The 67,701-nt window shown below is 42.2% G+C and overlaps 1 protein-coding gene and 4 long non-coding RNA genes across 8 annotated transcripts; 3 read left to right on the top strand and 2 right to left on the bottom strand.

Annotated features, from left to right (window-relative positions):
• Positions 1-12,792: 12,792 nt before the first annotated feature.
• Positions 12,793-19,190, top strand: LOC137860330 (uncharacterized). The gene is made up of 2 exons (XR_011098837.1): positions 12,793-17,304; positions 18,653-19,190. It is a non-coding gene; the product is annotated as an uncharacterized lncRNA (long non-coding RNA).
• A 1,499-nt stretch (positions 19,191-20,689) lies between these two features.
• On the bottom strand, positions 20,690-23,512 carry LOC137860328 (regulator of G-protein signaling 2-like). Its single transcript, XM_068690474.1, has 5 exons — positions 23,354-23,512; positions 23,155-23,256; positions 22,985-23,046; positions 22,084-22,250; positions 20,690-21,664 (listed from the first exon to the last, which is right to left on the bottom strand). The coding sequence occupies exons 1-5, from the start codon at positions 23,464-23,466 to the stop codon at positions 21,470-21,472; spliced, it is 639 nt and encodes a 212-aa protein (XP_068546575.1). The 5' UTR covers positions 23,467-23,512; the 3' UTR covers positions 20,690-21,469.
• Positions 23,513-28,009: 4,497 nt separating this feature from the next.
• LOC137860329 (uncharacterized) lies at positions 28,010-32,539 on the top strand. 2 transcript variants are annotated; one of them, XR_011098835.1, is made up of 4 exons: positions 28,010-29,785; positions 29,868-29,978; positions 30,145-30,455; positions 30,789-32,539. It is a non-coding gene; the product is annotated as an uncharacterized lncRNA (long non-coding RNA). The 2 variants fall into 2 exon arrangements; XR_011098836.1 differs by lacking the exon at positions 30,145-30,455 and having other exon boundaries at positions 28,012-29,785.
• Positions 32,540-34,487: 1,948 nt separating this feature from the next.
• LOC137860537 (uncharacterized) lies at positions 34,488-48,426 on the bottom strand. Its single transcript, XR_011098981.1, has 2 exons — positions 48,056-48,426; positions 34,488-36,778 (listed from the first exon to the last, which is right to left on the bottom strand). It is a non-coding gene; the product is annotated as an uncharacterized lncRNA (long non-coding RNA).
• On the top strand, positions 44,745-57,919 carry LOC137860534 (uncharacterized). 3 transcript variants are annotated; one of them, XR_011098979.1, is made up of 6 exons: positions 44,745-44,833; positions 45,059-45,142; positions 48,001-48,073; positions 48,483-48,546; positions 54,536-54,602; positions 56,517-57,919. It is a non-coding gene; the product is annotated as an uncharacterized lncRNA (long non-coding RNA). The 3 variants fall into 3 exon arrangements; XR_011098978.1 differs by having other exon boundaries at positions 47,973-48,073; XR_011098977.1 differs by lacking the exons at positions 48,001-48,073; positions 48,483-48,546.
• The last annotated feature ends 9,782 nt before the right edge of the window (positions 57,920-67,701 follow it).

The raw sequence follows: 67,701 nt of genomic DNA, 5'->3' as shown, positions 1-67,701 counted from the left end.
CCTGACTGGTGGGACCATGGGCCTGGACTGGAATTTCAGGTAAATATGGGGGGGAATAATGGTTGCTTTGGGTGTTTTGAAAGGATACTGCAGCACATGAAGGAATCCTCTCAGTCCCTCCTTTCTCCTGATCCTCCTTGCAGGATCCTCCTTTCTTCAGCTGGGCAATATCTGGAAGATAAATGGTCTGCGCAGGCAGATCTTCCAGTAACATCATGGTCTAATTTGCATCTGTCTGCACTTTTTCTGCTGAGAGACTATAGGGGAACTGTAGGTTCATATGGAAATAGTTGGCCAAAATATACCAGTCCAGTGAAAAATTATGGTTTAGAGCATGTCTGTCAGAATAAATGCAGCCCGCAGAGCAAGCCCTGAATGGCATAATGGAAAATATTACCCCAGTTGTCCTTGCCTCTGTTGTTTCCTTCCCACCCCATATGAAAAGCATTCTCTTCCTAGACTTTACATTGTGTTTCCTTGAAACATTTCGGTCTCCCTCATGCAAATTATGCAAACGTCAGCATGAGCACTTAAAGATTGTGACAGTGGCACAAAAGGTACAGGACCAAAATAGGTTTCGCTAAAAACAATCAAAAACATGGCAACAAGAGACCTGATTTCCCTGTTATGTATTTAAGTTCTTTGGGGAAAAATTCTGTTTACCAATCAACAAATCTGACATTCAAAAAAAAAAGTATCTGGATGTTGTAAGAGAGGTTGGGATGCGTGAATATGGTGACAGTGATGAAGCAGAAAAGAGATATAAAAGTGATTTCATTTGCTGCCATGCAGCTTTGACAGCTGAAGGAATTTTTGTTCGTGTTTCAGAACAAACTGACCTTCTCGCAGGGGCCAGGCACGAAGCTTTTTGCCAAAGGTGAGTGGCTGGAAACTTCTGAGCATGTGCGAAAAGGGCAACAGTGGAAACTGTTTTTTGTTTGGAACGCACTTGTGTGCTGAAACGCAGTTATGTGCAAATGTCAGCCTCTTTCTAACCGGGTCTTTTTTCTGTGCATCTAACCAGCCTCAGCACTCTCCGTGTTCCGTGTCGTGCATGCAGGTGGTTACAGCTGCTGTAGTCTCTGGATGCATGTTAATGTTTTTAGTCAAATGGTGCTTCCCTGCCGGCCCTCTCATGGGTACCACTCCAAACCCTCCAGGCAGGAAGCACTGAGACCTTGGTCTAGCAAAGCACGAGTAATGCTGCTTAAGTCAATGCAACTTCTCTTAGAGTTTGCTGATGGCTTGAGGTCCTAAATCGTGATAGGAGCCATCCAGAAACAGCTGCTTTGAAATAAGTGCATCTATTACACATTGCTACTTGTATATTTCAGATTTATATCAGATTTTAAGCTCGTCCAGGACCTCCTGAGGTGTAAGAGGCGCACGCATTAATGGCCTAAAATTAAGCGTCATTTGTCTGACAGGAAAGTTAATAACGTTAGTCTTTGAGGGAACTATTACAGAAAACATAAATAGCAGAACACTGTGTTCCTTTTTCAGTGTCTTGCACTACTCCTGACGCGTGAGCAATCTACCACCACAAATAACATTATCAGTTCAAAATCTCCAGCCAACCATAAATCACTCCTGGGCTAGCGAGGCTCTTGCTGCACAGCAATGTGACCTCTGGCCAGGAAGAGGCTTTCTGCTGTGTCAGATACGGTTGCGTTCAGTCAGAAGCAACGCGAGGCAGTACAGCACAGGGTAGAAAAACTGATGGATGTGGGAAGGTGTAAATTCATACAGAATATGTATTGATGAAGTTGTCTTCCAGCTACCCAGAACAGCTGCAGAGGCCAGTAAGTGTTTGCAAGTGGGCGGAGAGCAGGTGCTCGGCAGCATATGGGTTATAGCTCAGAATTAGACACTGTTGATTGCAAACAGCTCACTGCTAGCTTGCGTTGGCGAAGGTAAACCTCTCCATACAAAGGTGTAATACTTGAAAAAAAAAATGATTATAGATAATGAAACATTTCTGGAAAGTAACCAGCACTTCCACTTAGAGATTTTTTTTTATCCTAAAAACTATTTCAGAATAACCAGTGTAGATATCTCAGTGTAATATGAGGATATAATTCGCCCCTTTTGAAATGAGCTGGATGTGGAAGAGCAAAACTCCACATTTTTTTATTTATAGACATCTTGGTGGCAGTGGGTGTTGTGTTGTAACTGAGTGCCTACACACTGTCAGCATACAGCAATGTGTTTGAGCTAGAGCCCAAACCGGGAGCTTTAGTGTTTTCCCATCCTCTCCTTTGCATTTTACAAGCTTTTGTAATCCCAACTGCAAAACACTATCAAGAGTCACAACAGATGGATAAAGCAATAGCAAGAATATCAAGATACTGCTTGTCTAAAAAAAAAAAAAAAAAAAAAGTATTATTTGTTTCGAAATTATTGGCAAGGAGTAAAATCTATTTTGAAGTCAATGAGAACCTACTGACCCTAATACAAGATGAACTATTCTAAGAGAGCCAGCATAAACATTTAGAACTACTTAGCTATTAGTAGCAGGCTCAAAAACAGAGACGAAATAGCACATTAAACACACACACTTAGTATGCTCTTTGCATACTAAGGAGAAAAAGAAGGGTGTATGGCACACCAGAGCCACAGGAGAGAGAAGGTAGCTTCTGTTTTATGCCGTGATGCTGCAGCTGACAGCATTGTGCATCTAATTGTGAATAGTGCAAGTGTACCCGAGCCATACAGGGAAGTAAATAAGGTCTGCACAGTCAGGTGTGCAGCTGAGAGCCAAGGGCATTCATGATGCTGTTCGTACTGTGCTGAGGGGAAGGAAGGGAAGGAAGGTTGTGCGAAGGCACCACCAGGCAGGCAGGATTTCCTCCTCGAAAATTTTACCCTGGTGAATGACACAGAGCATTGTGTGTTACACAAATAGATGCAGTGTTGGTGTGTGTTATATGTGTAAATCTGTCCCAAAAGAACATAATTATGGATGCAAAAGTGGACATAAAAAAAAAATAAAAAGCTTGAATTATTGTTGCTTGTAAGATTTTGCTTAACCTTCCCTGAGTATATGCATCCAGACATGGTCTTTAATTCTAGAATCCATGTGCTGCTTTGATTTCTGAAGACACATGACATGCTTATTGTTTTCCTAGCCCAGCCATGGCAGCAGCCCACATGAACTCCCACCTCCCTGCAGATCGTTCACAGGTAGGTGACACACGAAATCCACCTGGAACTGGTAATTTTTGGTGCCCTTCTGTGTTCTCTGGTTTCTGTTCTGCTTTGCCACTGCACAGTACGTCTATAAACATAACCCACAGTCACCTTTTGTACTTTCTCATTTTCTCCCCAAACAAGAATGGTCTGGTCTGGACTTTGCAGTAATCTCTGATGTACAAGGCAATCTATCTCCAGTGATGCAGGAAAGGAGCCGCAACCTCTGTCAGAGATCTGTGCCTTTTGATAGGAGGTGCCAGGCCCTGCCTGTGAAGGAAAGCAGGGCGGAACTTAGCACAGACCAAGGGGCTTGCAGGGTGGTGTCAGAGACAAAATACCTGAAGCCCAGCCTGGGTTTCCCTGCAGTAAGGGCTGGTAGTGGATGGAAACGTCCTCCTGCCTGCCTGCAGCACGGCTCTGTCCTCACCCTGCTGTCACCCCATGACATTTATCTGTGACCCCGTTCCTCATTTCTGCTGAGACCCCGTACTGCCCACAGCCTGCCTCGGTACAAGGGGAAGGCCCAGTTCTGCCTCTAGCCTGGTACAAAATCAGAGAGCAGCTGGCACTGAGGGTCTATTTGATAGCACTTTGAGCTATCTGAGAGGTCTGCGTATTGCGCTAGCAGCTTCTCAGAAAGAATAATCAAGTCCTCTAAGTGTTTTAGGAAAATATGGCAAGAATGTGAAGTCTTCTGTTAGAAAAATCGTTGGTGTCATTCCCCAGGGAATTTATTTATAAATAATGTTGCCTTACACTAACTTTCTGTGTACCTGGTCTTAACCCCATTCCCTTTCTGGCTATTGAAATGTTTAAATATAAAATATAAATATATTTTGTTATGCTTATTTACTTTGTCTCTTGCATTTGCAAAGATAAAAGGCTGAGCGCTAAACTACAGCGCTTGTACAAAAATATGCAGTGCTAGCGACTCAAATGAAATGTCTGAATTTAGGGTTTTGCTTGTATTTTATTCTTTCTTTCTGTAAATTTTTCTTCCTGAAGGCCATCCACATTGAGGAGAGCTTTGGTGTGATAAAAAGTGAGGTAAACCCAACATATCTAGGGCAGTTACACTCATCTGATCGGATCCTACAGCCAAGTAGATGGAGGTGCGAGGTGTGGCCTGCACATTTCAGACGAGGCCTTTCCCCAGGGACTGGCTCAGTGTCAGTAAATGCTCGCTGCCCGACTCCACGGCTTGTCCCTGGAGTCCCTGTCACGAGATAATGTGCTACTAAACGGGATCGAAACTGTGGGTGCCCAACTAGCAGGAATCAAGAAAAAACACCCTGAAACTGTTCAGGCCCTTTCACGCCACGTTTAGGATTTCACTGCAAAGGCCCTGCTGTACAATAGCTGCACCCATTTAAGCACAAAGTGTTTCACTGAAAAGTGAGAGACTCCCATGCAGGGGAAGAAAGTACGGAGGTTGCAACACTCCCGGGGAGCTGTGATGAATTCAGCAGCCTGTTTCGACTCTGCGCTAGTTGTGAAACCATTCTTTTGTCATCAGCGAGGTGAGTTTTGCCTGCCCTTGCCCACTGGTGTGGCTGGTGAGATGACAGGGAGCAGTGTCTGTGGTGCAGGCTGTGCTGTGCTGAGCGGGGCCCACATTGCTGTGCTGTGCTCGCACACCTCACGGCATCAAACCGAGGATTCAGCTCCTGTTTCTGGCTCCTGTGTCGCCTCCCCAGCCTGCCCACAGGTTTTCTGTGGTGTGTCGTCGTTTTGGCAGTTTTGTTTAACCTTACGGGTCTGAAACTCTTATGTTTGTATATCAGAAGGGGAGCACACCCCCCCCTCTCTGTAGTGCTGTGTCCATAAATGGTATTTAAATTTATAAACTGAGAAAAATGGTTGCTATTTTAAGCAGCTGCTTCTGGAAGTCTGGCTCTGACCCTCCACAGCGAGGTCTAAATAATAATTTTTTGAAGTTCCACAGTGTTAGGGTTCTGCCATCTGCAGCAGCAGAGGCTGCAAGCAGAGACAAGGACATTGCACCACTTTATGTCAGTCCTAAATGTTAAATGTAATCATAATTCAAAAACTAAAAAACTTTTACATTTTAAGAGAAAGAGGATTTACATTGGAGGAGGATGAGGAGGGGTTGCTAGCTTTGCAGTCTCTTGGACATTTGGAAGTTTTATTTCAGTATTTGTTTTGCAACCACAGGTGCTGTAAGAAGAAAATTGAATTTGTCATGTTAAGCCACAGCTCCAACAGCTGTGGGCTCTTGGACAAGGAAAGGAGATTTCAGGAGCTAGAAGTGCTGCCTGAGGACAACGTACTTTTAATCTGTGTGCAGCTCTAAATCAGAAAGACCTAGCCCTGCTTAAAGCAAAATCTCCAGTCTTAAACTTTCATTTTTCATTTTTTCTTGCTGAAACCTTGTCAAATAATCTCACTACAGCATATTACTAAATACCCGCTTAATTAATGTGCCACGATTGATTGCTGCCACTGCTATGGCAGCAGCTAGGAGTTGTTTCCTAACCACCCGACTTTTACTGCTCTGCTTAGGAAGCTGTGTCACGAGGCAGTGTAAGTGACACCGCGCTGACATCTGTGGCAGTGCATGATGACATTTCTGAATGAATCAAAAGGGAAGGGCAAATTTCGATATGTATATCCTGGTGTGCAGCAGTGACTGATATGGAAAATATTAAGAAGCGGCATAATGAGTGGTGTAAGTGGGAGTGCTGTGTGTACGTGGGACTTTGCTAAAAAAAAAAAAAAAAAAAAAAAGCTTCACGCTGTCTGACAGTTGTTTGAATAAATCTTAAACCTACAGAGCGAGGGCTGCACCTTCCCGGGCTGACTGATATGAAAAGAAAAATCAAACAAGCAGAGAACATCAGGTTTCTATTCTTAAACTCGGTACATTTTTTTTGTTTTCGTTCAGTGCAATGTGTGAGCAGCAAAGGGTGCACCTCTTTGTGGTAGAGACGGGAGGATGGGGAATGGATGTGAGTCCTTGCTCCTGCTGACTATGAGCGTGGGAACGTGCACAGACTCGGCACATAAACACTGTCCCAGCACAGGCTGGTGCACTGGGATGTGTGTGAGGCGTAATTAGCTGCCGGGTGGTTGTTAATAATGTTGTCGTGGCTCACAGCATGAGAGGTCATCCAAGACAACTCTGCGGGTCAGGCTCTGGGTGTGTTGCAGACAGCTCCTGTGAGAACCGCACGTGCAGGTTTATCACCGTGTGCTATCGAGTATTTGAGAGCTTTGAGTCACTTCTTAGCATTTTCTCAATCAATTAAGTGGCTGAAAGCGAGGAGCAGTTTTGCCACCATGTCCTGCCTCACCGTGTGCTCTCACCACAGCACATGCACAAAAGCCACCGCTTGGGACTTTGGGATTTAGGGAGCCAGCTCACTCTCTGCTGCAGAGATGCCAGAGCCAGCATCCCGCTGAGGGTGAGAATGTGTGGGTGAGAGGGTAGGATTGCAACACCCTAAATATAGATGGGAAGTGCCCAGCCCAAGTCTCTGTGGGACCACATTCCAGCCTCTGACAGCAAGGCACGATTCTCAGACCTCGCTTTGGCAGCACAGTGCTGCTTTTACCTTTCTCAGGTAACAAAACCCTAAAATAAAAGCTAGGAAAGCTTTCATGTGGATGTGTGCATGGCTGTCTGTGCTGTTAAACAAGCTCATCCTAAGGTCTTCCAGTATGAGTGCAGAGAACTTCTAATACCTTAGATTCTTACCATTTGTGAGGAGCTGCATTTTGCCCTTCCTTAGCTGCTCAATTCAGCAGCAGCTGTCAGCACTATCTGTGTGTTTACAGGAGTGTGAAAGACAGATAAAACACGCTGCTCTTGAGCCCTAATTACAACCTCAGCAAAAGCCTTACGAAGCTTTTAAGCTCTGCTTCAGCCCTTCTTGGTTTCCAGATCTGCTCAGTCAGCCGAACCCCTGGTCTCAGCACCTAAGGGTGCTCTGCTCCAGCCTTTGAGCCAGGAGCAGCAACAGCCTCTGCAGGCTTTTGGGATGCTCCCAACACACCAAGTCCCCATGGTTTTGCCTGCTGCCAGTCAGAGGGGGTGAGAGAAGGGCACAAATGTCTGCCTCTTGCCTTTCACACCCCTCTCTGGGTAGCATCAGGGTACCCAAAGCCCAGAGCTCCAGTATTGAGGAGTGTGGCTGGGAGCAGGGCGTTACTGTGGGGCCGAAGGGGGCAAACACAACGTGATCCCTCTCCTTGCATGCCCAGCTGCAAACCGCTGCTTGGAGATTTCTCACAAGTGAGCTATCAGCTCTGATAACCACGCAGAGCAACATTGCTTTTGCTCTAGTGAGTCAGACGTTAAAGCTGCTGATACTTTCGGCCCCTGGACGATCCGCAGAGGCACAGCAGAGTGTGCGAGGACGTGCTGCTGCTTGTTGGCTTTCATCTGCCGCCTGGCAAGTGTAGCTGGGTGCCAGGCGCTTCCCGGAGCGCAAGAAGCAGGGAGGGCTTTTGTAAATTTATTTGCAATTTCTTTCCTTCTCTGCACTATTTGTCAAGCCATGAGCGGAACCCTCAGCCACCTTTTTTTTTTTCCTTTTTTTCTCAGCTTGAAGCATTAACCCTACTCCAAGCTGACGGCAAAGTTGTTCCAAGGACCGATCTGAGGGAAATGAGTGTGACTTGGGTTTCGCAATCTGGGTCTTTCTGCCTGTGCTCCCGTTCCCATGGGCTTTGCTGTGGGAAGTTCTTTGAAAGGGAAAGCTGTAAGACACGGTGCAGTAATGGGATTTTCCTTAAAGGACTTACTACTGTGCTCAGCAGGATCCCGGTGAAGCCACATCCCTTTGAAAGCCGTATTGAAGGGGATATCTGGGGACTTTGTACGTTTCTTCATTTTCCATTTCCTCCCAGGAATGTACGGCAATAAAATAAGGCCTGGTGTTAGGAAATTGCTCTGGAGTTAACTCTGTTTAAAATTTAAAGAGATTCATGAACATCTCTGTTACTGGAAACTTGTTTCAAATGAGAATCCATTTTAGCTTAATGTAATTCCCCAAATGGGCTAAACTAGGAAAAAGCTGTGTACCCGAGCTGGAACATTTCTATCCTGGACCGGGTACTGTGGAATATTTTATTCCACATTAACTATTCCAGCAAATTCTCCTGCGAGGAAAATGCTTAATGGAGCTGCGGAAAGAATTAAAACCTTTTATTTTCCAGTAAACTGAAGCATCACTGTAACCTCATTGAATCACTTAATATTTTCCCAGACATAAGAATCAGGAGGGATATTTTTGAACAGAAAAGTCAAAATTTCTGTTAGACTGACATTTGCAGATGCCAGTCTTTGTACCAACCATCCTTCTTTTTGCAAAACCTTATGCTCTGTTTAGATCAGAATTGTCTTCAGAGTGTCAGCCTGGTTTTGGTTTGAGGAGCAAGAAAGATTTATCAATAACTTCCCTTTTTATAACAAAAATATGCCAAATTTATTGTATGAGAGTCCAGTTCAGGGTGTATTTCCTCATTTGTATCCCCTAAATCTAGGCTTCTTCACACAATGAGGTGTCTCATCTTGCATCCCCATGCACCCAAGCAGTATCCTGGTGGCTGGAAGACCTCAGCTCAGCTGCTCACCGAACTGCTAGTGCTGGATGCAGTCCCAATTTTTCAGGCAGCCCTTCTCAGCAAACACTGTTTTCATGAGGCAAGGACAGAAAGCTGCACAGCTGGAAAGCTGATGCTTATAACTTTTGCTTGTTCTTGTGGCTTTCCTGCCACCTGGTATTGAATTTCTTTGATTTTCATGTCATACCAACTTCAGGTCAGGAAAACAGTCCTCCTCGTTGCCTTTTGATGCACCAAATCCAGACCAGGCCTCAGCCCAAGAACTGAGCAAGGACGAGGTTGATGCTTCTGTGGCCGATTGTTTGGTTTCAATTTCAGCCTTATCTGAAAGGCTGGACTTGAGAGGAATGTCTGTCTATTCCAAACGTGTGTTTCATATATATCTTATGCTAACATTAGCAGGTATCTGTATTTTAAATACACTCATTTAACTTCAAAGCACTAGCTCCATTTGCACTGGATCTGGATCAATAATTTGGATCTATTATATCAGTATTATCATATCACATCAGATACGTAGTCAGAAAGAAAATTCACTGTAGCCACTTACAGAGTGCACAGGAATCCTGTACCTCACTGTGGTGTATTTTGGGTCTAAACCCAGAGCTGTACCACTTAACTTTCTGTATCAGCAGTAATGAGGGCCAGTTTTGAAGCTAAGACTTAAGACAGAGTTGCAGGTGTTTGGAGGGCTTGGTTCCAGCCCTGATAAGGAGCCGGACGGTGCCACTGCAGCGTCACCTGCCAGGGCTGGTGCTGGCCGAGTGTCCAGCATCTGCTGGATTTCAGACAAACCCAGCCTGTAAAGGTTAATCGGAAACGTCAGTGCTGGCTGCACAAGGAGTTTTTTTTGGAAAACATGTGCTGGATGATCCCCAGGGAGGAGAGTGGCTGCTCTCAAGAAGGTCAATGAAAATAAAGTTGTGCTGGCAGTGCAAAATGAGACGTGCCCATCAGTAACTGGCAAATGTTTGGTGGCTCTGAAAAGCTGCATTTCAGAGCTGTTTCCAACCAGAAATGGAGCTCCAAGATCATCTCACAGTTGCTTTCTATCCCTCTGATCAGCTTGTATTGACCAAGGACATATCTGTTTCTCCGTATTTGCAAAAATATGACATGGATTAAAAAAAAAAAAAAGACATTTGATACAGCTGACTTCATTTTCTCTTGCCAAGGAGAAAATATGGGTGAAAAGGATTCCCTGGGTTTTGCAAGGCAAATTCAGGGAATATCTTTGCAAGCTAGGGCAGTAAATAGAAACGGTAGTTGTGGAATCAGAGAAGACTGCAAGAATAGAAATAATTATCTGCATGCATCAGGGCTTGGGAAAGGGGAAAGACCTCCTGCTTCAACTTACCCCCGTCCCCTGGTGTTCCTAAAACTGCAGCAGGGCTCAGTCACGGGGCTTCCTTGCTGCAGCCTAGCAGAACAGTGAGTTATGTACCCTCTGCCTGTTTGGGAGAGAGCAATTTAGGAGGTGTGGGTTATTTAGAAGCATGTATACACTCTAAATACATTTTCTATGAAGCTTTAGCAAATTTTAGGTGAATGTTCAAGCTGTTCATGCAAGAACTGTTAAAATTCGTGCTTTAATCGGAATTTGTTTGGCCTTAGTCAAACTGTGATTCTGGATATCGCAGAAGAGACCGTGCAGTCAGTAATAACAATAGCTTCAGCTGCTGTGGCTGAGTTGTGCCTGTTTCCAGTAAATCATTTTCTCCATTACAGGTAATGCATGGCAGGGAGAGAATATTTATAAACTACACAGTAAGAAATAAGCATCAACAAGCAAAATTAGAAGTAACATTCATCTCAAATATACTGAATGCTTGGTGACGTCAGTCCAATCCTATCTAGTTTAGGAAAATATCACTGCTTGGTGGTATCAAAATGCTGTTGAAAATGGCAAATTCAGGTGGTTACCTTAATCACCAGTAAAACTGACTTCTGGCAATGGATCTGTAGCAAGGTGTTATTCAATCTGATATTTGCCTTATAAAAATCTCTACAGGAGTTTTAGAGTGTATTTCGTTGTTCCATAACAGCATGGGTTTTGCTTATACTGGAAACTGCACTCATCACCAGAAAGCCACTGAATACATGAAAATGTACTGCTGGAAGATATGAATTTGCATTGGTGCTTTCCTGGCTCTATTTGGAAATCAACTGAGCTGCTTTGGGAAAATGATGATGCTGTGCCGCTTTGTCCATTTACACTTTTACCCACTTGCATTAAGCCAGTGACTCATAGCAGGACACATTGCCAATGTGCTAAAATTATTTTTAGGCTGTATTTGAACCTTGAACCCCCCAACAAGGCTGAGCAGCGTCAGTAGGTGTTCAGGTGATCTGTAACATGAATTCATTCATTGGATCTTAAACCAGCCAACAAGCTTTTTCTGAGAACCAACCCAAGGTGTCCCCTCCCTATTCAGGCATCACCGCGCTCCCAGCTTTGCTGCTGATATCGACCACGGGGACGTTGCTCCCGCAGTCTTTGAACATCTCAATGTGCTGTTACATGACCGGTCTGGTCAGGTTTTCGAGGAAGGAGGGGCAGAAAATCAGCAGTGCCGTTTCCAGATTAATTGCATTCCTTACAGGAGGCTGGTGATGTGCCCAAGGAGGAGCGCAAAGGGAAGAGTATGACAGAGCGGTGATGAGGGGTGTGAACCTGAAGGTCGGTCACCCCACCTTCCTGCCTGTCTGGCTGTGTACTCACCAGAGGGAGAGCAAAGGCTCTCTGCTTCAAAACACAGCCCAGGCTTCAAACAGCCTTCCCTTGAAGGCTCCTTTGGCTGAGGGGAAAGGACAAGGACCCTGCCCCTCACCCATGGTCAGTATGTTAATGCTGTTCCCAGCTGATTCAGGCAGGACCCCTCTTTGAGCTATCTGAATAGTTTCCCAAAACAGCTGTTTCTTGAGGCAACCTGGTGCAGCAAGGTACCCTGCACCCTGCCGTGGTCCTGCAGCCATAGCTGGTGCAGCCCACTGAAAGCCAATATATTTTACTCAGCAGAGGGTTTGTTTTTTTCTGTTTTGTTTTGTTTTGTTTTCAAGAAGCAGGGCAGAAAGTTCTTGGTTTTTAAGCAGTGACCTGGGACAGAGAGAGAAAGGACGTGTTTCTGTACCCAGGTGTGCTGCCATTCCAGCTCTGTCTTTTCACAAATCTTGGTGTCACACCAGGTGACCCCGAAGTTCTGTTTTTCAAAGGGAGAGCAGATCAAAGAAGCCTGTATTTTCACAAGTTTTGTTGTTGGCAGAAGGAAGGAAATTTCAGCTGTATGGACAGCACAGCTCATGATACTGCAAAGGATTTATCAGCATTGGGGCCACAGATGCTGCAGACTGATTCAAACTGCATTTTAATGACCTGCTAGGGTCCTCTGGCAGTACCAGCAGATGGACAGACTGCTCAGCACAGCCTGCAAAGTGCACCCAAGGTGCTGGATAAAGGCTGGGAGGTTGACGTGGCTGGAGGCTGCAATGGTCCGGGCTGTGTCCTCCCACCAGAAGGTTCCTCTCTTCCCATAACCTTCCAGAGGCTGGGTGACTGGACAGTCAGGTGGACCAGCCAGCTGATCCCATGGAAAAGAAGAAAAACTTCCTGCCAGACCCGCTTGCTCATTCAGCTGTGCAGCAGCTGCACAGTTGCTAAATCAGATGCAAGGACAGTGAGGGACGTGCAGGGAGCAGGGATGGGGAGGGAGCTCTTCCCAATAAGGCAGCTGCTGCTGGTACGTCATGCTGCAGCGTAACGTGCAAACCATATCCTTAGTCCTTCTGAGCAAAATTCCCTGAATCTGTGCTGGTAGCAATACGCAAGTTCAACCATTGGAAAGCTCACGTGGGAATGCTGATGCTGTCCCAAAGCGTATCCTGTGCAGTGTCACTCACTGAATGTGGCGAGGGAATTGGGAAGGATGTGACAAAACAGCTGTCATCCAGCTGGGGATGTTGCTCAAGGTCCTTTGATACGCATGTTGACATCATGCTGAGATTCTAAAAAAAAATAAAAAAATAAAAAAGAAGAAGAAGAAAATTAAATGTGGCTGGTTTTGGTAAACTGCTACTAAAATAATTCTGTGTATCCTTTTGTGGTTATATGCAAGTGGCTTATTCCAGGAATAAGCAATTGGCCACATTAGCTCCCACAAGTGCAAACTACGTTTTGTTGCCAGTAAGGCAGCAAAGCAGCTTCATTGTTTCTTTCCTTGTGGCGTGCAAATGTTGATGCTTCTGCCAGCACCCTTGATCCGAGGGGGGATTCCTATCTGCTGGTGATCTGCTGTCAGCTGCCCCCATGCTTCCTGAGTGCCAATTCATCCAGGCTCTTCTGTTCTTTGTGGTGCTAAAGCCCCGTGCAAACCCTGCAGCTGGCATTGTTCTTTGTCTGTATAAAAGAACTTTGCTCCCCTTTTATTTCTTAGTGGTGGTGTTTGTAGTTTTACATTTTTTCTGGTAGCACCGACACCATCGTCCTCCCGCTACCAGGACGAGCACCTGCCTGCGCCCAGCCCGCCCTGCAGGGCAGCAGCAGGGCGATGCTCCGCCAACCCGCGCTTACTCAGAGGAGCTGCTGCTGTCTTTGGATGCTATTTCCTGACTCGCCTTCTTGTTAATGACTGCCAACGTCATTAGTCACTTACTATTTCCTAGTGGAAAATATGCTGGTCTGTATACTGTAACCCTTCCCCTCCGAGTCCGCATTGATCCTACTCGTTCACGTACTGACAGGAGTGAGCCCCCCCACCCGGGGATGAAACCCCAGTGTAGCAGTGGTTCACAGGGCTGAAGCAGTGTTTGTAGGGTTTGTTCCCCTCACAGGTGCCCAGCCAGCCCCACAGTGTCCTTCCTGGCTTCACCTGCCTCGTGTCCACCCCGACACAAAGGCCCTGCTGGTGTGGGCAAGCCACAGCCCACGCCAGGAACTCGCCTCTATCATCTCGCCAATCCCCATGCTCCTGTCATGGGGCTGGAATCATGTTTTGGTCCAGAAAGCCCCCAGGGACTGCTGAAATGGTGTTTCAGAGAGTCACCCCTCTCTGAGGTGTCTAGGTGCTACTTTTGGGAGCCTGTTGTTACAGTCCAGTCACAGGCACGCTCCCTGCTTTGCTGCGCCAGCCACGCAGCACTACCTGAGATCTGCTGGGTGCTCTGGGGTGGTCTAATTGCTCTGCCCAAAGCTGCAGATCTCTGATATTTCCTAAAATATCATTCTGTCTCTTAACCAAGACCTTATCTCCCTTGTGGGAAGAAGGGCCCTGTCGCGGAGGCACCCATGACTGAACGCGAAGCAGGGCCAGGCCGATGTGAGGCCGCAGGGGGCTGACAGAAACTGCTGACAGAGAACCACTGCGTGTGCTACCGTGCCCAGTGGAGCTGGTTGAGAAATGAGTTTCCTTGCATTACAGCTGTGAAGAGGCAAGGCAGTTAAGGGTCACTTTCAGTAGGTTCCCCTGTAACTAGCAGCCTTGGGAAAAACATACGGGGAGATTTGCTAAAGCTCCTGTGTGTGGTATAGGTGCCTTCTCTGGGAGCTGAAGCACATCTGCATGCCAAGAGACAAATGACCCCTCAGCATGCAGGCTGCTTATTCCAGAGTACAGCACTTTTTTATTATTATTTATTTTTATTATTATTATTATTATGTCGGTGTAATTTGTTGGTTTTGTAAGGAAACATACAAAAAGAGAAATAGTTTACAAGTGTCTGTGGTCCAGAACACCACACTTCATAAAAACCGTGCACTCTCATCTCCTCAGAGCCAAACAGCTTCAAGACATTATTAAGCAAATGTGACATTTTAGACAGGGATACTTTTTCAGAGAAGAAATACTTGGATGCGGGGAGAGGGGTGCCAAAAAGAGAAAAGAGGTTGGCTAGAAAGGAGCGCTGGTGCTCTTCAAGCCATTTCAGACTCTCTGCACACGTAGCTTAAGTGCTGATCTCTGGAAAGATGATCTATTTGTCTTCTAGGTGTTAAATATCCCAATTCCGCTGCCCTGTTCCATGGCCCTGTGTGAAGACCCACACCTGGTGACCCCTGCTAGCTCCAGGAAGATCCCTGGGGCAGAGGGAGACTCAGTTCAGCTGGGAGCTGTCCTAGGCTACGTATCATTCTTCACTGCTTTCCAAACCTGCCTGCTGGCAATCGTGCTGCTCCAGAGCTCACTTAGCTCAATCCCTTATCTCGGTTCACTGCACCAGCAGACCCCGCAGGCAGCTCTGAGGCACAGAGCACATTTAACACAGCAAGACCTGCAGAGGCCTTCTTAACCTTTGGGAAATTGCTCTGAAAAAGCTCTGCCACATGGATTCTTCCAGTTATTGGAAAGGTTTCGCTTCCATGGTTGTCACAAATAGCTGCCAAGGATTCCAGCTTCTCAGCTTTAATAAAGCATACACACTGCTGTGGGGCTCTAGCTGCTATAGCTTCTACCAGGATCAGGAGTCTGGGCCCAACAAATAGTTAGCAAATGTTAATTGTAGGAAAATTGAAAGGGTGACAGTATACATTGCTGCTTTGGTTCTAGCAAAAGGCACATCCACTATTCTTTTCTCACTGACTTATGGACAGAGCCATATGAATGCAGATCTGGGTCCTGGCCCAGTGAGTTCTCCAGAGTGATAGATTTGGCCCTTATCTGTAAGTGGCTCTCCAGGGACAGAATCTATCTGTGAGAATTTGAAATTAAAACGAATTTGGTCTCTTTGTGTAAAGATAAACCAATTTATTCACACAGCTGGCTCTGAAGAGTGCCTTGTTTTTTCCTGTATAAAAATGAAGCCAAGAGGCTTTATCGGGAAAATTCTGTGCATATTCAATAGCTCCTGATGTGCTTATACAGGCACCATTAGCCTGTTGAAACAAGTGTTATCCCTCTAGCAGTACGAAGATGCAGCCAGTTGGATCGTGTAACTACGTAACTCCACCCTTCCAACCAAACAGCTCTTCTACCACCTAATCCTAAGGTCACAACTGTTTTTTTCCTCAGCTCTCAACCATGACCCATTTATGCTGCAGATTTTACTTGGCACTTCCACCTGGAAGAGCCAAGCTGCACTGCTGCAGCATGAGCTGTGCTCTCCCTGTGGGAATGGAAGGATCCTGCTCCCAACCCCTGGTATTCCTGCTGGGAATACAAGGTGCAAAAGCAATCCTTCAAACTAGATTGCTGATGGCACTGAGTGCAGCTGGAGGAGCCCTGGCCTTCCTGGCTGTCATTTCTCTCCTTGCTCAGACTCCTGGTCCCAGCCTCGGAGTGGGTATCAGGCAGTGTAAACAGCAGGAATCAGACGCAGCCAAATCGGGAGACAGCTCAGCTCTGCAAACAGACGCATGAAGCCTGGGTGGACGCCAGGGCGGGCAGCCATACACGACAGATAATCTCCGTGACGCAACGCGAAGCCCGCTGGAAGCAGGAGGACCTCGGAGCTCCATGAGTCTGCAGTTGCCACAGCCCTGTCCTGCTGCAGGACTGCTCTGACACCTCCCGAGCTCAGCCCCGGCAGCAGCCCTCGTCTCTGGCAGGTCCAGGCAGAAGGGTTAATGCTGTCAGGCTTTACAAAACAGCTGAGCCAGGAGGGTGCTAGCCCAGTGCCTCACTGCCCCTCTTTAATACTCGTGTCCTTTCACGTCGCTGTTATTTCAATTTCCCTTTGACATCTGTGAAGGCGAAGGAGCACACCAGCTAAGTAAACAGCCCGCTCTGCTCCTAAGTGCCTTTTCCATATTGGCCAGCCGACTTTCCAAGCCCTATAAATTTTAGATTAGTACCATGTCCTCTGAAAACCCAAAGTCAGGCTCCGAGCCAGGAGGCCACAGAGCTGCTCTCTGTCTAAATCTGTAATGCAGAAACACAACTTATTCCATTAGATCTGAAGTGGGAAAATTGGCTGGGAAACACAAGTACTAATTTCTGTCAATTAGATTATCTTGAATGGGATATTTAATATTTTAATGGAACATCATGTAATTGCTGCTCATGGGTACTTTGTAGCTGTTGGAAATTCTGATCTCAGTGCTTACTCTAATGAAAGGTTGCCAACAGACACAAAGGACTCGCGTTTGAAACTCCTGCGTAGGAGAACTGTTGGGACTATTTTGCCTGCGTCTCTTTGCCGGCCAGCTGTCATTTCACAGCTACAGCACTGAGGATAAAGTCAATTAGTGCAGCTACAGAAGTGTATGAGGCTAACCTCTGTGGGGTGTTCCTGAGGATGTTCACCACAAATCCTGCTGCAGAGACTCTGTAAAAATTCAGAGTGCTTAAAGACAGTGAGCTGATGGGACCAGATAGCTAGCACAGTAACCCTCAGAAAAGACCTCCTACACAGTTGTGTCAGGGCACTGATGGCCTTAATTGCCCTGATCAGGCACACCTGGGTCCCCCACACCTGCTGCCATGGGGTGAGGGCTTAATTTAAGATCAGCCTTGATTACCCTACCCCTCCCTGTGTTGTAGGTGCAGCCTTGTGTCTGTCCCTCTCTCCTAGATGGATCTTGGATCTGTATTGCAGGTATGTTTCTCTCCAGCCCTATTTCTGTGCTGTCTGTGGTATGGATCATGGGTTGATGTTGTAGTCGTTCCAGCAGTCATCCCCATCTCCTGCTGCTCCCTGGCAGTTTGTTCCTGGCATGCGTGAGGGACAGCAGCTATTGCTGGACTGGTGGGATGAGGAGAAGCCATAGGTAATGCTTTGCCACCTGAAGGAATGTTTGGGATGTTGTCCCAGGCTCCAAACAGTTTTTCCCCACTTAAATCATATTAAGCCAAATTTGCAGAAATACATTTACATATGAAAATCCCCAGACTTGTAAAGGCTGATGATTTTGTGCTGCATAAAAGTCACCAAGTTGTGAAGTCCCATCCAAGGAACCCTTCCATGAACGTGCACGCCTGCCTATAAAGCCCTGCAAAGCCGTCATCAGCCTCCTTGTTCTCCAAATAGGATTTTGGAATTTCAAGTGGAAATGCATTTTTATTTATAGTCTTGGTACATTTTTTGACCACAATAAACAAATATAAGGAGCAACAGCAGCGCATTTCAATTTGTTTACAGGGTGGCATTGTTTTCCCATTGGCCTGGAGTGGTGAGTCAGCTTTGCTGTTTAGCTCACCCTGTTCTCAGAGGTCCTCTCCAGCCTTTGGGCCAGAGTGCACTTGCCAAGGGTCAGCTGCCTTGGCTTCTTGTTGTAAGAGATTACTTGTTTCCTTCTTGATAGCATGGAGGGCTCTCAGTCAGATAGCCCTGTGCAGAGCAAATTCTTTAAAACAGGCTGTTGCCAGATGCAGGCATTTGAAAATCATTACCTAGTTTCCTCAAATTGTCACACTGTAGTTAATATTTCCAAAAAATATATATACAATTTAAGCAGAAGCGTTTGTGTTCTGGTTTGGGGATCTACAAGGGTTGCGCAGACTCAGATTGCAATTTCAGTTTTTTCTGCATAATTGTGGGGGTGAGAAATGTATCTTTTGATCTGAAAGCAGGGGAACCACTTGCCTCCAGCAACCAGAGCTGTAAGAAAAGCACAAGATATGGGGAGACTAGAGGCTAAAAAAAGAAAGTGATCCATAGATAGTTAAGAGTTGCTTTTTTTTTTTTGGTGTTTTTCAGTTAGGCAGGATCTCCTATCCCAACACTGGCTGTGTTAGTGGTGCATGAGCCAGTGCTGACTTTGGGATCAGCCAGGACTCGTGGTGCTGCTGGAGGCTGTGACAGCAGAGCTGGGGTGCCCCCCTACCACCACCCTCCGGGAGGTGTCCAGTTCTCTGCATCCTCAGCTTTTTGCAGCAAGTCCTTTCTCTAAAAAAGCAAGCTTTGTTTGCAGACTGGCGTGCTCACAGCCTGTTCTCATTTGCAGCTATGGTTCCTGGAATGATGTTACCCAGAGGCATCCCTTCTCTTTATTTTATTCTGCCTGGGAGGCTGTCAACATGGCCAGGGGCTGGAGCAACTTGACAACATGATGAGAGCTTTGTTTAAAAATATATATATTAAAAAAAAAAAAAATAGAACCATGCCCTGGCCTTACCTTTGCTTGCAGGATCCCAGCTCTGCTGAACCTCCCTCTGCCATTCCCAGAGCCACCTTTCCACACCAGCATCGGTGGGGAAATCAGCAGCTCTTTTGTTGCTGTTGGATACTCATAGCAGGGCACCAATTTTAACCATAGCTGCAAGGGTGCCCCCAGTATGGAAGCAGCACCTCTTAAAGCAGTTGGTGCGTTCGTGCTTCTCCACGAAGTGTTCATAGCAATCTTCCAGAGGCGGTAGGGCTCCCGACATGCCTGTACCGAACTTTTTATGATGAAGCTTACCCTGGGAGCTGGGAAAACAGGGCTCTTTCTGCAAAGTGATAAAGCAGTAATAGGTGTGTCCACAGATGTGTTGAGCATTTTACTGAAATTAATAAGTTTTTGTAGTTGTTGATGCATCAAACTGTTGTGCTGCAAAGCGTACCCTTGAAATCAGGGCTCTCAGGCTGCATGAAAACCTTCCCGGGGCCTCGGCACAACTTGGCTTTTGATATCCTGATGGCATGCTCAGTGCAAGCTAAGGAGCTGCCTGCACAGACTTCAAGTTCCACGTAAACAACTCAGATATTAAGAATATACAAGAATAGCCCTCAGGCAGTGATGCCTTGCCTAGCAGCCCCACCTAATTTTCCCCTCTGGACTTCAGGCTGTGCTATAAGTAGTTCTGGCACCTGCTGAAATTAGAAATGTTTCTTTCCCTGAAACCAGACACCAGCAATGGTTAATTACCATGATTGGCATGGATTGATGAGGCTTTACTGAAGCCAATGAAATTTCATGGAATTATTCCTGCCCTGGCTCTGAGTCATTAGTAGGTATAATTCTGGCTATTTTTATGCTCTTCAAATTTTTTTGGATTACAAAAGCACTTGTCAGCACCAACCTTTTTCTCTGGTTAGGTGTTGGGGGAAAGCTTTCTGTTACTGTAAATTATCGCTCAGATTGTATTTTTTTGTGTGCTTACTTGATGTAGATATAACTAATCAGAAAGTTTGGTTGTAGGAGCCAGCTCTCACAGGTAAAACTCAGCCCTGGAAATGGGGCTGTGTTGCCTCTGTGTTTGCTGCTTTCCACATATAGAGGCAGTATAATCTGTGGGTGCACAATTAAAATAGGAAATCCTGTATGGAGTTTTCTTGGTGCATGAAGAGGATCCCTGTAGAAGTGACTGCTGTGGGTATATATGGACCAAACAGGTAAAGCTGGGACCTAAGAATTGTGGTCAAAGCAGCTGGAGCCAGGATGTTGAGCAGCCCTTGAGCTCAGAAAGCTTGCAAATTATGGCTTCCAACTGTGGGACTGATGGAGGTAATGCTTTGGGATGTTGTCAATTAGAAAAAGTATCTATGGATGAAGGATGACCAGGAACGCTCCCTGCTAAGGAGTGCTCACACAGCAGCAGTCAAGTGGTTTCATTACAGTCTTACCTCCACTGAGGCTGCAGAGGTTTGCAGCCTGAAAATCAAGTCCTGCTTGAAGCAGGGGTCTTGAGCAGCTGTGCTGCTGCAGCAGTTACAGGTAGCTGTGTTCCAGGGAGCATCCTGAGGGAGCTCCAGCAGCAATGCTGCTGCTGCTTTCTGGGTGATTTGTTGTCATCCCTAGCCTTGCATGCAAACTGCACTGTCCTAGAGATGATTTCCATGGGGAGGTAGCTAAAACAGGATGTGCTGAAGTTTATCTCTCCTGTTACACTTCCAGACTCTGAGGATTTTTACTTTGCTAAAAGCAACCTGCCTGCTAGATTAAGAAGTAACAGTTTAAAAACTACCCTGGAGATCACACCCATGAGAATGGCTACTGCAGAACACCCCCTCCAGTGCCAGACCTTGTATCTCTGTGTGCAAAACAAACAACAAAAGCAGCTTTGTATCAAAATAGTTTATTAAAAACAATAAGACTTCACTGAAGCTTGCTGTCCTCAAGACAGAATTATGACATTGTTGCAGAACTCAACACAATCATAATCCACCTTTAGGTATAACACTACATAGCTCCTGTTCGCTGTGGCCAAGTTTTGCCCTCCATCTGGCTTTGTGCAGCCCTGCTGGCACAACCCAGCCCTGGATGCTCCCCCTGTTCCCAGGGGGACATCCCTTCCTCACTCCGCACAGCGCAGTGACAGGGGTAGCAGTGCCTACAAGTCACACACAAACCCACATTTCTCTGCAACTGGTGTCAGTTTACACAACCGGTGTTAAAATACCAAGTGACTGATGACAGCAATACTGGTTGATGTTTAGGAAAAATAAATACCCAGCTCGAGTTCCCAGCACTGCCCAGCTGTACAGAGCCACTTCTGTTTACAAGGAAGCCCTGTTCTGACCTGCTCTATCAACACCACAGCCGTGACAAGGACTTTACACTGCACAGCTCAGTCTGAGGCGTGGAGGCACCTTTCCACTGCAGCACTCAGATAAGTGCGTAGCCAGCAGCTGCCTGGCACACTTCTGCTGCCAGCTTCGGGTGCCCTCTAACAATGTCATTCTTTACCATCAGCTTTCACTGAAGTCAGTAGTTGTCCTTTTGCACCATGGAAAAGGAGACTGAGTACTCAGTACCTCAGTCTTTCAGGTCAGCTGTGGCTTGCTTCCTCAGTGACTAAAAGGCTTCTCCTTGCAAAGAGCAAGCTCATAGCTCCACAGCTCATGTCCCTTGGGCAGCTCTGGTGATAGGTGTCTTCTTGCACAGTTCCTGGTAGAACTCGGATTCCAAAAAGCGGGGGTACGAGTTGTTCTCCATTAAGCTGTAAACCCTCTTCTGCGCTGCGCTGAAGCAAGTATGCGTAGCTTCTTGGATGTTCTGCGCGATTGTGTTCTTGGTTTGGAAGTCTATGTTTATCTGAAACACAAAGAAACAACATTTACTTTTGAGAACTTAATTCAAACAAGTGTAACACCAAAAAGAATTTCTGAAAAGCTTTCAAAAAATCCTGTTACTACAGGGTTATATTTAGTTTCCTTTTAAAGTTCTTTAATGCAAAACCCAAAGTAATTCAGATGATTACTATCTTTCAGTGCTAAATTCAAGCATTACAGGTGTTCAGTGAGACTGTTGGTTTTCCCCAGCTTAGATGGGAACTCCCTGAAATGCGCTTTGTGCCATAGTCCAACTTGGTGCTAAGGCAATTAGAGGTGAGTTGTATTTGTTGAGACATGTATGTTGCATTTCAGACAGCTGTGTCCCAAAAGGAGTTCAGAAAAATAAAGTAGGGCCAAAAAATCATAGAACAGGGTAGTTATGTTCAAATAGGTTTTTACCTCTTTGGGAGCCTCCTTCTCAATGAAGTCATTGTAGATCTTCTTTGCTTTTGATGTGAGCTTCTGGGGTGACTTGGTTTTCTTGAAGTCCTCGCAGGCCAGCCAGAACTCGATGTTCTCCTCGCAGAACTCAGACTTCAGAAAGGCTCGGAAAGCAGCAAGACCATCTAGGGAAAGGAGGGGAAAAAAAAATGCATCAAGTAAGTATTTCAGGAATCTTGAATCTACCCATTTATCACATCTGTTCCTACCAAAACACTTTGCTCTGTTTCTGATCTGGTTCTTTCTGGGATGGCAATGAAAAGTTCGCTTTTATGTATGCAAGCAAACTAACACCCTAACAACTTGGCAGGCTTCAAGTTAGTCATTTTTAGATAAACACACAAACGAAAGCCATTTCTAGTCATTGTGCTCCCTTTTGTGATGCCTGCACATATAAAAAAAATTTTCTCTAGATGGGATCTCACGTATTAACCTTCAGACTGGAGTAAGTATTTATGACACGGCTACAACCCCCTGCAATACTTCTTGCAATGGAAAGGATGACTCAAAGGTTCAAAGAGCAAACAGTAATATTTCTTAGTCTCTTCTGCTTTGCTGTTGTGCGCTCTTCCTTATAGAGCTACAACAAAACCTGGAGAGCACTGAACTTTGTTGCAGAACCCTGCCCAAGTTTTAATGCGTCTGTCTTAGATAAGCAGAGAGCACAGCCTATGGCAAAGCCAAGCTAACAGGTATGGTTTAACTACAGAGCTTGCAGCTCCCTCTGGGAGGAGAACACTCCACGGCAGGGGAATTCCAGTGTTTTAATACTGGTTCACAAAGCAAGGCACAATCTCTTAAAGACACGAAGTTCCCCATCGTTTTAGTCTTAAATGCTAGAGTTTGAAGACAAACTTACATTTGTTAGCAAGGAGTTCATCAAAGGCTTCTGCCCACAGCCGAGCTTCTTCAGGGGAAGGCCTGCGGAGAGCCACAGAGAACATCAGCATCTGCTCCTCGAGCTTTAGGTTTTTTTTTTTAATTTAGTGCAATACTGGAGTTATTTAATCAGAAGCAGCTGTAACTTACCTGTAGTAGGCATGGTGCTTCCCCCCCTTACTGGCTTTCACGTTGCTGGAAGCAGAGGAGTTCTGCAGGAAGTAGCTCAGCCTCTTCTTCCAGTCCTTAATGCTAGGAGAAGGGAGAAGCGCCTTTAGCACCGGGGGCACCCAGCAGCATAGCCCCAACCTCCCCGCGCCCCACTGCTCCCCGCCGGGGGCACACTCACATGGTGCGCTTCATGCGGCCCTTCTCCGCCTCCTCCAGCTCCCCGCGGCGCCGCCCGCCCCGCTCCGAGTGCCGCCCCCCGGGCCGCAGCGCCAGCAGCATCGCGCTCTGCATGCCCCGTGCCCTGCCCGCACCCGCACTGCCCCGCCGCACGCCGCGCCCCTTATACAGGCCCCAGGCCGCGCCTCCCGGCCGGGACACGCCCCTCGCGGGGGATGAGCGCGCCCCCAGCCCCCGCCACGCCCCTCGGGTGGGCGCGCCCCCTCCATAGGCCTCGCCCACCGCGGCGCGGCCCCGCCCGGCATTTGGATGCGGATGGTTCCTTTTTTTCTTTCCCTTTTTTTCTTTTTTTTCCCTTTTTTTCTTTCCCTTTTTCCCCCTTTTTCCCTTTTTTTCTTTCCCTTTTTTCCTTTTTTTCCCTTTTTTCCTTTTTCCTTTTTCCTTTTCCTTTTCCTTTTTCTTTTTCTTTTTTTCTTATTTCTCCTTTTTCCCTTTTTTCTTTTTCCTTATTTCTTATTTTTCCTTTTTCCCTTTTTTCTTTTTCCTTCTTTTTTCTTTTTTCTTTTTTCTTTTTTTTCTTTTCTTTCTTATTTTTCCTTTTTTTCTTTTTTCTTTTTTCTTATTTTTCCTTTTTTTCTTTTTTTTTTCTTTTTCCTTTTTTCCTTTTTCTTTTTCTTTTTTTATCTTTTTTCTTATTTTTCCTTTTTTCCTTTTTTCTTTTTTCTTTTTTTCTATTTTTCTTTTTTTTCTTTTTTCTTTTTTTTTCTTTTTTTTTTCTTATTTTTCCTTTTTTTTTTTTTTTCTTTTTTCTTTTTTCTTTTTTTCTTTTTTTTCTCTTTTATTGGGGGGGCGAGTTTTGTGGTTTTTGTTTTGTTTTGTTTTGTTTTACGGAAATTTTTCAAGGCAACACAGTGCATATCCCGCAGACTAAACAAGCAAACAGGCAAGCAAGAGACAAGGGGCCGCCCTCACCACACCACAGGGTGGCCACATGTTTGGGGTGCCGCTTTCCATTCCCCACAGCCTGCCGCCCCTAATTCGGCTCTGCCGCCCCATGCAGCGTCCAGCATCACCCTCCTGTCCTGCAGCCCCTCTCTGCAGCCCCTCCCCATCCTGCAGCCCCACAAGAGCAGCCGCAGGCTCCTCTTTTCCCAAAAACCTGCCTTCAGCACAGCCCTGCAGCATCGGGGCCGCAGCAGCATCCCCTGTCCCTCCAGGCAACCAGCCCCCAGCCTGGCATCCCCTGCTCGCAGACCGTGCACAAAGCCATGCAAAGGAGTTGTGCCTTGGGTGAGATACACCCAGGGCCAGTGAATTCTGCTTTGTGAACACCCCGGCACAGGGATGCTTTCCGGCACTGGTTGTAAGTCCTTTGCAAGACCAGCAGGGGCTCTGATAGGAAAACCAAGTTCAGTGCTCTGCGTGTTGCCAAACGGCTTTTGCAGCCCGTTAGCCTTGTACCTCACACAGCGACTTGTTACAGGAATTTATTACCAGGCTGTTACCCCAGCAGGGAGGGGATATGGAAATGTTGGTGGCGTAAGGGCACCGGCACCTTTGCTGACGGGAACTTGCCAAGAGGAGCCGAGGGCAGGCTGTGCCTGCGTGAGGGATGGAGCCGTGCTGGCTCGCTTCCACGCATTTTCGGCCTGTGCAGCTGCAGACGGTTTGGGCAGGAGCTGCCCAGGGGCTGCCGAGCGGCCTGCAACGTGTGAGGACTGGGAACCGTCTGCACGTGTTTCTCAAGTTTCTTTTACCCCGATTCTCCCTGAGTTCCTTTTCTTTGAGTATCTGCCCTGGATTTAGGGGTGTGCTACCGATTGTAACCTGGTGAGCTTTGGGGTTTTGTGCTTGTCCGCTGGAGGAACGCACCGAGCTCTGCTGGGAAGCAGGATCCACAGCTGATGGGGAATGGGGCTGAAAGAGAAACTGCAGGGAAGCTCCAAGGGAGAGAGAGAACAGTCTGTGCAGGGAATGGGTAATTGTTACAGGCTTGACAGGTGTGTGAGATATGCAAAATTGATTAGAGGGAGCATCCGGAGTAGTGGGAAAATTAGGCATTAATTGCAAGGGTACAGCACTGGTGACTATAGGAGAGATGTAAGGAGGGATGTGCTCCGAACAGGAGGATGAGACAACTTCAGAGTCTAGTAAGCTGCAGGAAGGTTTGGTTAAGCATTTACACTTTGGGGGCTTCCCCGTAGCACACCTGAGGACCTGCTGATGCTTGAAAGCTGAGGAAAAGCTTTCTTGATGCCTCTGGGGGAGGCTGGCAAGGTAGAGCGGGGGCATTCCCGTGCCTCTGCCCAGCTGGCAGAGTCAGTGCCTGGAAAACAGCAGCGTGAATCATGGCTGTGTGATAGCTTTTGTTCTAAACTTTTTAATTGCTTCTTTCAGAGGCCCATAAAAATGGAAGTGCCTGTTAAGGGAAGCAGTTATAACAACTGTGATCTCTTTGGACAGTGGAAAAAGTGTTTCAGATTAAGAAAAAAAGCAGAATATGGAATTGTGAGTTCAGATGGCCTTATAAAATGTGCTCACTATAACATTTGGTTTAAGAAATATTTAGATTAAAATTTGATTTTATTGGCTGCATTAGTATGTATTTTTAGTTTACATTTTTATTATGCTCTGGGAGGATGGATACGACTGTTCCTCCAATAAAAGGGAAACTTCACAGAACAGTTTCTTGCTTCACTGTGCTGTGCAGCGTGTTTTGTGGTTCTGAGGCCAACCTTTGCCAGAAGGTTAAACATTTGCATGACAGAAGATCTTTTCCATTTGCATTTTTTTAAGAAAGAAGAGACACCTGGCATCGAGCACCGTATCCAGCACCCTGCCGAGTGACCCAGCCAGGCCCCAGGGGGCTGCTGGACATGTGCTGCTACCCAGAGCTTGGGCTCATCAAACAGCCCGTTTTGGACATCCCAAACCTAAATATTGTCTGATTGCACCAACTTCTGGTTTTCTTCTGTGTTTTTTTTTTTTTTTTTTTTTTTTCCTCCGACTCTGTGTGCACTGACCTCAGCTCTGTCAAAACAGCAAGGTTCTGGGTTGCGGAGGCCAAATACAGACATGGTGCCAAATCTTTTCCTTTACGCTCTTCTGAGGACTTCATCTATTTCTGTAACCGTAATCTCACTGTAAAGCAGCAAGGCCACTGGAAAGTGGTGGGGGTGGGGAGCCTATAGCCCAAACTTTGCAGCTGAAGTCGGTGAGAATTCAGCTATTGCCAGCAACGAAATCTGATGTCAGGCGTTTAATGACACAAGCTCTCACCCCGGAGATCACACTTCTCTTTGCAGAGGCTTTCTTGAGAATGTTCTGTTCTTTTTCTGCTTCTGCGTTTCCCGCTAGCATCAGTGATAGCAAGATGTACAGAGGACTGTAATGTATGCAATAAACATCCAGGATGGAAGATGAGGTTTTTTCCGTCTTGGTTACGTTCTGTGTTGCAATAGCTGTGCTGATCTCTTCCCAGTCCCCAGTGAGTTGCTGTTCTCACTGCATAACATTTAAATCCGGGGCTGCGTTTTCTAAAATGCCAGTCCTTGCTTCTTCTTTTTATAGTGGAGATTTGGATGAAAGGAAAGAACATATGAAAAATGCTACAAAGACTTTATAGCCATGTTTTGTAAAGCCAGGAGGAGAGAATATGATGTTGCATGGCAGCTCAAACTATACGTTAAAGTTATCTGAGGAAAAGCTTGCTGAACCCTTATTGTGTGTGACTGACAAAATAATCCTATTCAAAAGAAAGAATAAGTCACTGAGATATGTCTTTTTGTTCTGCAATATGTATTGCAAATGGTACAGGTGCATTTTCACATGTTTTCAGTGTTCTTTCTAAATTTGCAGCTACACAGTCCTCACAGTCCCGGTGCTGTGTGTGTGAGATGGAAGCATCAGCACGGGAGCTGGGCGAGGAACGCCACCGCGCCTCTTGGGACAGCATTGGCTGGGCCTCTGCTCGCTCCTTGCCTCGAGGCTGTGCCTTCTCTGAAGCACCCAGGATGGACGCGTGTGTCTGTGTGAAGACCCCAGAGGTGCCTGGCTACAGGTGGAGGCCCATACTTCTACACTGTGGCACGGTAGGGCACCATTTTCTAGATGGATATTACAATTGTCACTCTTTTGATATTTTTGTGTAAGAGGAGTTGTTTACTCAAAGCGTTAGTCTGCTTCTAATTCCCTTGTTTGCGTTCTGACTTTCTAGTCCCATTTACAGCTTCAGTGGTATGTAGCATGAGGGCGTGTTGGTTCTCTAGTTGTTTTTGTTGCCGTTTTCTATAAATTGCTTGAAGCTTGTTGAGGTCAGCTTGTTGCACTCGCTGACTCGGGCACTGCTCTCCCTGGGCAGCTCTTCTTCACCCAGCACTATTTTCCAGTCGTAAAACTGCAAACCTGCAAATAATAAGGAGCCATTTCTGGATCTAAATTTAGCACTACTGTGGCTTAACAGTAAGACTGGAGCAATTAAATGTTCAGTCTTCGCTAAATAAAAAATAAAATATATCTTATTACACATGGATCTCATTTCACTTAACAACAAAATCCCGTGAGTAATGTATAAACTAGACAGAGCTCTGCGAGCGCTCATCATTCCCAGCTGTTAGCCACCTTGTTTTACATAAACAGCCATGGCAGCTGACAAAGCTTCCAAAATTAGAGCTGAAATTTATCCAAAAGTGGATAAACTGGGACCGTATGCCTACTTGCAGCACTGCTGTGATGTGGATGTATACATCTTTATTTATAGCGACACTGTAAAAAAGAACCTGAACTTAGGCATTGAACAGTTGATTCTGATTCCACCTCTAATCTGCTTCTTTCAGCATTGGGAAATGTTGGTTTTTGAAGGTGAAACCATCAATAACGGCGGTCAGGACAGGGGCTGGGGTGCTGTCCTGCTGGTGGGAGACCTGCTTCATCCTGCTGGAAGCAGAAGCTGAACGGAGGCCCGCTGAAATAGCCTAGCTTGTAAAGGACAGGACATTCTCATATTCCTTACATCTTTTGTCAACACAGAAAACAAACAGCTTAGCAAGAAGCAGCGTGTTTTTAACAATGAAATTTTCTTTGCAGACACTATCTGGGTTACACCATCTCAGCTGAAGAGATGTGATTAATCTTGTTTGAGGTTAACGAGGTGATGCAAAACACCGGCTCTGTGTTTTGTTCAAACTGCAGTCTATTTTGTTTCCTCCCCAAAGGCCATATTTGTTAAACTGAGTGTGCAGAGGGACATTAAACAATCAAATATGTTTGTTAAATCTGGATGTGGGCACTGTCTTTATCATATTATTTGTGTGTAACACAGTCAACATGCAGTCCTTTTGATGACTATTTAATCCAAGTTAATGAAAGTCTCTGTAAGTGCCTAAATGGCATTAGTCAGATACTGAGCTAGAAAGTCTCTGTGGCTTATAAAACCAACCCCTTTTACAACTCCTACAGGTGAACACAGTCAGGAGCACAGTGCTGGGCAAGCTGAAGGTTAGAGAGGAGAAAAATTTGTACCAGCTCAAATGTTCGCATTTTTGAAAATAAGCATTTCAGCTGAACTGGAGACAAAAAGTCAGTCTTTCCTATTTCATGGTGGGGGAAAGTTTAAACAAAACCATTTCTTGGAAGGACTTGATTCAATGCTGGGTGGAACTACCAGTGGATTTAATTAGCTTTTCTTAATGAAAAAAAAATATTTTTTTTTTTTCAGTGAAAAAAATACCATTTTCTTTATTTAAGGATAGTATTTTCTTTATAATATTCAGTGTTAGAGTATAGGCTTTTCTGTGAAAAGAAGCAAGGTAATGAATGTGTTCCAGATGCAGTAAAAGCCATACGATAATCAAGGAGACAGAAAGCACTGCCTGAGCACATCCACTTATCCAAGTCAGAGGGCACTGCATCTGAGTAAGGGCTGCCACCTCATACAGTTCCTATTCACCGTATTGACAAAAGTAGTTGCAATTTGTAAAAGTAAGCTCTCTGAAGCTAGAGAAGGCTGGAAGGAAGGTTTCCTGTGCAATATTAGTAATCCCACTGTATATATCCAGTGGCATCCTGATCTACTCCCAGTGTGAAGGGAGAGACAAATAAATGAATGGTCGGGTGATATTTGTCTGGGTTCATCAAGCCCTGGAAATTCCCTCCTGGCTGGTTAAGGAGTGCACTGAAGAGGTCAGGCTGTGGCCAGGGCTGGACTGGGGGTGCCGACTGTCTCAGAGCTAGCCTGGGAAAGAGGCACAGGCGAGCAGCTCGACAGATTAGTCACGCACTTAATGCTAAGCATTGCAAAATAATGTCTCAGTCCCCCAACTGAAGTGCATTAGTTGTAGGCAGGTACATTGTTCTCCTGGAACGTTTTTCTCATCAGTTATTTGTTCAGCATTCAGACAGCTCTTCGGAGGACAGCGGATCCGAGCAGCTTCAGGTGAGTCATTCCATGCGGAAAATAATGGTCCAAACTTTTAAACTATGTGAACAGAGCGACAAAGTCACTTCTTGCATTTCAGTGCATGCTGAACAAGTAAAACTCCCCAGAAATCAGTGGAGCTACGTTCTGCTGTTGTTCCAGCTGTAGACTTGCTCATGGCAGTTACTGCCACAGCAGACAAGGGTGACAGGTAATTTTACATTTAACAAACATTTTCGGTGTTGCTTGCCACACTAGCAAACGGCAGTGCAGGACTGCACATTTTGACAGGTTGCACTTAAAAGTCTGAAGGGGATGCACGTAGCTGCATGTACCTTACTGACTGTGTTTTGGCAAGCTCTGTTTCACATTGACAGCATTTGGTTCCGCTCCACGTCGCAGCCTTCAGCCAAGAGCTGTGATGAGATCTCTACTTGGAAGCACTCCGTATTTTTCTGGTTGCAAAGAGATGCTCTCCAGGCATTGACTGAAGCATCATTGACAAATGAGAGAAAGAAACATTCATTAAGGTTCAAATTAGATTTTCTCACTTGCACAGGAGTGGCCAAATGTTTCTTGAGACCACCTGTGAGTGCTTCCTTTGCTTTCCTCAGGTGCAACCCTGCCAGCCAGTTTTGTTTCTAGGTTGGTGGCGTCTTCTCAGAGATGAGCAGCTATCACATAACAGGTGCATACTCTGTGCTACTAACTGTGATTTTATCTGATCCTTTCATTAAACTTTTCTTAATACCAAATTCTTTTAAAACTTGAACCAACTGTGTGGCAGTTTCTAAACCCATACTTTGAAATATCCTTCCCTACTTTTTGTGATATGCGTTGCTCTGAGGTGTGACATGAGCTACAGTTCAAGTTCTGGGATGGTAAAATTATTTTGCAGCTAACATAAACTAGTGTTTAGCTGCTGTGGATTTTATTTATTTATTTATTTATTTATTTAAATTGAGTTGTTTACTTAACCTCTGCTTTAAATAAGGTTGTGGGTTTTTATTTTTTTTGGTAGCTTTCCAACCAAAGCTGTTATTTGAAGACCGAGACAGCATTCCTGGCAAGACTGGAACTTAGGGGATGAGATGGTTCAGATCAACTCTTTGGAATATACTTTAACATATCAGATAAATTACAAGAAGAAAAAGAAAGAAGAACAAAAAACATCTTGAGGAAATTACTCCCTGCCATGTCCTATGCTAATATCCACTAAAAACTATTGTCCATTATATTAATTATCATCTGCTTCCTTTGGGTACAAGATAAGAGGATATTTTCCTCCATTTATTATGGAATTATTATAGAATTATTCCTCCCTTGCATGCTGTACCGCATTTTCTTTATTTCAGACAAATGCCAGTGTTGTAATCGTATACAGTCAGCAGTTACACGAGATCGATTGCACATCTGTGGAGAAGCCTCTGAGAAATACAGGGCGCTGCAGGGGAAGAGGAGCTGTTAGTTCTAAGAAGAGATTCCATTTTAAAAAATCATACATGCCCAGAAGCCAAATTAGGAGAACAATTATACAAGCAGATTAAGTTACAAACGAACAAACGGCCACTAAAACCTCCCAGGGCTTTCAGCATGTAGGCCCGCCTGGGGTGGCTCTTCCAGCATTGTTCAGTGAAGGGTCCGATTGAAGATGCTCAGCTCCAACAGCCGTTGTTTTCTCATTCTTTCCATAACTCATTCAGAAGTAGCCCCAAGTTTATTCAAGGCACTGTGTTTACTGTGATGGGGAAGAAGATTAGGCAGCAAAAAATCACAGAAGATGCCTGAGTTTGAAAGCCCAAACTTCTGTAACGAGTCTAAAATTGGACCAACACTGGGACTCAGCAGCAGAGAGGCCCCTCAGCATTGCTGTTGACTGCTTCTTTCCTGGTTGTGTGAAAGCTGCTCTGACAGCACAGAACTCCCTGCCGTGGTAAACTGCGTGTTGCAGCTCACAAAGGGATTTCTTTCAGAATAAATGTCAGATCATCACCTCCAGATCAAATGTCAGATCATGTCTGTCTTTGGTGTATCTTTGCTGGACATCAGCAAAGCACTGGTGGAGTTAGTGGTTTGTGGATTTTTGCACTTTATGATTAACGTCAGCTGAAGGGAGAATGTGAACAATGTAAATAAGCATGTTGTCCTGGTATGTGCAAAGCAAATGATGTATATTTCCATTTACTCTTGAATCTGAAAGAGAAATTCAGAGATTGGGGGGAGAATAGCAGATGGAACCAGGATGAACACACGCAGTCTCCTTGGTGTATAACGTGCTGGGTAAACCAGTGAATCAGATTTGCAATGCACTTTCCTGAGCAGACAAGGGAGAGTCACTCTCGCCCGCTGCCTTGGCTGTGTGGTCCTCAGTGGCTAAAATATTTTAAGTGTCAGCTCTCAGGGGTAAGTTAAAATGTGTTTGTAATCAGGGCTGTAACCTCGCAGCTCATTTTAAATGTGTTCCAAAGTATGAAAACATGAGTGTAGACATGCAGAAAATACTGTGTAAACTGAATACTAACTTGTTTTTTAATATGTAACAGCATTTTCATTATTGACATTAATTACTGATGATAACATGGTTTGGCACCAATTTCTCAGTTCCATGCTTGTGTTGCTGCCGCTAAGAAGTAAGAACATGGTTTCAGTCACTGCTATGACTTTATCTAGCTGCTATTACTATGGCCTGAAATATTAACACTTGATTTATTTTTTTTAAATAGTTCAAATTAGAAAAAATAAATAAATAAATAAATGCAAATAGAATCGTTATCCAGTTTTCCTGCTTTCCCTTTATATACAGAATGTATCATAATTGTATGTTTCTTATATAATTCACAGAGAAAGGACAGATATTTGGGACTGGGTGCAGAATCAACACAAGAAAAGCCTTTTGATACAAGAGGAGAATAAATATATGTTGGTAACCTGTTTCTTCTTCGCTCTGTTTTCTGCTTTCCTGGGGCACAACTGCTCTGTGTGCATCATACAGGGTTACTACTTTGAACATATTCTTACTAAATCTTTTGTCTGTCCCTTGTTATTTTATTTGTATTTATTCAAACTAAAAAATGTGGAACTGAAATAAAAGTTAGTTTTGTTATGACCCAAAACAACTAAGACATTTATTTTCTTTTTCAGTGTGCATTTACATTTATAACAGCATTACCAGCCAGCTCAGTCCTCTGATAGACTTTATTTCCAGTTACACTGGTAACTGGGAAATCACCAGCTTTTTATTTAACTAAATCCTCTTTTTTTTTTTTTTTTTTTTTTTTTTTTTTTCCCTTGTGGACACAGGACTATTTTAGGGAAAAAAAAAAAAAAAAAAAAGAGTCAAGAAATCTAGAATCAGGCCTCTATTTCCCTTTGCATTCACAATACCCCGCAGTACTGGGTGGAATCTGATGACAGCCTCAGAAGGCCAGAGATCAGCTTGCAGCTACCCAGCCTCTCGGTAATGATCTATGGCCCATCAGCAGAAGAAATTGTTGCAGTTTGCTCAAGTTCTATTGTTGTTCCTGGATTTAATTTCCCTCTTTTTCTATTTTTTATGTTTTGGACTACCTAAGTTTTAATCATCAGCTCTCCCATTTTGTGGTCGGTATCATTTCTGTTCATATTTCAGCATCACTTATTTATAGAAAGATGTTTTATCCTGTTTAAGTGATAGAACTGTAAGAACCCAGTCTGATAACACTGTTAACAGATCACAGATTTACAAGATCCTTGCAAATACGTGTTTCTTTTTTTACATATCATGTCTCTTGGGTTATATGTAATTTACCTCCATAGAGGATAGTGACTAACTTTTACTTAATAGCAAGAATCATAACTCTGGACTGCTGTTTGAGACATGTGTTGAAGTTTTACAGCTAGTCAGAATACCACAGAAGAAACTTTGTATGAGAGAGCAACAACACTTGCTGTGAAGAGGATGTGAGGAGGTTCTTAGATCACTTTAGTTAGTACTGCATGATTTTTAAGTCATAAGCAGCTGGGTACTTAACTGTGCAGCTGCATTGTCTTTTGTATGACTAGGCTATTACATTGCAGGGGAGAAGCATTTATCTTCTGTGTTTTGTCTCACGTTTCTTTGCCATTAGCAAGAATTCACGTGCCCAGAGACTTTTCTTCCTTAAGATGCATGTAACCTTTGAGTATTTTCAGCCGTCATCGTAATACATTGTCTGCTAAATCCAGTTGCCTCTTTGAAACACATACCCTTTTTGAATAAACTTTTTTGAAAGCAGACTCGTGGAATTATCCACATCTATGACAGACTGTGGTTTGGACTGGATTATTCTCTGAGTGTGATAACAACATTTTGTTCTTTTGGGAATTTAGGATAGCTGTACATAGAGAGAACTCCAACCATTCCTTTCTGAAACCATTTTCAGGTGAGAGTCTGTCTGGAGAGAGATCCATTTGTGTTGTTTACTTTGCCTTAGTCACCCTTTGCTCAATCCTTACATCGTTGGTTTTCCATCAGCACCTAGACAAACTGAGCTGCTTTTCTGCTAGTTTCTTAGTTACTGCAATACCACCTCTCATGGCCTCACAAGACATCCATTCTCTAGGCACACACTTAGTGAAATTCCTAAGCATTTTTTTTGCTCTGGGCTTCTTTATCCATGGTTTCTAACTAGATTTTAGTCAGTAATTAAAAGTGGATGCCATTGACAAGTGTTCCAAGTACTCAAGGTATAAGACAAAAACATTACTAAGCAGTTCGTGTTTAATGCTTAATTGTCATTCTTTTTTGGAATATCACGTTCAGAGCCACTCAGAAAATACAGAGAAGGTAAGTCTTGTTATTTTGTTTCCTGATGCACGGAGCCTTGTGGCACTTTGTGTTCTTGTTGGGGAGCAGGCTGGGATGCTGCTGTTGATGGACAATAGAGAAAGATCCTCTAGCCTAATACAACAACTGCACATGATGAAGGGCAGTCTGGGAAGGGAGCAGGAAACTGGTTCCTTATGCTTTCTTACCTATCTTCTTCTAGAGACACACTGCTGGGCAGATAAAGCATTACTCTGACCCACTGGGGCATTTCATGTGTCCTTATGAGATTTAGTCATGCAGACCACTGCACAATTCAAATTTTAAGTATTTACCCCTGAAAAGCCTACAATGAAGGACCATGTATGTGCACAATATTTTGCTAGGCTCATGGCATATACTTTATTTGGTTAAATAGCACCATGAACATTTACACGGCTGTATAAATAATCACTTCCAGTTAGAGCTGTCATCTGAGCCAAAGTAGAGATTGGAAGTGCCAAGGACTTAGAACATCTCCTTCTAATTTTACCCCAGCTCAAAGTGTGTTTAGAAGATGAGGTATAGATAAAAATCAGATAAGCAAAATTATTTAGTGTTCTGTCACTTGTAAAATGTTTATCTGTTAAAAATACGAGGTGAGAAAAACATGTTAATCTCTTGCAAGAAACAAAACCATATCTAAAGGCTGGATGAGGAGGCTGTGTTTAGTGAGTGACAAGAGATGATTGCAAACTGGATGTTGACAAAGATCCCATTATTTGTAGTTTGTGCATGCTTCACAAACAGATGCTACCTGCAGAGGTAGAGAATCTCCACACGTTGTCCTAGCAGTAGCTAATTAGCTGGAAGATGGGAGTAAAAACATCAGTGACTAAAATGAGTGTTGGAGTTGTTTGGAGATGTTCCAGCTGACTGCTCTGCTCTTAGAAAATGCTGATTCTTCCAAATGAAAACATTTTGCTGGAATATGTAGCAGTGTGGAGACTATAATCTGTGCTCCTTCCAGGCTGTTGTCCCACTTTGCCAAGCTCTTTGGTGCCCTGCCAGGTGGCTGGTAGCAAGCTGAGCTCTTTGCCTTTTCCTCTGCTGGATGTGTGGGGCCTCCTGGCTGGTGTGGGCATCCCAGCTCTCTGGGCTCTCCCACACTGTGCTGTGTAGCCAGCGACTGTATCTGTTCTGCCAGCTCCATCAGCTGACTGTGTTGGTTTTTCAAGTCTACCATTCCAGGTGGTATCTTTAAATGTGTTTAAAATATTTCATAGGTTAGAAAGTCTTCCAGGCAGGTCCATCGCTGTACAAAAAACCTAGAAGCAAGCAGCACCTTTAGAGAAAACACAACAGGTGCACTTTTACTTCTGCAAGAAAAAGCTTCCATAGGTTCCTGATTACTGATTTTCAGATCAGGAGGGATCTTCAATGCTTTTCTTGTATTCTTTCCAGTTAACACTGGGCTTTTCTTTCCCTTAGCCTGAAAAAAAAAATCTAATGGTATGTACTAAGTTTCACCCTTAATTTGTTTATAAAATTGTGGTACAATTGCCTTTGTGGCACAAAGGATGCTGAGATAGGTTCATATGCACAAAAAAATTTTAGTGGGTTTTCATAGCCAATAACAAACATCAGATGGAATGATCAATGTAATTTGAGGGGAAGAATCAAAACGACAGTGGAGAGTGAGAGACAGAGAAGGGAAAAGTCAAAATCTTCTCAGTAGCCACCAGAGAAGAAATAAGCTTCTTCCCTTGGCCACCCTCTCCAGCGCAGCAGGTGATTCCTCCACCCATAATACTTCTCTGATAATAACTTCCTTCAGTATCTCAGTTGTTATCAAACATTCCTTTTAAAATTCGCAGTAAGCCCACTGTTTTGTCATATGTTTGGATGATTTTGTATTAGTCTGGTAGATCATTAATCAAGCATACTGCTTTAGCTATTTTACTGCTTTTGCAAGCATGAATATATAGCTGGAATGACAGAGCAGAAACAAACAACTGGCCGATCCTCTTCATCAGAAAACAGTTCTTATCTCAGTTATAAAATGTGCATGACTTTTTTCTTTTCTTCTCTCTGAGGTGTACAGTTTCTCCATTAGAGAGATTTACTTTGTGCCTGGTAATTTATATCCTTGTTTCATGGATGTGAAGACTTTTCATCATACAAGGAATTAAAAATGTTGAGCTCAGCAAGTCGTATTCCAGGAAGAAATGTCAACCATGGACTTATCCCTGCTGGAAGCAGAGACAAGGTATTACCTCAAGGAGAAACAGAGGAGTCACTTATGCTTGTTTATCAAAGCACAAGGACAAACTTACCACGGCGGTGGGAAATTTGTATTCATCTTTGTCTTTTCTATATTAAAACTACTGTACTAATAAGGAAGGAAGGAAGAAGAAAAATAGGGCTATTACTAGACAATTAATTCTTGCAAAAGAGAAAAAATATGTTTACAGAACAATGTTTATGTTATGGGAAGGAACAACCATCAGTGACTTTAAACATTAGCCATTTCAGTCTCTGCAACCTCCAGATGTTCCTGCTGGCAGAGGCCCGCTGTTCCTCAGCCTTACCATTTGTGCATCCTTAAAAGGGATGTGAAGGGATGTGGTTTCACTTCACAGCTAAACAGAGCAAATGGTGCTTTGCTTCTGCAGGGAGTGGTCTTGCTCCTGTTCCTCTACATGCTGGAGCTAGACCGCATGCAGCTTCTGGGTGCAATTCAGCTGGCTTTTCCAGAGCAGATCTAGTGCTCGCTTGCCTCACTTGCTCAGTTGCTGCACGCAATAGGAGAGAAACAATAGGAAGAAGGTGCAAGGGAAAGCTCTTGTCAGTGTTTCTTTCTAAATTGTACAGGCTTGGCTTCATGGCATTATACCCTAAGGACCATACAGATTACTCCTTTTTCCTGGAGGGAATCCTGTGCCTGGAGATGGTGGCATCTACAAAAGGATCCTCTGATGGACAGATGTTTAGGAGGAAAAAAATAATCTTTGGCGTGGCCCTGAAAATCAAACTAACCCCAGAAAAAAAAAAAAAAAAAAAAAAAAAAAAAAAAAAAAAAAAGTAGATTCCTTTCTATAGCTGTTTAATATTTAATATTTGCACAGTTCAAATGACTTACCTATGCTTTGGACAACTGAAGGAAACACAAATAACTTTTGGTTTCATTCAAGTCAAAATCCAGGCCTTTACAGAAGGCGAAGACAGTACAGACAGTAATAATTTTTACCCACACAATACATATTTTATGCTTCAGATGACTTCCCATTTTGAGTGACAACTGGTGAAATAAGAATGGAGCAAGTTTTTAGAACTGTGTGTCATAAGAATGAGGAAAAACAGGGTTGGGCTGAAGGACTGGATATGGTCCTACAGCACAGTATTTAATCTGCATCTGGAATCATGCATTTTCCCATTGTTTTCCTTGGGACTCTGTTTTTGTTTTATTATTTTAATGTTTTTTAAAAAAAAAATACTTGTCACAGTTCAGAGTGCTTATGAGATGGTCAGGTTTTAATCTTTAAACAAAACTATGCCGGTCCTTTCCAACTTATTTGTCCTATTTATTGACCTTTTTAAAGATAACAAGCCAGCTCCCAGGAATAAAGCAACACAAGAGAAATGTTGTGGCAGGAATCTCAGTGCAGTGCAGCCTATAAAGACATTCAAAGAAAGGCTGTCAGCACTAAGCCAGAGTTAAGGAGAGGGCTCAGTAAAGGATGGCTGATAGTACTTTTTAAATAGATCATTGTGGACTAGCAAAACTGCAATGGCAGCAGGTGTTCATGACAATTTATGCTGAATTTTAGCTGATAGATGGTGCTGGGATTAGTGCTAGGTTCTGTAAATATCATTGCTGAACATTGCATGGTCCAAAAGCTAGAATAACAGGGTCCAGTAAGTTACAATTGGTTTTGGTATTATATGGGGTATCTTGATGGGCTGAATACTGCAGTCAGGATTGAGCATAGGTTTCAAAAAACAGGTCCTTTAACAACACATCTTAGGTTTGCGGTTGCAGTGATGCCTGCTGTGGTCAAGTTTCAGTGACAGCGGCTTAGTTTTTGTTCTGGTATGTATTATTATAAACAGGGCACAGCAAGTTTGTCTGGGGGTTGTTTGTTAAAAATATAAACAATCCATTTCTTCAATGAAATCTCTAGTTCTCATGTTCTCATGTTCCTTAGGTCCCTGGATAGGGACAGGAGAGGCACAAGCTCCAAGAAACAAGAACATCTTACATTTTTAGAAGGTACTTCGGAGAATGCGTTAGCATTATTTTGCTTATATGCATTCCAAAATTAAAGGAAAGATAAGCATTTGCAGTACAGGAAGATCTTAAAATAATCCAATCTCATCTAGAAAAAGCAGAAAATGAACCCTGCAAAGTAATATTTAAAAGTTTTGAAGTCTCCTTGTATTAAATTATCCTCTCTCTTGCAGTGCAATACCCAAAGAAACAACCAGAGCTAAAAAAGATGAGAAAGAATAGCTGCCAGACAGAGCAGCTTTTCTAGGAAAGATTCTTCTTGCAAGCTTGCTGGAAAAGAAGCAAGGAATAAAAACAAGAGTGCTTAAATGCGTTCTTTTACTCCAAATATATTCTAGAAATGAACTGCAAGATATTCCTTCTCTAACCTTGCAATGAATGTACTCATGTCTCTACAAGCTCTCTCCAGTAATGTGAGAATTTCTGTAACAGGATAAGATCAATAATTCCATATCTGGATATTTTTATTTTATTTTATTTTGTTTTACTGGAATGAGGTTGTTAAAAGAACAACTTGGAACTAGATTTGCTTCTCAGTATTTTGCAGAAATGCTAGCTTGGCAGTGTGTGTATAAAATTCAAAAGAATATCCTCAATGCTCTAAGATTTTTGTTTACTAATTTTGAAAATGAAGGATGTGCCTCAGAAGGTAAATGATCTCAACTATTATTTGCAGACATTCCCACAAGGAACAGTTTCAGTGCCTATGAGAATGTAAACAGATCTGTATCATTTGGTTTCTACTGCTTATATATTTTCGCTTGGCTTTGGTAGCATAAACATTAGAGGTTTGGTTGGTCTACTATAAATGCCATGAGGTTGCAGAAAATTCAAAAATGCATTATTATTGTCGTGTGCTATTTTCTTTTACCTGTGTAGAATAGCTAATGACCAAACCTATTCTATTGTGTAGCATTGCTACATGGAATTAGAGATATTTGTGCTAAGGTTTCTTCTTAACAGGCCTAGAAGGACCTTTGGGGCTTCCAGCTCTCAAAAAATTATGTCTGTTGTTCTGTCACCGAAATGTGTCTTCCACTTCTGTCATAATAGAGTATTAGCTTTAGGAGGCATTCTGCATCCTGACTCTTCTTTCTTTCTCATGACTAGATGGAAGAGGCTTTATAAAAGTCCCTTTTCAGAGGGATATTGTTTGAATAACAGCTCTGTAATACTGGAAGAATTTTGAAAACTAAAGTGCAATGTTTAGCCAAGTTTATTTTCTGGACAGCTATTTAAGATGGTGAGTTAATACACTTTAAATCATCATGTTCAACATATAAATTAGATGATTCCACTTAACATCTGTACCATTTATCTGTAAACAAACGAAGCAAATGAAGGAGGACTAGGCAGCCCTGGCTTGTTTTCTTCACGTAGCTCTAGGTTCAAAGTCAGAGAGGTCTTCCAACCCAAAAAACACAAAAGGCTTCTTGGATATGAAGTGCATGTTGATGGCTGTTTTGAGGAAAAAAAATGATTTCTGTGTGAGAGCTCAGAAATTCAGAAGCATCAAGTGGGTAAGCGGAGAATGAAATTTTCTAAGGCTTCATTCAAAAAATAACAATAAGCCAAGAAGGAAAGGAAAGGAAAGGAAAGGAAAGGAAAGGAAAGGAAAGGAAAGGAAAGGAAAGGAAAGGAAAGGAAAGGAAAGGAAAGGAAAGGAAAGGAAAGGAAAGGAAAGGAAAGGAAAGGAAAGGAAAGGAAAGGAAAGGAAAGGAAAGGAAAGGAAAGGAAAGGAAAGGAAAGGAACACCCACCACCAAATAAATAAATAAAAACAACAACAAACAAGTAGATAAGGCCTAATGGTTTGCAGGCTGGAGGTGATCTTCCACACCCAGAAGGTCAAGGTTGGATGATATGGAAATTCTTCTTCTATCTTAATGAGAATAAATATTTGTAGTCTAGCATTGTCTAGGGTGAGAATTGTTTGTATATCAAATGACAAATAAAAGCATATTGAGCAATTGGATGGAGAAATTGGATGGGTGTTGCCATTTCTGGGAACAATCTCCCAAGCATGCCCACGCGGCTCCCTGTGTGCCTCCTGCCTGCCTTCCCCTCAGCAGCAGGACACCGAGCAGGATGGCCTGTGGCAAATGACCCCGTGTCCATCCTGGCTCTTCTAGCTCGCCTTCCTTGTGGAATGGTGACGGCTGGTGAGGGTAAGGCCCCAAAGCAGTTGCTAGCGGCCATGGCTCCTGCCTGAGGGGCCTCTGCTCAGCAGAGGAAGGCCCAGCCAGAGGGAGGTCACCGGCAAAGGAAAAATCAGCATTCCTAATAGGATTTCAGAGAGGTTGTGAGGCAATGGCTGCACTGTGGAGAGCAATGCAGTCATCAGGAGAGAAAACGCAGTGTGTTGGACAGAATGGTTGTGTATGACAAGAAGATGGTGCCTGGGCTGGGCAGTCATTTTGTACAGGGGATGTGCTGCAGGTGTGAGGTGGCCTTGTTCCTGGCATAGTGGACAACTGACAGGGAAAAGCCAAGCTTGACACCCTGCCAGCATGATTTTCTGCCTGTGTTCCTGTGACTGTACTTTTGATTTCCTCATCTCTACATTTGTGCTTTATTAGTGTCTGCCTTTTCCAAAAGAGCCGGTTAGCCTGTTGTTTCTCATTGCCTGCCTGTGTGCACCAAAAACAATCTCCAAATGTTCATGTTGTCTCCTAATCGCTCCCCTGGAGAACCTGTCAAGCACTGCTGGCCGTCCATGCCGAGATCCTGCTAGTCTCTGACATTAGTATCACTGCCCTTTCCTCTCTCTGAAGAGAATTTGTACTGCTATAAATATTCTGACTTCAGCCGTTTAAAAACTTCTAAAAAATGAACAACACAAAAGAATAAGAATGCGTGTTCTGGGCAGTAAGAAGTGCTATTTATTCCTGCCGGAGAAGTCAAAACCAGGGCGCACAGCAGCAGTCCCCCATGCTAGCAGAGGGGTGCCTGTAGGTGCTGCTGGGGTGGGTCTCTGGCTAAAAAATCTCCAGGGAGATTACTCTTGTTTGCCAATATTCCCTTACCAGGAATGTTACCTTAATGCTTGTGGATTGATCCCTAATGAACAGTTGTTATCGTAAAGGTATTGAGCCACTAAATGTTCACAGATATTTTTGATGACTGTAATAAACTTATTCTGGAGAAAGCATCTTATCACAACCGTGCTATAAGCTCTAATTGCAGCTGTATTATTAATGGAGACGGAAATATGCTTACTCTTTTACTATTAAGAGAATGAGTCAGAGAACTTGTTTAACCCATATAATACAATATTTTTTTCCTCTTTGTGGTTTCCTGGCTTCACTTTACTAATCACAGCGTAAACACTAGACATATTTCCAGGTAAACTTTTCTGAGAAGTCTTATATGCATAAAACAGTATTTTACATTATTGACCAAAATATTTAATCCTCAATTCATAGGAAGAAGGCTGAAGGTCTTTCATAGAAAGGAACAGTAAGGGTTTGCAGGAACTTCCTTTAGCATGAATGTTTATTTTTGACAAGCTTTCCTAGCAAACCCATGACAAAACCATACAGCTGCTGAAGTACTTTTGTAAAAACAGAGTTGCACAGGAGTCAGTGAGGTCTATCTGAAGTACAGGGACTTCTTTCTCTGGATGGCTGCAGCAGTTTCTGCCTTGTCCTGCTTTAAGGAGGGCAGCTCAGCTGCCACCACCTGAGCCCCTTCTGATCTGGCAAGACTTGCAGACTATAAAGACAAACTAAAAGGTGTCTGTATTGTGTGTGTATGTGAGGGGTAGGGGTGTTGGTCCTCAGCAGTTGTTTCATTATCATTCCTGCAGCAGGAAAGGAAATCTCAAAATAATAGGGTGGGTAGCTGGATGTACACTGTCCATTTAAGGAATAAATTGCCCCTAATAGGCAAAAGGTAAAAATGGGAGATAATTAAATTCCAGAGCACAACAGCAAAACAGAAGAATGGTAATAGAGAAATAGTAATAGAGAAATGTGGAATAAAAAAGAGCTACTGAGAAGGTCAGGAAACATATATTGGGTAATGCATGGCTTGCAGGATCCCATGATGTCATGTTTTTGAGTATGTGTATGTTTGGAAGGGAATAGGAAACTAGAGACAAGTTTTGGCGTGTTAAATTTGGCAAGCAGTTCCTTTAGGAACGAAGCAGTTAGTTTTAAAATACGTATATTTACAGCCAGGATTTGCTAAATACTGAAATGAACATTGTAAAATGAGGGTCATAGGAATTACTAGATTCTTGCAAAGCATGTTCCTTTTTCTCATATCAGCAATATTTTTCCTTCTTTTTGGTAGGGAAACGGAAACTTTATGACTAGGTGCAGTGTTTGTGAATTACACCAAATACTGTTGAAGATTGGATTAATAGTTGATATGTAAAATACAGAAGGAAAAGATATACAAAATTCTTCTTGCCCATCTTGTATGTCTTGGACAACCCACACTGTATGCAGGAGAGTTCCTCTGTGTATAATACATTGACTTGAAACCGCAATAAATCTGAAAAAGTTACAGTACAAACTGAATGTACTGAACCAAGAAATTTACGAAAAATGGTCTTATCTTATGTTCTGTTGTAGTTCAGCTGTTTCCGAGCTGGATGCCAAAATTCGGTTGACTAAGTGTTTTTTAAGGACTAATAGGATTTGGAAAGAAAATATTTGCATAGGCGTCAGATGCACTTTTTGTTCCATCCTCTTTCTCTAAACTAATATTAAGGATGTGCCACAGTTACTGAAAGTTAATGCACTTTTTTTTTTTTTTTTTTGACAAAACTTTACTACATTTTGGCAGGACATATTGTAACAGTCACACTTAAGAAAATCACAATAGATCTTTAAAATCTCTTCATTACCTGTCGTTACTAACACCTAGCTTTGTCTGCAATGGTTATTCAAATGCTAAATTCAGTCTTTCAACTATGGCTTCTCCTAGTGAAATGACTTCTTGTGATACCTTGCGAGGCTGGTTATCTGTTATTAGCTCAGGGAGGATTTTATTTTTCACTTTGCCTCCCAGTCCTAAACTTCCAGCTTTGTGTAAAAAGCATGCAAATAAATGGCTGGAATTTAAGGAAGGGCAGAGTGACCGGATAGCTAACTAAAACCTTGCACAGTTGTGATTCAGGCTTGTAAATCAAAGTTCATGGGCGCTAATCACATGCAGGCCATATAACTATGTGCATAAACACAGACAAGGATCTCACTTCTGACACCTGGCTTTTGGAGAAGTTTGGCTCAGGTCTCCTGAAATGCAGCATACAAGCCATTGCTACTTGACACCTTCTCCAAAGAGTAACCATGGGACCTACCCTGTAATGCACCTCTATTAAGAAAACAAGGGCAGGCTCAGATTTTCATATTTTAATCTCTCCCTCTGTATTTCTTCTGAACTTGGAAGGAATTCAGCCAGGGTTCATTAGGCAATGGTCAATCTTTACTGGAAATTCATGCTGAATTAATTGGCAGGCTTGAATGCTTTTCTACTTTTGCTGATAGCGATTACAAATCATTGCAATAGTGACCTAGAGATAGTAACTTTGGTTCTTTCAAAAAGTAGCAGATAGCTGTTCTCCCAGGGATACAGGATACCAGCAAAAAGTTCTTTTTGTTAATCTTGTTAATGATCCTCAATGGAATGGCTGTTTCAGGTTTCTCTAGTTTTTTAATTATGGTGTGATGCCGAGGAGTTTTGCAAATTCAAATTTAACAGAATGCCTTTTTTGCACACCAAGAATACGTACACGCAATAGCATGCAGTGCTTCAAACTAGACAAGAGTATGTATCAGAAAACACTATGGAGAAGAAATAACAGGAAAAACATGCAATGTTTTTTGAGGGAGATATTCACGTCTAAAATTAGCTATCTGAGTGATGTGAGTCAGGACGGCCTCACATGGAACAGCTAGTTGTTCCTGCCTTACTGTAGATACAGCTTAACAGCTCATTTAGCAGCTGCTGATGATTACAGTCATGAATCTCTATTGATTTGGGGCTGCCCTACGTGGAAACAGGTGATGTGGTAACTAGTATTTGAGCATCTAACTGCAATTATATAGAGATGATGAAGTTTCTGGAGGTTTTGAGTGGAGGAAGGGGGTGTATTCAGAGGAAGGGAAGTGTTCTGGAAATTTTAAAGTGATGAGTTTATTTTATAGAGGGTACTTACATAAAATACACAGCTGAGTGACTTAGGAAGTAACAGCTGTGCTGATTTTACCTATTTAATCCGCTAACAGGATTTTTTGCACCTGAGCAACTGAGGCTAAAGCACTCCTGTAGCAAGTTCCTGCAGTACAGATGGTTGGATTTACAACTTGCAGGTAAATTAAGTGGGATTCCAGTATAGTGAAACATTGTTTTAAGTATTCAAGTTTAATGAATTGAATAATTGCTCACATCTTATCAGAAGCTTCCTGCAATATTGGCCTGAACCCCTTCAGGGAGAGGAATGAACAGAAATTGGGTTTCTGGCGACCCAGCTAATGTCATTTTGCTTGCTGCCAATGGCAGCTGTATTTTAAAGTAAAGATTGTGACCTCTGCTCAGCCTGTTCGAGACACAATTTAGAGTAGCCAAGCTTGAATGAATGCTATGATGATGTTGTTCTGCGTATTACAGTGCCTAGAAGTGGTATTTCTCAGGAGTTGTTTGCAGGTAGTAGTGACCTTGCTCTGCACATGTGTTGGGCTGTTGAGAAGGGACAGCACTCTTGCTGTCAGACCCAGCAGTTTGTTAGGCTTGTCTGCAGGGCCAAGAGTCTTATTTCAGGATTTTTGCTATATAACTTACAACTTGTGAGCATCCTGGAGAATAGGTAAGAACCTGTGTCTGATTTGATAACGAGCAAGGCCAGCTTGCTTCTGCTTGGCAAGTATAAGGACAACCCATAGGTTTATTTTCAGACTAAGATAGATCAGGCCAGAATACGCTTGTGTTGTGTCTCTTATCAGTTCTATTTCTTCTTTGTATTTTCCATTATCTTTTGATAAGGACTTGATTATAATGCTTCCCATAACTGGTGAGAAATATGCCTGGGGAGCAGGGGTATAGATTTGGGCTGCTACCAGGAAGGAGGACAGAATGTACTCACTGCTCAGTAATTCATTAAAGCTAGTACACACAGCAGGGCATGTGGAGCTGATGCTTACAGTTTGACTAGGAACATTTCTCAGTGTTACACAGAGATACGTGCATACGTTTTTTTGTTCTCACTGTTTCAAACCCATCTTTGTGCTGTGTCTGGGAAAAGAATCTCTAGCAAAGGTTTGCGTACACCACCTTCTGCTGTCTGTGTGCCCTGTACTCTGGGATGCTCAACAGAGAGCAATGCTAGTAGATCTGAGCCCACACCTGCTCCAACAAGCTTCTCCTTTGCTCTTCTGGCACTTAGTGAGCTGCACTGGCTGCTTATCTGTGAGATATGTTATGTTACTGAAGCTGTTTCCTTGGGCAGGTACATGACCATCTCAGAAATAAATGTGTGCCTTTTCATTATTACTGTGTGGCACTTCTGTAGCTTTCATATAATTCAGTTTTGAAATCCAATGTGGAGCCTGGGAGTGACTCCTTTAATTGCTGTAGCATTTTAATCACATTATGGCACGTGTGATGATGTCCAACATGTAAAGTACAACATATGCTTTAGAACGAATAAAGAATGGCTTTTGTTTTGTTACTGACAACATTAAATGCATCAAAAAGAAACTGAGGTATTATTTTGTTGTATGATCTGTTACATCTGCATCTACTGTGCATAGTATTGCTATGCAGACCTCTGCCTTGGTGAGGAGTGCATTTAGTCCTCCAAGTAAGAAAAAGCCATCAATATACCCGTTACTTATATTTGCAGCTCTGTTCTCCAGACTTGATTATTTTCAGATTTGGGCATCACAAGAAATGACTTATTTTCTCCACCCAAGTCATGTTTATATAAAAACTGCACTGCCTCTAAATTAGCACAAGTGATGTTAGGTGTTCCATGCAAACATGAAACATGAGAGTTTTTTTACTTTGTTTTTTCTTGTATAATGCATTTTGTAGTCATTAACAGGGAGAGGGGAGGAAGTTATATTACAGGTTCTTTCTTAGATTAAAATTAGGCTGCAGATGAGTTTTAAAAGCCTTTTACAAATTAAAGGGTCAAAAAAGTCAATAGATAAAGAAAATTGCAATAATGAAAAATGATCACAAAAAATGCTGATTATTGTATGTCTCATCTTGAAGAGAATAAATGTCAGACAGCATGCTTCCCTACTTCCATCTGAAGTAATTTCTTGATAACAGTTGTAGAAGATTGGTGTAGGAATGTTTTTGATACTGCAAATGTATACAAAATAATATTATGTATGCCTTTTACATCAAAGAAACCAACCTGGGCTTAACAAATTACTCTTCTTGCTAGCCTTCCTTGAAGCAATTTGGCACTTGCTTTATTAGCTGAAGTTTGACATAATTATGTTTTTTGATATATTGCTACTATGTCATAGGAGATAGTATCTGAAAAAGCAAAACAGGGCAACAATAAGTGTCACAGAGAACTAATGTTCCGGTTATAAATCTGCAAGCAAATCTGAACAGTCTGTTCTAAGATATTTTGTACTTCTGTCCAAGACAGAAAAGCAGTGTTGGTAAGCTGCTGAAAGTTGTGTTTGTGTGTATGGTGTGTGAATGGGTGGTTATTTTGTGTTTTATATCCAGACTGATCTGAACGTGGTCTGAAGTTGGTACAGCATTGCTGGTCACTACGAGGCTAATGTGGAACTAATTGCTGGCTTTAATTTTATGTTGGAGATCAGGCTTGATGTTCCCATCCTATCTTTTATGCGTGAATTTTTGCAAAACTCGTCTAACAAATTTCCTTTAATTACTTTTATAAAATAAAAATGAAGCTTACTTAATCTACCAGGAGACCAGAAGGATTTTAGATGGCTAGTGACCATTAACACCACACTCTGGGTGAAGCTGGATTAAAACCTCTCCATCTCTAAACTCTGCCTTTTTGAATTTCTCTCTTCTTGAGAGACAGGATTGTTCACCTCTTCCTTTTCTAAAGTACTTTCAAAGATACATTTTCACACTTTCTTTCCAGAAGCTAGAAAGAAAACGTGGCTTAAAATGTAACCCCAAATTGATTTCCTTGTGTTATTTCAGTTTTACCATGGGCTTGGTGTACTAACAGGGCACACATTGTGGCTTGGACACAGTAGGAAAGGAAAGAAGATAAAAGCACCCACCACTTACTCCTCTTGACGGTAATCCTGGGCAGGGGCAGGAGGAGGGTTGTCTCAGCAGGCTGGCCTTTGCTGAGGTGTTGCACGTGGCTCTGCTTGGCTCCGGGAGCTGCATGATGCAGCTGTGCAGTGCAGCCCCATGCACTGGGGGAAGCAAGCAAAAGTTCCCACTGCAGAGATTCTCCTGAGGTAGCAATGTTGGTGGAGAGGGGTGTGTAATTTTTACATCGCTACTTCTGTATTGCTTTAAATTGTGTTGTAGAAGCCGCCCTTCTGTTTGCCAGCTGTCACCTTCCCTTGTTACCTTCTGGTTCCTTTCCTTGATAAAAGAAAGTTATCTGTATGAACAAGGCTCACTAATCTCACCAGGTAGCAAGTGCTCTTTCTCCTGCAGCTGAGACTTTGAGAATTTTTTGCCTTACCCCAACAGAAAACCTGACAGAGATCACGAGTGGTCTTCTGAAGGCGCCACTGAATAAATGTTTGTGGTACAGGTAGGTTCCCTGAATGTGTTGTGCTCTTTCCAAGTATACCAGAGGAAGTATGCCTCATCGACTAGGGACATCTGTGGTTCTACTGAAAAACAGAAGAATGAATAAACAGAACAATTTATTTAAACAAAAAGGAAAAAAAAAAAAAAAAAACACTCCTTTCTCCCAGGTGCCAGAAGCAGTGCTATTTGCTTCTATCTTCTATTTGCACAGTACCAGTGTCTGATACCAATTATAGCAGTAAGTAGGTGTTGCCCATTTCACTCTTGTTATTAGCTTTTCTGTTCCGAGTTTCCTAGTCTGTGTAGGATTGCCTGGGAATGCTAGGTTCATTCTCGTGGTGAATTCATTGCAGTCAGTTGATTTCTGAGTAGGGTTGTGGCCTGTATCTGATAAAAGAGAGATCAGCAGTGTTGTGTTATGCATGATGAGGAAATAACAAGGGCAATCTCTTTATCTCATCTGAGTGTCTGGAGAGGATTCTTATTTGTGCCTGTCTGATTCTTTAAACTTCCGCACTTAAACACGAGGCTGATCTTCTCCTCAATTACACATCTCATTTGCTGTTGGGTCGTTTTCTAAATAAATTTGATAAACCTATGTAGTAATTGTGCTCTCGTTTTCCACTTATGCCTTTGATTTCCCGTTATTTTCATTGAAAGACTTGATGACATGAGAAGGGAGCTAGAGCCATTCAGCAGATCCATATGATAAATAACGGAACACTTTACTTACGGCAAATATCACTTGGAGATATGTAATATAAAGATGTAGCTGATGAACTTCAGTTTTCGTGTCCTTCCTTCCCGTATTCATCTATAGACCTGCAAACAAGTTTCTTAAAAACAACCATTGTAAGGTTGGTTTCTTGTCTTATTCCAGTCCGTTTCCATAAACAAACCCAAAGCAAAATTCATGTGGCTTTTAGCTGCAAGCTTTCACTCTTGTCAGAAATAAAAAGTTGAATGCTTCTCATGAAGCTGAACACATCAGCTGCCCTGGCTACAAACACTGTGTGGTGTATAGGAGACCTGGCTCCAAAACCCACCTTTCTTCTTTCTTTCCTTTTTCCCTCCTCTCCTTTTCTCCAGAAGTCTGACTAAAGCAGCAGATTGCTGCTTAGCTTTGTGCAAATGAACTTATCAGTCGTTTTTTTCCATGCAGCAGTTGAGGGTGCTGATTAAATGGTCATTTCAACCAGGTTTTTGTCTGGATGTGAAGACACATTGTGGAATAACCTAAAGGTGGCTTTAGAAATTTGAGGTGTCTACTCTGGGTTTTGAATGAGGCACAGGAAGGACTGGCAGCTAGTCATTGTCTGTGGTACGACTCCTGAAAAATGCAAAACTGACAGGTGTCATTCCTAGCTTGCACTCGACCTTAGTTAAACATTGGTTTAACTCATTGGTTAACTTCATTAACTCTTTCTTAATGAACCTTTTGGTAATTCATAATTGTGCTTTGTGAGATGGCCTGGACAGTTTGTGCTTTACAGGAGAAGCTTTTCTGATACTGATGTTGTGATCACAGCGCTCATCTCCATCAGCAAGTGGGGATGAAATCAGGTGTTCCCAGCAGCCTGAGTGAGCCCTGGGAAAAACATGCAGCTAAAACTAAGCACATTAAGAGCCTCAGCCACTACCGGTGTCCTGAGCAATGTCTATTTTATTTGATTTTGAAATAGCTGGTTTTCGAGACTAAACAAAAACCTGCTTCATAAAGGCTAGTTTATTTCTGTTGCTAACATTGGGTCTATGCTGAGCTCATCCTGGGTCTTGGATTATTTTCTGATCTGCTGCTGATAAACCATAATTTTGGAACTAGTGCACCAAATAACTTATAATAACAAAAAAACAAATAATTAATAACTGAAACGTCTGCTGTGCAGTAGTCATGTTCTCTTTTTTCCATTGTTGAGCCAGCACTATGAAATACTAACTTACTGTAAGGGTATGTTACCATCTAATGTTTTGTTCATTTATCCAGTGTCAGATGGTTGAGTTTTTCAGCAGCATTACCACGTGGAACTCTCCGGTTTTCTTGATTTTCATCCTTTTAACTAATTACTCCACGTCACCAACACAATGACTCACCCAATATGCTGAAGTTATTTGGTAATATTCCTGGAACACTGTTTTAAACAGTCTTTCTGAGAAGTTGCCAACTAATACTGACATACTCTTACTCAGCAGATCTACTCCTCTTACTCATTAAAACTTATTCCAGTTGACACTAGAGGCAGCATGGTCCTTGCTACATTTTGTTCCTGGTAAGCTTTTGGTCAAATACATCAATTTCCAGATCTGTGGTATCACAGTGCCAGATCTGTGTGGAAAACTTGCTCTCTTCAGACATCTCCAACAAGAAAAGTGATCTCCAGTGACACTGCAGTAACGTTTAATCCTGTTCCCTCAAAACTGCAGAATTTATGCACACAGACAGAAGAGGAGGGTAGAAAAGAATGGCAAGGTGACTTACATGACTGTGTGTGAGTAAAGCATTAGAAAAAAATCCATGTGTATTACCTTACATCTTGGAAATAGCACTGTCTAACCTATTTGTTGATGCAAATTCCAGCAATGGGCAGACAGATTCATAACGAGTGCTCTGGATTTTACAAGGCAGATACAGCCAGTTCTGTGTTCTGCTCCCCCTCCCTGTGAGCAATACAGGAACAATTGATTATGCAAAAAGTTCTGGAGTTGTAATTTCTTGGATGAGGGTTGTCTGGTGGCAACAACTGTTGCCAAAGCAAAACCCAGTGTTTTACACATCTCTTTAAAGAGATTTAGACACCTCTCTTTAAATTGTTCCTGGAAAACTGTGGTGGTGGAAGGTATTGTTTTGCAATCGGCCAGTTATAAGCTTGCATGCTTTCCAGTTGTATAGCCTCTGTGAAGAAAAGGATCATTTCTGAAAAATCCCTTCATGACCTCTATTGGTAAATCAATGTGATTTCTGGCTCCTCGCCAAACCTCAAGGTTGCATCCTTCCGTTTGGAGTATGCCTTGCTAATGCTGAGGATGCTGTATTGTTGCATGTTGTCTCTTCTAACTGGAATAAGTGTGATTTTTTTTTTTATTTTTTTTAAGAATTATTGGATTTTTCTTTTTTTAGCGATGCTGAATGAAGGGCTCGGTAGGTAGCCAATATTCCAAGACACCTAGGCATCATACACATACAGTTTTGAAGAGTAAACAAACATGTAAAAGTTACTGAGTTAATTAAGTTACTGCTTCTGTGAGCAGTACTTAATTAGCTAATGGCTAGATTTGAAGGATAATTTGCAGATTTAACTGCCCTTTTCTTTTTTTTCCCCTTTCATTCTTTATACTGGCAGCTATGGATGAGACAGGGGGAAGGCTTTATGCCAAGCACTAACCATGCTTTGCCATATGATGAGGGACCAAGTTGGTTTTATGTTGTTGGTCATCAGATCATGCAGAAGATGATCTGATCTTAAAGATGTTGGGAATTCACCTCTCCTCTGTGCCACCACCTGCAATAACACTGACTAGATGAGACAGGCTGGAAGAGCTGTGTTAGAAGTAGAGCTTATCTTCCTGCTAGAGGAAATTAATGTCCTTCAAGTAACGACTTGAAGGGAACTGTTCAGCTGGCCACATCTAGAGGAGTTATACAAATATGAATTATTTGAATACAAATTATGAAAAATTCCCTTCCAGCTATTTTCCTTCTTTCAGATAAGGGGCCCTAAACTGACTTAGTATGCTCATCAGCATGTGATGCTATTTCTTTTGACATTGCTGCTTGCTGTATTTTTTTATTACTATTTTTATTTAGAAAGTAAAAGAAGCTTATCAATACTTCCTGGAGGGACAGAATTGCAATTCCAATTTGTGTAAAATTTCATCAGTTGTCTATTTATAGACAACACTTATTTATAGACAACACTTTTCATGCTCTTATTTAGCTTATTTTAGTTCATGTTGGAACTTCAAAAAAATATATTTTTATATTATTTCCCCCTTCTTTACACTTATCTCAGTGTTAATTCATTCATTTGTGACTAATAGCTGGCTGGTTTCCAGAATTCAGAAATCTCTAAAGAAACCTGAGACAGAGCCATGTTGTTTACAGTAGTGGGAAGAAATAAGTGGCATCTCTCGTGGTAGCAGCTTTTTAAATTACTAAAAGGGAACACAAGTGACACAGCTTAATGAATATTTATTAATGTGCTAGAACAGGATGAGCTGCTTGATTGGCTGCTGTGTGTTCTGTAATGTGCATGTACCCATTACGGTTTTGGCAATATCAGCTATTAGCCACGTCACCTTCCTTTTGTTAAACAAACTGCTGTCTTCACAACGGGGAGGTAATTATGAATTTTTTGCTGTGAATGGCTTGTTGGGGTTGCCTCATGTGGCCAAGACTGTGACAAGACCAAGGACAAGTGTAACTTTTGGCAGGTTTCCAGTCTAACTTGGACCGAGGCAGAAAAGCAACTTTTAAGTGCTTTATCAGTAATGAGAAAAGAATTCCTATAAGGAAGCTGTCAAGGTTTAACAAGTTTTAGGCCTTTTAATGTGAGATAGAAAATTCTAAGAATTAGACTTGGACAGTTGTACAGAGTATCTTCAGATATTTTTTTAGCTTGGTTCATTAACTGAGCCCTCCACAATCCTGACACTTCAATTAAAAGCACAGGTATCAAACGCACCTCTAAAATTTGAACAGTCTTCTGCCTCTTTTTTTTTTTTTTAACTTTCTATCAAGATAGCCTATATATAAAGAAATTGAAATAAAAATTAGTTGCTACGCAGAACAGTTAGTGTGAGCAACAGTAAGAGAAGCTCCTTGTCCATTTTCTACACAGGGGTTCAGTCCTCCCTGGGTGAGTGATCTCTGCCTGGTGACTGCAAGCTGATGAAGGCACAGCTCAGTGCCCTAGCATGTGTGATGCCTTGGTGTTTGTGAACATCCAGATCCGCTTTCTGAGAGCGGTGTGAATGTTGGGTCAACAATGAGCTGTGCTTCATGAAAAGGGCTGTGCAGACTTAAGGCTGGGGGCTGGAATACCTCCTCTGCAGCTTCAGGTCGTCACCTGTAGACTGGCCCCCCTAGCTGGTAATTCTGCTGCATTTTGGAGAGGAGGAATCACTGTCTGGTCCTCTTACTGTAGGGTATGAGTCTTGGGCTTAGTCTCCTCAAACTGCCATGGAGGCCTGTATTTCAGTCCTTTGCGTGGTATGTTAGGTGTCAGCGAGGGATGTCTTGCAGAGGAGAAAATGGGCCTACAGGCCCAATATTAGTCATCTGATAACCAACTGATACCAAACATTTTGTTTCAAAGTATTTGACTGCTGTTTGCCACTGTAATTGGTTGGCTTAGGTTTGCTGTCCAGGAGGCTGGCCTGCTCTACAGCCATGATGCCCAGTGGGTGGATGTTGTGAAATGGCGGCCTAGGCCTGCTGGGTTTAGCATTAGTAGTTTAAGCTTTGTTCAGAGAACTTCAGGCAAAGGCTCAGTGATGGTGACCACCCTGGAACTTGTGCTCTTGATATCTGTCTCAGCTGACACAGCTGTGACAGCTTTCAGCAGACAACATCAGAAAAGTCAGCAATGTCAGTTCTTTGTGCCTATACAGTGTGTTTGTGTTAGAGGGTGCTGCTATGGTGGAGGTATGGGAACAGGCTTTTCTGGAGGCATGAGAGCACACACAGGGTATTACTAGGTCACAGATCAGTATGGAGGTTTCTTTCCTAAAGAAAGATAGTCTTTCTTTAAGACAATTCTGGTCTAAAATTGTCTAGTGCTAAATTCCCCAAGGCTTGAAGCCCCTGGGGAATATGCAAAACAGATGAAGGCCTCTTGATTTCTTCTCCTGCAGTCCTCTGAGAGGAAAGCACTCAGCTTTGGGTGGTATTCCCATACTGAAATGTAGCAAGCAGATAATAATAAAGCAATAATTAAATACTGTGTTGGGGAAACTTCCTTCTGTATTGTAAGAATCTCCATTTTTTTTGGTAGAATTTGTCTGAAGACACTGAAGATGGTTGACATGCACGGATCCCTTTCCCTTGCAGGATCATGTTAGGTAACTATTCAGTACTTCTAGAGTTACAGACAGATGGCCCAAAAAAAAAAAGTGGGGGGGGGGGGGGGGGCAAGCAAGGCTCCCTTGTCATGGTGGCACTTCGCACACTTAAGGCCCTATGCCAGATGATTTCATGTTCCAGCTGTTACTGAAAAGGCTAGCTGCTAGGCCCAGGTGTTCGTCTTATTTCTCTAACACCAGAACTTCAATCTGCTTTTATGGGTTAATTCTCAGAGTGTCTGGAGAAGGTGAAGTTTCTCTTCTCTCTGTGAGAAGGATAAAAAGCAGTAATGGGAAATTAGACCTATCCCGCCATAGGCACACCCAAGGATTCTGCCTTCTCTTACTGACAAGGCAAGCTGCATATGGATTCCTTAACCTCTAAATAGAACTGCACATGGGGCAGGATAATATGTAGCCCTAACAAAAGGCAGATAATTCCCCCCACTTTTCTTACTTAACATATATATAGTTATGATCCCTGTTTTTGTGTGTGTGTATATATACACATGGGGTATATTATAAAACAGTTTCTCTCTAACCTTGCCTAACAGCTCTTGTTAACTTTTAGAAGACTGACAATTACTACTCTTACCTAATCAGAAGTAGCACCTGAATATCTTGGCATGTTGAGGCCTTGTGTACAACATTCTTACAGTGGTAAATAAAGCCACATTGTTCTTCAAAGCTGAATGGCGGGGAGAAATTTTCTTTCCAGCAGCTGCTGCTTTCCAGTTACTAAAAGAAACCAGCAATGACATACCCCAGTATTTCTTGATAAACAGTTATCAGGTAGGGAAGTGAGAGGAAACTAGCTGGCAGAGGAAGCTTTTGCTTGATTTTTTCCCCAGGTGGAAAAGATAAGGAAAAATATATAATAAGTCTAATTGTATAACTTGTGCTGTGCTAAGAAAGCTCTTAATTTAAGCTATTTAAAACACCGCATTCTTCTCTAAGAAGAGAAAAAGTATATAGTTTAAGAAAAATAACGCAAAACATATTACTCATGCTGAGAACCAAGAACGGCATGCACATCAACCAGCACAAAGCATACCCGACATGACTGGGCTAATCAGAACCTTTCGTGAGGCCAGATGCTTCTGCTGGCATGAGGGGAATAAAAGAAAAACCCAAGCAGAAAACAAACACCTCCCTTCTCAAGAAGGTACTTGGGGAAAGGCTGATGCAGTAATAACTTGACAGGTAAAGGAAGGATGTAAGTTTTTTACTTACTCTGACCACCACTCCCTGACAGTAGTTATTGTACATCCCCATCTGTTACCTGCAGTTCTAGGAGGGCTTTGACATCATCTTTGACTACATAGAATTGCTTTGGTGTATTAGATTAGTAGCTGGCTAATATAATCTGTGTTGAATAGTAAAAAGATGAGTTACAACAGCAGGTTGTGCAGATGTGGTAATGTTGTAGAGATACCATTATACTTGAACTAAAATTTCTCCCACCAAACATATGGGTTACACGTCTAAGAACAAAAGTTAGAAATTGTAATTAAACAGCGAAGCCAGACTTCAGTATTTTGTGATAGGATCTTCAACAAAGAACAAGAAAATCAAGAAACAAGCACTGAAACAAATCTTCATGTACACCAAAAAGGCTACTTTTTTTTTTTTTTTTTTTTTTTTTTTAATGCTGTTAGTGAGCTTACTCTTTTTTGGAGCCCAGTTTTTATTTTTGGTGTGATTAAATTATTGTGATAAGTATCTCCTACTTTAAGCTGCTGAGAAATACCTTTCAGTTGTCTTTGCTTTCAAACTGATGCTTGACAGTGTTCCTTTTAAAAGCATGAGTTATGAAATGGAGCAAAGCATAAGATTTATGGTTACATGACAGAAATCGTGAACTGTATTTACTTGCTGCTTTTCCCTTCTCTATGGGTAATTCTGGCTGAACAGTAATGCCAACTGAAGGATGGTCCCAACTGAATGTTAAGTGATGGGGAGATACAACTGGTCCTTCTGCCTGTTGAAATCAATGCAGCACTGAGGAGGTCAGAAAGGGTATAAAAGGGCATAATTCGCACATCTCATGTTTTTCTTTAAATGCTCTTCTGTTCATGGAGATACCCATGAAATCTCACTGATAAATTTACCACTGATAAATTCTTTTGCTGTCCTCATGCATGCCCGCATGCTGCTTCTTGTTCATTCCCTTTCCTGACCAGTACAGGTCAGGACCAGTGCAAGACTGAGACAGGAATAAAATATAACGTACCTTAAATTGTTCTATTCTACATGAAAGCCGTTCACTTTGTCACTTTGCTTTTGAAGCACCACTTTGTGTTTTGTTTCTCTTGCTCTTTTCTGACTGATGCTGCAGATATGAGCACATGCCTTCTTGTGATACTGTGCTTCTTTTTTCTTTGCTTGTCTGAGTCTGTTCTAGGATTATTTCTGTGTGGTAGTGCGGTCATATCTGCTGTTTCATTGTAATGCTGGAGTTAGGTGGAGTACAGTTCGTGCTTTTAGCTTCAGTGAACTTTATCATTCATTAATTGCCATGGACTTAAATTATTTGTTGATGTAAATTACTTCTAAATCTCTTACTTCACACTCAAAATTACGATAATTGTAAGTAGATGAACTGAAATGACAAACCTAATGATGCAATTGCTTCCTGATAGAGCTCTTTAGATAAGAGGCAATAACAACTTTAGTTTTGTCAGTGTCTCTAAGGACTGTATTTTTTTTTTTCTTTTCGTCACGTAAGACATCTATACCTATCCAAGCTGGTCTATTTGTACATCTATCAGTAGAGCTGTTTGGCCAAAAAAAGAGTGGTGCTCCAAACAAAAAGATAAATAGCCAATATGGAAAATTGATCAAAACCAATTTTCTTTCATTGAGAACAAAAGAGTGTTGAGTTTCTATATGAATGTTTCATATGGGGTCTGAATTACACAGTGTTGCAAAGGGGACGCAAATACTTTCCTCATTGCTTTGCTAATACGATTGCAAATCTGGACAAATATGACAAATATGATGAATCTTATGTCTCGCTGTTCCAATATATGCCACAACTGTGCACAAGCTGGGAGGAAGAAGAAAACTTTCAATCTCCATATAAGGTAGACTTCTAAATGTGAGTGGTTTAGAAAGTTTTGTGTTAGACAAAATGGGAAAGCAGAGTCTTTTTATAGTTTTGTTCTTCTTCATTTTTAGCTCTTGTTATTCTGGTCTTGCAGGAGCCAGTGTACTAATTAAATCATTCTGCCTTCTGAAGCCTGTTGGTCATATTTTAATTGTGCTTTCAATGATTTTTTTCAAATAAAATGGAATGAGAAAAGTCTGTTGGAAAACTTTGTGATTTATATTTAGATTTTTGGTGCAGTTTGCTTCTCTAAATGTCTCTGTATGCCTAATTGCTTAAGCCTCATTGTTTCTGAGCTGTATTAAAGATACTTCTAATATAAAAATATAGAATTATACAGTCTTACTGAAATAGAAACTATAACTTAGGATGGCTTGATATGGTGATGTGGATATTCTGACCTTTAGACAAATTTTAGAAGCGTCTTGCTAAGTAGTTGGGTTTTATTCATGTTGTCTCTGTTCCTTTGAACGCTTCACAATTGCCTGTAACAGCACAGCAGTAGCATCTAAAACCCTCCTGTAACTGGTAGATTACAGAAGTACAAAGGGGCTTTGGCTACCCCTGAGGGATGGGGCAGTGTCCGGCTCCCCAAGTAAAGCAGGTGCCCATGTAGCTTTCTGCTCCCTGAGGCCCACAACACGGCCGCCTTGGGGCAAGGCCTGCACCCCTGGGGGCAGCTGGAGGCCTTCCACAGCTTACCCAGCGTGTCTGAGGGACTCTGCTCCAGCTCTTATGGCTGGCAGCAGGTTCAACAAGGGCGTAGGCCCTGGGTAGTAAAGAACGAGGTAGAGGTGATGCTGGCTGTGAGCCGGCCTTCTTCCAGACTCTTCAGCTGTTCAGATAGGGCTGTGCTTCCCCAGGAAACAGCATGCTAAGTTCTTCATCTAGCTAAGTTTCTTACCTGCTGGCATTTCAGCTCAGTGGCTCCTTCACAAGTTCTCTAAAACAGAAGGCCCTAATGCCCCCAAGGTTTTCCAAGACGACAGCTGGCATTAGCATAATATAAATATATGACAGTCTAGTCCTCTGTGTCCAGAAATCCTTCCAAGTTACATCATGGCTAAAACCTCGCTGCTTCAGAGTCATGAGATGTGCTTTTATCAAATCAATTTCTCTACAATTGCTGTAAACTTCTGCTAGTGGGGCCAGATAGTTCTTGGCACTGGTACTCTTTCTTCTGCTGATGTGAAGTGCAGGCAGGGCAGATTAGCACCTTTCTACAAAAGGCTGTAGATGTATTCTGGCTGGCTGACTTCACTTGTAAACCTTTTGATGCTGGGTAGAAAAAGCTATTTTTGTAGCCAAAATGGCTGACAGAGCCAGTGCAGGTACAAAAGTGAAAAAAATTCTTCAGAGAGTTGTGGAAAAAAACAAACAAAAAAACAAACAAACAAAAAAAAACACGCTGGATTATTTAGATCACTAGCTTCATTATAACACTGCACAGTGATCAAGAAATCCAGACTGAGTTGCTAGAGACAAAATGATAAGCGTGCTCTTTTAAGCTCTTTTTATCAATGATTAACAGTTAACTCCTTGTTTGCAGAGCAGTTGACCCTTTGTCAAGGCTGTTGGAGCAGGTAACTTGTCTGCTGGATTTCTTCCTTGTTTCTTGGTGTCACCTCTGAGGCTGGAAAAAAAAAATACTGTACCTTAGGAAATTCTCTAGAAAGGCAGAGCATAATTATCGCAGCAACTGTTTTTATTTTTACAGCAGTTTCTATTACTTTTATGACTGATAGTAGAGGTGGATTTTTCCTTCTCTTCAATACTCAGCAATGTAAGACTATCTGGTTTTAAATGTCAGTGAACAGTTCATCCAGTGCACTCCAAGTGCAAAGACAATACAGGCTTATCATCCTCTGAGCAATTTTATCCTGCCTTAGCACTAACTACGTTGCTAGGAAGTAATTGCCATACTGATATAGCAGCAATAGAAGCTTAACTAAAGCAGACCCGGTGTAATTTGCTCTGTGGGACTCTTGCTGCATTTGTATTCTGGAACTGAACTTGATAACGTGGTTGGTGTTTACCCTCCTGATCCAGTAACTGCTCCACGTGAGGACGTCGGGGTGGATGTGCAGGCCGGGTTGGACAGGCCAGGAAACCCACGTGTTCTGTAGGCATCCTACATGAAACAAAACAGCGCTTCTGGGGAGGCTTTGTGGTGTGTGAGCTTGCCAATAATGGTGCTTTGGGCCATTCTGTTCGACCTGGCTGTGAGACAGGCGGTGGTAGTGCTGCAGGGTGCTCCAGCCCTGCCTGGACTGCAGGGAGCTCCTTAAAACAGCCTCGAGGCTGTTGCTGCCAGAGCAGGGATTTGTCCAACAGGGCTATGAAGCATTGGCTGTTAATCTAGAACCAGTTCAGGATTCATATACCATAAATTGTATTATCTTAAAAGCATAACAAATAAAAAATCTTAAAGTATGACAGTGTTAAGTGTGCTTTAAGGGCAAAAAGTAAGCATTGAATGTGTTTTTTTTTTTTTTTTTTTTTTAAAAAAAGTTTAAAAAATGAAAAAAAGTAAGAAAAATATGAAAAAGTAAGTAGTGAATGAAGAGAGGGCAGATTTTAAAAAAAAAAAAAAAAAAAAAGGGGGGGGGGGGTGGAGTTTGGGCTGAGATAGCTACACAAAGAAAAACTGTACTGGAAAACAAGAGTGGGATGACCACCAACAGAAACAGTGGTGAAATCACAGCTAAAATTGAGAAGTAGTGAAAGTTGACAAGATAGAAATTACTTCATTGACTGTATTGGCACCTGAAACTGAAATGAGATTATAAATATAAATTATCAAGTCATCTTTCGTTATTGAAACAATAATTTGAAACACCAGACAAAACTCAGTGAAGAAAACATATGGTCAAGGGCTCACAGGCTGGAGGTTCTAGAGGCTTCTAGATTATTGTTACTTTTGAATATATATGTGTATATATATATTTTATATATATTATATATATATATTAAGTTATGGACTTGAACTAGACTAAGCAGTTCTTGGTCTTATTGTGGTTTAACCTGGATAGCAGCTAAGAACTGTCTTGGGAGAAAGTAATTAATAGAAAATATTGATGATTCCTACTGCAGAAGTGATATCATCTGCCATGGTACTGAATGAATCATTAATAATTTACCAGAGCACGTGAATGGCAGGTCTTTATAACTGCAGATGTCTGGAAAACTGCTTTTAGAACTTGAATTGAAAGATGTTTTTTTTCCTTGTGTGTTTTTGGGAGTAAAGTTATAGTTTTGTGCTGTTTGTTTTTTTTCACCACCAAAGCAAAGGCAAAACAGATCAGGACATAATAAGAAAGAAATACCTCCATGAAATGGAGTACGTAACCATTTCTTCAGGGGGGGCAAAAATAAAAATAAGGATCTTGTTCTATTTGCTCACCTGTTGTTACTGAGGTGATTACTGGAATCACGGTTTGCAGACAAGAAGTGTGGGAGAAAAAACTATTTGCCTTGGCTGGTGCTGTATGTAGCAATAGAGCTAGTGATGGATGTTCTGGGAAATTTTTGACTTATCAGTCTGAGACTAGTGAGATAGGCAAGCCAGAACACAAAGCAGAGGTAACTATTTAAATTAGTCAATAGATGAATGCAGTTTTCCTTCGGGACTTGGCAAATCAAATGACAATTTGTCATTTCTGATTATTGGCACTTCTGGCGTTTGCAAAATGCAATCTTTCAGCTGTGCTTTCACATTATACTGTAGGCCCTTTTTACCAGCCCAGCTGAACACTTGCTCTTACCACAATGTAAAAATCTTCTGCCCTTTGCAGCTCAACAAACAGGCAGTGCTTATACCAAGCCTTTGCTGGGACTTCTAGGTTTGGACTCACTGAATTAAAGCAGAGGCATGAGTCTGTGGGTTTGAATGACCTGCTAGGGGGTAGGATTATGGAAGAGGACCTGCTGTCCTGCCTCCTATCATTGATATAAATCCTCTGGTGTTTTTTCCCAACTTATCCTCAGGTTTGTGCATCCATCCTTCCATCATATTCTGAATGTTGTTTAGAGGGTAATCTGATAACTCATCTCCATTGGTACTTGCTCAGTTTCAATTTTTGAAAACTTGGGCAGCTATTAAGTGACTCTCTATTGCAGAGAACAAAAATTAAAAAAAAAAAAAAGAACTTTTTCTGTGCTAGGTGATACCTAGTTGTTTGGATCGGAAACATGAAGTTGCAGGACTCTTGTTCTGGAACAAAACGTGCTCTTGCAGCTTTTCAACACGTGTTCTTTTCAAGCTCTTGCGAGCACCACAGAAGCCATTTGCCACATCGGATGCAAATGCTCTCCTTCTGAATTGCATCACTGCATGGTGGAGAGTCTGTAGGACTGCAGCTGTCCCACTGTCTGCAGGAAGTTTGTATTTGAAAGCAACCAAAACATCACGTTAGGTAACTCTGGCTGCAGGGAACCCAAGCCAGACCATAGAAGTAATGTATGAATAACCCCATACTTGGAAGAGGTGGAAAAACTTGTTTGTTTTTTGTGAGAAATTCATGCATTTCCCAGAGATTGGGCTGAGGAAGACTGTAGGATGAAAATGGTAGAGCACATCAAGAACTTCTATACACAAACACGATTTGCTCTCAAAGCTGTACAGTTACTCAGTGCTACTGACAACTTATTTAATGGATAATTCTACTGAGAGAGAGATTGCTACCACTGAAACTTCATTGTAGAAGACTTTGGGCAAGCCTGTGTTAGGCTTTCCCCAGTGCTGGTCCAGTCTCTGCACAGGAAAGGCCATAACCACGTAAGCCAGCTGTCTAATCAGCATATGCAACAAAATGTTGGTTTGGGGGGAATTTTTCTTAGATCGCACTCTTTCACTGGTACCTAGTGAACATTAGACCAAATTAAACCTGCAGTTTCTGAAGGGACCCATGATTGCAACAGCACTATATATGGCAGTACAGTCACTTCCCTTTCCTCAGTTGTAGGCTCTTAGAAATCCTCACCTGCCCTGTAATTAATGCTAAACATCTCTGCTCCTATTATTTGTTTAAATCAGTTGACTACAGTACCAAATTCTGGATATCACTTCATTACTGCACTTAGAGTGAGTTTGCCCATCTTTTATTTTCAGGGATTTAAAATTGGAAGGATCCAGAAATAATCTGGAAGTACAAAATCCTTGAGAGCAAAGCCTCCTAACAGTTTATTTTCAGAAGACCACAATGCAGAAACACTGTACATTCTTATTTACCACCAATCTGTGTAGAAAAGAATAGTCTATGCTATTTTTACAATTTTATTTTGACTGGCTCTAAGTATATGCATATTTCTTACTTTACTTTTTAGATATTATATGCAATATGCATTTTTTATATGTTATTTATCATCACTCAAACACCAGGAGTGGATATAAAACACATGAAAACGGCAGTATAATAATAGAGCATGAATTTCATCACTTCTATTAGGAAAGTAGGCTAATACAGGTCATGCTTCAAGACTAAAAGTTATCTAATTGTCATTTATTTGGAGGGGGGAATACTGGCCATCTGTCCAGCAAGTTTTAGGTCAGCAGTTTCCAGGACTGGATACAGTCAATTGGTGTAGTGGATTTTATTAATCTGCAATTTATCTTGCCAAACTTAATGTTTTTGAAAAAACTGCCATTGTTTTGATTTTTTTATATTTTATTGTTTCCTCTAAGTAAGAGGGAGGAATGAGAGAAAATTCTGCCAACTTAGCTATTTTGAAGCTTTTTTTAATCTATGTTAACAGTAGCTTTTAATGATTAATTCAAGCAAATGCCTTTTAGAGCTGTCTGCCAGTGGAAAGTGTATCTGAGCTTGTTCAAGTGCTATTAATGAAAATGCGAAAGGCAGCGAGTTGTTATTGCTGCTGCCATTAGTTACTGTTGTTCTGAATCATGTGATTTGATGCAATGCGCTGTTATTGCTGTGCATCTGGTAACGCAAAAGGAAAACCAAGCGCGAGAGAGATCTCTACCAGTTAAGAATAAATCTGTTTTAAGCTGGAAGAAGCATACTATTTTCCCAGAACAAACAACAACAAAAAAACTCTCCAGAACTTTTAGTCATTGTTCGATTTCTAGGAGGAAGTCTTTAATGTGAAACTGATAAGCCTGCCAATGATATGGGTTGTGACTTGTTAGCAAAATAAATCCAAAACATTGCATTGCCATAAGAGTGATGAGTGATTTTCTAGTTGTTGCTTCCCCTACCACACCCCTTTTTGTTTCTGGATGATCTCCTTTCTGCAAGGAGAAAAGCACAGTATACCAACACACCACCTGGACAGCCCCCAGAGGCCTGCCTAAACAATGATTTATTCATTTTCAGGAGGGATTGAGGCTCTCCCTTAAAATGCGTTTGTGCATCATGTTGCACTAGAAAGGAAAGCATCTTAAAACAACAGCTCTAGTTTCTCCTTGCTACAAAGTAGATGCTGCAAAAGCAAAACCCAGTTTTGTTCCTTTGTCTGCACTGACCTGTGTTTTCATGCTCGCCTGGTAAGGAAAAGACAAAAAAAAAAAAAATGGGGAAAAATATGAGTGAGAACAAAAACTTACTATGGTTAGGTAAATGGCACAATGAAGTGCCATGAGCATCCTGTTGAAATCCTAGACTTTCTCAACATAGGTGAGACTGATTTATTGTGGTCACAGAAGTTGCCTTTTTGACCAGGCAACCAAGTTATGGCTGAAAGTAAACTGTTAAGAAGAGTGAACTCTCAACATGGTTGAAATAACTTCAAATAATGTCAATTAAGTGTATCCGTTTGAATAAATACTCCATTTCTCTGGTAAAATCATCCCAGAGCATCCTGCTACTGGGGTTTATGGGGCTGCTGTCAGAATGACTCATTCTGTGGATTCCTTGGAATAATGCAGCTTGAGAGGAAACTCAAAAGGTTCCTGTTTTTTGTTTTTTTTTTTTTTTGTTTTGTTTTGTTTTTTTTCATGGCTTCTAGCATCTATGCTTCAGTCCATTAAAATTGAGGTCTCTTAACACTTTTAATGAGAATCAAGAAGGCATCGTCAGGTTAGTTTTTGAAGGAAACCCAGAGTACTCTGGTACCCGATTGATGCATCAGTGAGTCCCCTCTTACAGCTGGTGTGTGAGACAGACACCTGCTTTTGTTACAGGATGATATTCAAACCTCAGCTCCGTTTGGGTCTAGTTATTAGGGAACCTGAAGAGAAAGGGCTGTATTTGAGAGTCCATACCAAGAAAAAAAAAGTGTTTTATTACGAGAGATAATTTTGGAAAACTTTGGCACAAGGAATATATAGTAGAGTAGACTATATCTTTGTAACAGATGTTGTAACTGAACATAAAATCAACCCTACACCATATGATTACTACACTTGGTAACTTAAGGTTAAGCAAGAAGCTGTACTTCACAATTTATTATTTTTTTTTGTGGTTTATTGCTTTAACTTGGAAATAATGAGTAAAACAGGAATAAAAACTTGGTAAATGAAACAATGCAAATATTTTTTTCTGACTTGTCTGCACATAACACACCATTTATTTTCTAGAAGCAAAACTTATTTCTTTCATAACAAGTATACTGAGACATGTTGCACATCAATAAAGTCTACACCTTCAGACTTTTTTTCTGATAATCTGCAAGCTTTACATTTTTCACCAGTTCTGTGGGGATTTGCTGAGGGGAGAGGGAAATGAGACAAAATCAGAACTCTTTCATGGGAAAAGAAAGGAAAGGGGAAACCAGTTAATCAATTGTAACATCAGCAGAACTGTCCAACAGATCATTATTATGTCTACTGCCTCACTTTTTTTCCTGTCTTCTTTAAAGCTTAGGAACACTTGCATGGCAGAAGAAACCTTTGTAAATTTTCAACCCTTGTATTTAAGGTACTGATGAATTATTGGCATTCAAAGTCTGTTTGAGTTTTTGATGGAGCTTTGATACAAGGAAGTGGGGCTAAGAATCTCTTTCCATGTACATGTAAATAATTCACTGTGCTTCGTCAAAACAGGGCCGTGTTGGTTCTTGAATCCTCATAGAACTGTCAATATTAATTGGAAAATGTAAAACAACATTACTAAAGTATCACTGAGTATAGGTAAAAGGAAGGGTTAGGAAGGTGGAAGTTAGGTGAACTGTACTGAATGCCTATTTATATCCTTATGTGTCTGCCATTTTAAAATCAGCACCTAATCAAAAGTATTGATCAATTTTATGAGGGTGTCTTGCTCTTTATAATGCTAGAAAAACCTAATCTTAATAGTTAGCCTATCTGTTCTTTTGGTGTTGGATTTAGTAAGAGGTAGTGGCTGGATAAGGAGCTTGCTCCATTTGGGGACCAGGAGTCTGGCAGACGAAGAGCAGTCTGAATGTCCCAGCCTACCCACATCCTCATGGAAAAACACATACGTAGGCAGAGAGTAGTAGTCCTGAGGGCACGGGCTGCATAGAGTAGCTGCAGAAGAAATGTTTTTTGGCTGTTCTAGTGATAGGAAATATCACAACTTCCTTTTAATTTGGTACAACACATTAGCTTGTGATGAATTGCATTGATGTTGTTAATGGGCTGGGATGTGGCTACTCCCGACAAGTCATTTGAGTTGCACCTTTTAAAATGAAAATTGGATATAAACTCTGCTAAAATCCTCACTGGGATCTGCCTTCTCAGAGCAGTATCTAGTTCTTGTATGAACAGTGAATACTGAGAAAACACAAAGTCAGTGTGTCCTGAAGACCCAGAAACCATACAGTCAACAGCAAGATTCAAATACATACTTTTTTTTTTCTTTTTGGGGGAGAGAGGGGAGGAAGATTACACAACTTATTTTTAACTGCAAGGTTTTTAAGGTTTTTACTTTTGGTTAATGGATTTGTGGTTGGCAATACTGACGCTTCTTTCTTGAAAATGTGAATGTCTTACTGGGTTTCTTATAGCAGCACGTGCTAAAAATAGCCATTGTTCTCCCCAGCCTAAATAAATAAAAATCTTCAGAAAAAGAGAAAAATGCTTTGTATTTCCAATTGCATTTTAAAAGCAGCAACAAGAACCTTCCAATTTCCTTTAGTTTTATAAGAGTGGGAGTGATTTAGTCATTAAAAGGAGTGAATGCTTTTGGCCAACATCTGGGAATCAAGTGGAGTTGTTTTTGGCTTGCCCTTCTGTGTCAACAGGGAGGCTGCGCTCTGAGACTCCGTAATAGTTTTATTGTTATGCACAAACCAGAAAATAAGTCTAGTCAGATTTCTTTAGCTATGCCAATCTGCTAGGAGCAGAGGCAGTAGAAGCCAATATTAACTTATTTTTGCAGGGAGAGTAATAAGCAGGGATAGTTAAAGGTCACAGCACAATCTGCTGAGCAGGCTATGCAGTCTTACATAGCCACTTGCCAGAAAGAAATCACACTTGAATGTTTTTTAATGCTCAGATTTGCTGTATTTTCCCTGAACATTCTCCTTCTGTAAGCAGAAAATTTTATATTATATATATAAATATATATTCTTTTTTAATGTATATTTTTTTAACCTCTCTGTTCCATTTTCTAAAGGGACAGGGCTGGGTGGAGTACTTGGTTCATTTCATTTCTCTTTCCTCTTGCAAAGACCAGACTAAGATATGTATGTGGCAATGGTGCTGCCAAAATATATTGAAGTCAGATCAATGGCCTCTGGGTCAGACTCTAAAAACGAGTAGAATAGATCCAAGAATTTTGTTCTTTATCTAGTTGTGCCTGTTGTGGATGTGGATAGATGGTGGATATAGCTGAAAGATTTGCTTACAAACAAAGCAGTGAAGGCGAGTATTAAAACTGAGTGCAGAAGAGGTTAGGCAAGATGAGCAGCAAAGGTCTTCACTCACTGTACTGCAAGTGCTAGGTATTTGTTGTTGTATTTGGTAGGCTGCATCACGCTTCAGACATTTCTAGAGGAAACAGAGCTCACGTTATGCTGTGTGACCTCGATAGGAGCCTGGGGTTGAATGTAATTTGTAAAGAGTTCCTG

Source organism: Anas acuta, chromosome 8 (genome assembly GCF_963932015.1).
Source record: "Anas acuta chromosome 8, bAnaAcu1.1, whole genome shotgun sequence".
In the NCBI taxonomy this organism is placed as follows: Eukaryota; Metazoa; Chordata; class Aves; order Anseriformes; family Anatidae; genus Anas; species Anas acuta.
Note: the sequence above shows the minus strand (reverse complement) of the source record. Positions and strands in the feature narration are given on the sequence as shown.

Excerpts from the sequence above, each read along its gene's own strand:
- LOC137860328 (XM_068690474.1), bottom strand. The coding sequence starts at position 23,466 with ATGCAGAGCGCGATGCTGCTGGCGCTGCGGCCCGGGGGGCGGCACTCG. Across the intron at positions 23,257-23,353 it reads GGCCGCATGAAGCGCACCAT|CATTAAGGACTGGAAGAAGA; the intron begins GTGAGTGTGCCC and ends CCCTTCTCCTAG. Across the intron at positions 22,251-22,984 it reads TGAACTCCTTGCTAACAAAT|ATGGTCTTGCTGCTTTCCGA; the intron begins GTAAGTTTGTCT and ends TCCTTTCCCTAG.